Below are 72,089 nucleotides of genomic sequence, written 5' to 3' on the forward strand. Positions count from 1 at the left end.
TGGGAACTGAGAACTCCATATGAGTGTCTCATCTGGGTGACAGAGACCCAAGTGCTTGAGCCATTATCTACTGCCTTCTATGGTGTACATTAGCAAGAATCTGGAATTGGAAGCAGAACCAGGGATTGGAATAACTATTTTACATATTCAGAAGTTTCCACATGTATTCCTGGATTCAAAATGGTCCTTTTAAGAGGCTCATTATTAAAAGCCAATGGGAAGCTTAGCAATTAATTGATTGAAAGTAGAATTTTATTAACCTTCTTTTTAGTTATCATCCCACTCTGAAATAAAAATTGAAGCTAGACCTCAGGCCACCCAATGTTGATTTTTTATGCCCTGTTAAATGTTGAGCTCAGAGATATCCATGCTATGCCCAGAAATAAAAAATGCTATGTCTGCCATACTTTTTATTGGACACTTCATTGAACTCAATAATCAAGTTTAAAAAACAGAGGCTAAGATAGAAAACCTCTAATTTCTTCAGTATCTTAAGAGGCTTTGTTTGGCTTCTGGCTGGGTATTTTGAAAAGTCTACATGGAAACAAACCCCATCTTTTATGACCATCTTGTCTTAACTGGGCTTTATACCTACAATTTTGTTTGCTTTGAAAAACTCAAGTTTTACTTTAGCACTTCCAAAGGTTGGGCAAAGGTTGGGCAAGTATTCCAATGTTACTAGGCCCCAAATCTATCCTCTTAAGTTTATCTATTTGAAGACATTTGAATTACTAAAAGGCAGAAATTGCAACGAACATCTAACTGATAATGCTTGGGGCAATCAACAATCAGGCAAGTTAACTGAGATAAGATTCAGAGACAGGTTGTCTAGATTTCTATTTCATGCATCTGAACAAATATTAGCAAACATTTGTATGAAACCTGACCACTTGTAGCTCTTCATAAGAAAGCTTAGTTTCTCTTTTTTTTTATAATTAGTCCACTGAGGAAAGATTCTGAGTTAAGAAGCTTCCACTTTCCCTGATTCTATAGGATTTTTTAAACTTCCATTTATGTGACTTTGTTCTTTGACACCTTGGCTTATAAATCTTAGATAAATTGCTAAAATAAAAATTTAGCGGGAAACTATTTGGGAATTCTAACATTAACGTGTAAAGAAGAAGAAAGTTAAGCAATATGGTGTTAATAGGATAAAGAGGAACCACTGTAGAGCAGAGAAAATACAAATACCTGTATTCTTTGATGTATTAGTCTGGACACATACATTTATCTTAAACAAATATGTATTCATTCATTCTTTATAAAATATTAGTTCATAATTTAAAAATTAAAAATGCTACCTGATAATGCTGTAATTTATCTTTATCTCTGTTAACATCATCATGGCTTTCAGAAGAATTTTCTATAAATCCTTGGAATTGAAGGGTTAATTTTTGTGTGTGTCTGTTGCTTCATTCCCATGTATGTGAAGCTGAGCAGCATTATATATAAAAGAAGTAGAAATCTGGATTTGATCTCTAAGCTGACATAGTTAGATGCATGCTGCTGGAATAAAATACAGTTTACAAAAAAAAAAAAAAAAGAAAGAAAGCTGAGTCTCTCTGCATAAAGCTGGAGGAAAACTGTGGAAACTGGCAAATGGGAAATCTCAAATACCTTCTCCACAAATATTAGTATGAACTGGAAAATATTTGCCTCTTACTGGGCAAGTAACCTTACCTTTTCCCTCTTACATCAGAAACACAATTTTGACAAAATATAAGTTGCCAGGAACATGTAAGTTTATGTTATGACTAATTTTTTAATTTGAAACGTATGTATCTGTAGGTTTTATAACCATTGACTCATGAATTAGATTAAATAGAAAAAAAAATCTTATAACAGTTTTTTTCAAGAAAAAAAAATAGATTTCAAATCAGGAGACACAGGTTCTGTTAGAAATCAAGCAAGTGTTTCATCAGGGGAAAAAGGGACTAAGAGCCAAAGGGATCACATAAACAAGACTAGTGTCTGCAAATACTAACTGATAGAATAAAAAAGGGAGAGAACGATCCAACATGGGAAGCGAGATACACAGCAGACTCATAGAATGGTAGATGTCCTAAACGGCACTCTGGCCTCAGAATCAGCCTTTAAGGCATGCGGATCCGGCTGAAAAGCCCATGAGACTATTTCAAGCATGGAAAGCCAAGACACTCTGGGGAAAAAAAAATCCCTACATGAAAGATCTCCGCGCATGAGATCCCAGTGGAAAAAACAGGTCATCAAAGAAGGAGGTACCTTTCTCTGAAGGGAGGAGAGAACTTCCACTTTGACTACAACCTTGTCTAAATATGATCAGAGTCGGTGAACTCAAAAGGCTTCCATAGCCTTGGCAACTCATGACAAGAGCCTGGGGTGATTACTGGTGCCATAAACAAGAGTGTCAATATGTTAAGTCAACAACAGGAGTCACTGTGCACTTACTCCTCATGTAGGATCTCTGTCCTTAATGTGCCATACATTGTGATTTAATGCTATAACTAGTACTCAAACAGTATTTTTCACTTTGTGTTTCTATGTGGGTGCAAACTGTTGAAATCTTTACTTAATATATGCTAAACTGATCTTCTGTATATAAAGAGAATTGAAAACGAATCTTGATGTGAATGGAAGGGGAGAGGGAGCGGGAGTTGGGAGGGTTGCGGGTGGGAGGGACGTTATGGGGGGGAAGCCATTGTAATCCATAAGCTGTACTTTGGAAATTTATATTCATTAAATAAAAGTTAAAAAAAAATAAAGGAAAGGGAGGAACCATAGGATGAGGTGAAGTATGTGATTTTTAAAATTTTATTTATTTCTAAAAATTTGTTTCTTTGCTTGTTTGAAAGTCATAGTGACAGAGAAAGAGAGAGAGAGAGAGAGAGAGAGAGAGAGACAAACAGGGAGAACGATTTCCATCCTCTGGCTCATTCCCTAAGTGACTGCAACAGTTATGCTGGGCTAAGCTTGAGGAAAGAGCCAAAATCTCCACCCAGGTCTTCCATATTGGTGGCAGTGGCTAAAGCGCATGCTATCATTTGCTGCCTTCCTGGGCTCATTAACAGGAAGCTGGATTTGAAGTGGGGTAGCTAGGAATAAAACTGACACTCTGATACGGGTTGTTGGCATTGCAAACAGCAAGTTAACTCACTATGCCACAAAGCCAGACTCTATTTTTACTTATTTGAAATGGATAGAGGGGGAGAGAGAGAGAGAGAGAGAGAGAGAGAGAATCTTCTGTCTCCTGGGTCACTCTCCAAATGTCTTCAATAGTGGAACTGGACTAGGCAGAAGTTATGAGCCTGTAATTTCACCCAGATGCCTCATGTGAGTGGCAGCAATCCAAGCATTTGTGCAATTACCTGTTGTCTCCCAGGGTGTACATTAGCAAAAAGCTGGAATTGGAAGTGGAAATGGGACTCAAACTCAGGTGCTCAGATATGGAATGTGTTCATCCCAAGAAGCATCTTAACTGCTGTGCAAAATGTCTACCACAAGTATGTATTTTGAAAAATTTTCAACTGGCCCATTTAGTTACACAGGTTATTTTGAAAGAATTTAGATTTGTGCTGAATTCTGTTCATACATTAAGCCCTCAATGATTGGGTACTACCTTAAAAAGCTTATCAATGAGCAATAGTATTTTGAAACATAAGAAGTCCTGTAGTTGGGAACTCTCACAGTGAACAATCTTTTAAGCACATTCTAAGGATCTGGGACTTGTGTCTGTGAGACAGACTGCAACTTGTTGAATTTGATCTTTGAGGCTTACATTGAAATGTTGTTCCCTTCTGCCCTAACAGAAGTCAACTTATTTTTTACTTCCATAGCTTATATATGAGGGCGTGCACATGTACATATGTATGCTTACATGGTTTGTGTAGGAGGTGCTTTTCCAGCTCCTGGAAGGCATAACCAAATTAATTTAAAACATCTTGTGAGGGAATTATATTCAAAATTGATGTAGACATAAATGAACATTCATAGAAGAAGTGTTCCTACAACTCTCAGAAAAGTATCAACTGGCCCAAGTGGTATTTTTAAATTCACCTAACCTGTAGTAATCTTTGGTAAATAAACCTAATGAACAATATCTTCCCAATTGTCAGCAATATATTTAAATACATATAGAGATTTTGCTTGGATTTACTGGTCCAACTAGGTTACTCCTAGATTATTAAGATCATAAAAATATGAATCCAATGTAAGAGCAGATTGAGCACTAAAATACATTTCTTTATGCATTCGAGTCACAGAAATTAAAAGAAAGAGCCAGAGAGGAACCATGTTTCACTTTTTTAGATGTACCTTTGATATTTGCCTTACTGAACAAGAAAAATAACTTTCATATGATGAATAGTTTTTGTTAATGTGCCATGAAAGCTTAGTGAGCAATTCAAACATACTCCTATGGCCTGGGAAAGCAGAAGATGATCCAAGTTCTTGGGCTCCTGCACCCGCATGGAAGACCTGGAAGAAGCTCCTGGCTCCTGACTTCATATCAGCCCAGCTCCGGCCTTTGCAGCCATTTGGGGAGTGAACCAGTGTAACTCTGCCTCTGTAACTCTTGAGTGGGAGACCTGGAAGAGGCTCCTGGCTCCTGGCTCCTAATCAGCACAGCTCTGACAGTTGCAGCCAACTGGAGAGTGAACCAGTAGTTGGAAGACCTCTCTTTCTGCCTCTCCTTCTCTCCCTGTGTAACTCTGACTTTCAAATAAATAATAAATAAATCTTTAAAAAATTATCAAATTCATTATTGCCGCAAATGTAGATTTTTAAAGCTTTCTTTTATACCTTTGTCACATCAGATATCCCAAGTGACACTTGGCACCAAATACAACACCCCAGTTTTGTTTTTTTTTTTTTTTACAACTATGTGACCTTCTTTGTTTACCTATAAAACCTTTTATTGTCACTTTAATTAAATAGAAAATAAGATCATAGCTATTTTAAACAATTTGGATATTTTTGAATTTTCAGGAATAAATTATAAATTAAATCTTTTTGACGTTAACTACCATTGTAAGGTTCGAGATGGTCCTTTTAACATCCTAAAGGATTTTTACAAAAGGCGAGGCATTAAACTAATTAAGCCTATTTGATAGTTGAATTACATGGGAGTCAAATAATAATTGATACTAAAATTCCTTTAAGGTATAATGGAAAAATACATTATTGCTATGTGTTCTGAGATTATATGAAGTTCCTAGAAATATGTTATGTCTTGGTCTGTTTTTAGTTATAACTGTGGCTATTATGTTAAAATATTGTATGCCATAGAAATGATACAATTTCATTGTTGATTACATCAATATTACAATGTGTTCTCATCAGATCTGAACCATGGCTGTTTAAAAATTTTTTTATTTAAGTTTCCGGTATTTCATATATACAGATTTAAGAACATAATGATACTTCCCACTTTACTCTCCCCCTCATCACCCACACTCTAACCCTACTTCCTCTTCCCTCTCCTGTTCCCACTCTTAATTTTTGCAAAGATCAACTTTTAGTTTCCTTAATGATTATAAAATTAACACTACACTAAGGAAAACAAAAAATAGTATGAAGAATACACTGTTCCTCAACAGGACAGACAAGGGCTGTAAATAGTTATCAAATCTCAAAAATGTCCATTTTACTCCAATATATTATAATTTATGTACTCTATTAGTTACCTCAGATCAGGAGAAACGTGTGGTTCTGTCTTTATGGGACTGGCTTATTTCATTAAGTATAATGGTGTCCAGTTGCATCCATTTTGTTGCAAAAGACAGGATTTCCTTTTTTTTTTTTTTTTTTTTTTTTTTTACAGCTTATTAGTACTCCTTAGTGTGTATTTGCCATAATTTTTTTAATCCAGTCAACACTGAAGGACATCTGGGCTGATTCCATATCTTACTGTCGCTCCCCCTCTTCGTGGAGGAACGACACTAAGCCCTGCCTAGGCTTCATATCCGAGTCACGGCACCATTATGTCGCTCCCCGTCTTCGTGGAGGAACGACACAGGACCCTGCGCTGTTCTTTCGTCTGCTCAGCCCTTCCCAGGTTTGCTGCTGGTTCTTCCCGGGTTGGCTACCGACCCTTCCACCTCCGTGGAAGGGCGGTTCCCCCTGCCACATTCCCCACTTCCGCGGGGGAGCGGCACACCGCCGGCCGGCTCTCTCGGGGGCTGCACAGGTGTTCCTTCAGCTAGATGTTCCCCTTAGATGTTCCTGGTGCATGTTGTCTCTCTCCTCCTTTATAGTCCTCTTCCACCAATCCCAACTCTGCTACCCACACACCGAGTACGCTGCTCTCCTCCAATCAGGAGCAGGTCCTGCTGTTTATTGGTTGAACTGGAGGCAGCTGTATAGAAGCTGTTTCTCCCTTCTCAGCGCCATATTGTGGGAGAGCAGATGCATAGAATAAGTCTTAATTCCAGTAACTCAGTCCAGTCCGGGTTGCTCCCCACACTTACCTTTGTGAATTGTGCTGCAATGAACTAGGGAGTTATACATAACTATTTCATATGCTGATTTCTTTTGGTTCAGGTAAATTCCCAGGAGTGGGATGACTGGATCATATGGCAGGTCTATATTCCGATTTCTGAAGTATCTCCATGCTGTCTTCCACAGTGGCTATACCAGTCTACATTCCCAGCAACAGTGGATTAGGGTACATTTCCCCCCACATCCTTGCCAGCATTTGTTGTTTGTTAATTTCTGTACGAGAGCCATTCTAACTTAAACATGGCCATTTTAAATCTTGCCATTCATGTAGATAACTATTTTACATTCATTCTTCTCTGAAAGTGTTTGAAATCAGATATTGTCCAACACTGATTTTTCTTTTAGAAGATTAATGAAAAGAATCTGAAAAATACTCTGAAATTTAGAACACAGGTGATAACTTTCAAGTCAATCTTTAGATTGGTTAAGAATTTTTCAAAACTAATGATGAAACCAAAAGCTTCAGGAAACAGCTATCCCCAGTCAAGCAAAATAAGAACTAACTACATGACACTAAAGGAACTGGTGAAAATGTTTATTTACATTTGTATGTGATGTTTTGTTTGTCTTTATTTTATTTTCCATATGTAAGGAAATTTACTTTTCCGAGATCTTTTCTCTTGTGTATTCCTTACAGAAAGTTGGTAACATATACTTTTGTAAACAAATTGAAATATTTACCTTTTTTCCTTCCCTGATCCTGCAAAATTCATAAAGTTCTAATAAGAACCATAGTTTTTATAACAGGATACAATTGTAATGGTTGATAATATTATCAAACTTTGACTTGGATACCATATGAATATTTGAGAATATTTTAGAATATCTGGACTCTGGGGTTCCCAGCCCTATAGTGAGTAAAGATTATGTCTTCCTCAAGACACCTTGAGAAAATCACCAAAATCTATAGGTATTGCCAGCAAAATCTGATAAATCATTAGCGTGGCATGTCAGCCTTGAGGGACTTTTGAAAGTCTAATCTGAGATTCATTACAAAAAGTTCTAATAAAGTAAACTTAAAAAGAGCACACCTTATGTATATAAACCCAGCCCATAACTAAATTCTTGCTCTCTGCCAGGTGTTCGCTCTGTGTGCATGCCAGTAGTTAATCACTTCTGTGAGTTTATTTCTCTTGAATAAATTCATTTTGGCTGGGAGGAAAAAAATAGAGCCCATGTGATCAATCACTATCATTGCTGTACTTGTGCAAATAAGTAGGTCAACTTTGATGAAACTAAATTTATTTTGCAAGCAAATTAGTTTGCTTTGATTATCTTTGGTGGAAGTGGGCATAACTATAGCGATAAAAATGTGTTTTAGAAGAAATATAGCATATTTGTTATTAGATTATACCTTTGATCACTATTCTGAGTTTTTATTATCTACCAGTAGACTAAACTGAATCCTAAGAACTTCTAGTTTCCTCCAACAGTTGGGTTCTACTTTATTGACTTTGGAACCACTAACAAGATCCACTCTTTTCTCAAAACTCAAGAAGAAAAAAAAACTCAATAATATAGATCTGGACAACTCAATGTAAATTTCTAGCAAAACTCAGACCTACTGCATGGATTACCGAGAGTTCACTGAAATGCCTGAGGCCATAACCAGAAACCATCAAACTGCAAACCATAATGAAAAGTTGACAGTTTCAGTTTATGGACAGTTTTCCCCAAGAAGTTAGAAAGACTCCCCATTAAGAGACTCTTACTCTTCTTAATTTTCCCTTTGCATATGCCTTCTTCTTTCTCTTCACAAGATAATATTATAATTAAAATTTCACACTCAATAGCTTCCCTGGGTAACTAGAGGAAATATTGTGTCTGCATTGTCAAATTCAAATATTTGCATGACCTTTAGTCCACACAGTGACTAACTTCAGCACTTTACAACACACACTTGTTGCTCAAATTATACTGCCGGCCACTTTTATAGAACCAGATTTCTAGGCTGACTTGTTCTTAGTCCTTGTTTTAATTTAGCCCAGTAATGGGATACTATATGACATTTTCCTGAAAAAAGAAGATTCATTGCAATCAACTGAAAAGAGCCAGTCAATATGAACCAATGGAATGATGTTCTCTCCACTTTAACCATTAAAAGTTATCTGTGGGGCCAGAGTTGTGGTACAATGGGTTAAGCTGCCCCTTGCATTGCCAACATCCTGTGTCAGAGTGCTGGTGAGAGTATTGGCTGCTCTGTTTCCAATCCAAATCTCTGCTAATATGCCTGAGAAGGCAGCAGAAGGTGACTCAAGTACCTGAGGAGCCGGCACTGTGGTGCAACAGGTTAAAGCCCTGGCCTGCAGCGCCGGCATCCCGTATGGGCACCGGTTCTAGTCCCGGCTGTTCCACTTCCAATCTAGCTCTCTGCTATGGCTTGGGAAAGCAGTAGAAGATGGCTCAAGTCCTTGGGCTCCTGCACCCACATGGGAGACCTGGAGGAAGCTCCTGGCTCCTGGCTTCGGATCGGCACAGCTCCTGCTATTGCTGCCATCTGGGGAGTGAACCAGCAGATGGAAGACCTCTCTCTCTGTCTCTACCTCTCTCTGTGTAACTCTGTCTTTCAAATAAATAAAATAAATCTTAAAAAAAAAAAAAAAACCAACACCTGAGTCTCTGCCACTCAAGTGGGAGTCCAAGATGGAGTTTCTGGCTCCTGGCCTTGAAGAAATAGATAAATTCATGAATACTTACAACCTTCTAATATTAAATAAAGATATAGAAAATCTGAACAGACTCAAAACAAACAATGAGATTGAAGCAGTAATTAAAAGTCTTCCTTCAAGTAAATGTGTAGAACCTGATGGCTTTGACTACTCAATTATACAATACATTTAAAGAGGAACTAAGTTTAATACTTTTCAAACAATTCTAAAATATTGAACAGGATGGAACTCTGCAAAACTCTTTATTAGCCCACAGATTTTAAAGCAACTTTTATAAAATTCTCAACATGCGAAGTGTTGATCTAAGATACATTTAGTTTTTTCTGATAGATTCCTCTTAGATTTAACTGTATTTTAAAATCCTGTTTTTATAGCTGTTATTCTATATATAACAAAAAGAGTATCTTGATTAATTTTAAGCTATGTTTGTTTTACTTTTAAAAGTACAATGATCTCAATCTTCTTACTCATAATTAAAAGAACATGATCTAGATTATTCATAAAAATCATCTAATGAAGAACAGCGCTGAAGGGTAGATGGTTAGAATACAACTTATATGAATATGCATAAAATTAAGGTAGAAGAGAATTTAAAACCAGGCATAGATATTCAGATTTCATAAACTGAGAAATAGATATAATTGGTAATAAGTAATGAAATGCGTAACAAAAGGCATCATATAAAAGGTAAAACATGAAAAGTGATAAATTAAAAATTCTTTGCTACTAGTGAATGAAGTTGGAATACCAAAAGCAAGATATCACAACCTGATAAGAAAATGAAAATTGGCAAAAACAAAGAAGATAAAAGGGAAATTTTCAATAAACACATGAAGATTTTTTCAATCTTACTAGTAATTGGAATAATGTAAATTATGAATAGACAAGCAAGGAAATGGCACTTTTTTAATCATTAGATTTGTCAATTTAGAAAATAATATGAGTAAATTCATAGATGAGAAGCTGCAAATTTTAACTACATATATAAAAATTATCTAACTGTATCAAAAAAGTACTTCAAAAATTTGTGAAAGTGGAATTATAAGGTAACTTTAAAATTAAAAAGTAAGTTTGAAAAAGTTTTAAGTTTTAAAAAGTTAAAAGTGTGAAAATTTTTGAAATCTGCATATTAAAGGTGTTCAATTGATTATGAAAAATTCATATTATAAAAAATCTGAATGGATTTCAAAATTTTTGCACAGCATTAAATTTATTGTTTACTTACATTTTTCCATGAACATTTTAATGTCCCCTCATGTAAGTATGTATGAACAAATACATTTTTTTATTTGAAAAACAGATCACTAATACCTAAAGTTAAACCATCTTTTGATTTATTCTTACTCAAATAAGAGTGAAAGTAGACTGAAAAACAAGAGAGAACCATGCCCTGATTTATAAATGAAAAAGATTGCCGTGAGGTAATATAACCACCCTTTTCAATTCATTCTTTTTTTTTTTTTTTTTTTTTTTTTTTGACAGGCAGAGTGGACAGTGAGAGAGAGAGACAGAGAGAGAAAGGTCTTCCTTTGCCGTTGGTTCACCCTCCAATGGCCGCCGCTGCAGCCGGCGCACCGCGCTGATCCGATGGCAGGAGCCAGGATCCAGGTGCTTTTCCTGGTCTCCCATGGGGTGCAGGGCCCAAGCACCTGGGCCATCCTCCACTGCACTCCCTGGCCATAGCAGAGAGCTGGCCTGGAAGAGGGGCAACCGGGACAGAATCCGGCGCCCCGACCGGGACTAGAACCCGGTGTGCCGGCGCCGCAAGGTGGAGGATTAGCCTATTGAGCCACGGCGCCGGCCCTCAATTCATTCTTAATTGAAACAAATAAATCAGCTGCATTTCTATTGGCCATAACACTGCTGGCAGGGGAGAATGGAATAAACAGAAGTGGTTGCTGAGGAGATAAGCAATAGCTAGCATGTCTTTCTTATCTTTGTGGCCAAAAATGCAACTGTGTACATCTTGCTGACACGTGTTCTTAGGTTTCCTTTGTAATAACTTTTGTTTGAAAATAGGCACCCCCCCCCCCAAAAAAAAATAAAGTTTAATCATCCTGGTAACAACCCTTGGAAAGCAGGAGTTAGAAATACTTAATCAAGCTATATAACTAGCTCTCCTGAATAATCACCTGTGGCCTCAAGGAGAGTTTATTATTTCAGACAGCTGGCTAACAAAAGAAAAATGGGCTCCATCAATTCTTTCTGCACAATACACAAATATCAGTCACAAGTGGACTTCTGCAGAATCACTGCCACACTGAGATGGAGCCCTGAAGAACAATATGCGTGGGAAGTCTCCCAATGGCAAGAATTTGAGCAGGGAGTCTGGCCATTCTCTTCACCCAGACGGAGACACGATCAGAGATTCAGATCTGTTGCATTGTGAGAAGAAATCAGGGGGACTTGTGATGGTGAGTGAGAAACTATACATGGACCTTGTCAACTTAAATTTTCACTAACCAAGGTTGATCTGACAGTTGTTACAGCTGAGTGTTTACTCTTCAAACAGATAACAACTCTTTACACTGAATGGGGTAAAATCTCCTGGGTGGTGGAAGTGCACTCTGGCAGCACGTCGATTGTGGGACGCTGCTTCCACCACAGAAGGAACAGGAATTTGTGCTCACTGAGACTACCACTAACCCTGCTTGTGAATTCACTCTGCCCATTTACAGAAATTCTGTCTGCTTTTATGAACTTTCTCAATATTTTAATCACTGTCAGGGTATATCACATGTATAGTTTCTCCTTCACAATCACTAAGTCCTCCAATTTCTTCTCACTTCCAATGCAACAGATCTGCACCTCTGATCGTGTCTCCTCCTGAGTACTCATTTTCTTTTTTCTTTTAAAGATTTATTTTATTTATTTGAAAGTCAGAGTTACACAGAGAGAGGAGAGGCAGAGAGAGACAGAGAGAGAGAGAGAGAGAGAGAGAGGTCCTCTGTCCGATGGTTCACTCCCCAGTTGGCCGCAATGGCCAGAGCTGCACTTATCCAAAGCCAGGAAAGAGCCAGAAGCTTCCTCCGGATCTCCCATGTGGGTGCAGGGGCCCAAGGGCTTGGGCCATCTTCCATTGCTATGCCAGGCCATAGCAGAGAGCTGATCAAAAGAGGAGCAGCCAGAACTAGAACCGGTGCCTATATGGGATGCTGGTGCCTCAGGCTAGAGCGTTAACCTGCTGTGGCACAGCGCCGGCCCCCTGAGTACTCATTTTCAACAGAAGAAAATCTTAGAAGGGTTCTGGACTTGCCATACACTTTTAGTGGAAAGACCTATAGAAACCTCTGTTAAATGCTGTTAAATACTACCTAATGTAGTTTTGGTGCTGTCTGGTATGATAGAATGATACTTTTCAACAGTGACTAATATATATAGACTTTTCTCAAATTGCTAGAGTAGATAACCTGTGAACTCAGGAAGAGGAAAAATGAGAGTGACTGCTCATTTTATCTAACAGGACACTTGCAATTTTTCTATTTTTAGTCTATATAATTTTGTGCTCTTCTCTAAGGTTCCATAATTACCAGGAAATAAAAACTGTTTCTATTGAACAATAATAGGGGATGTTGCTGAGCCATTATAGACTTCTTATGTTGTGAAAACCAAATAAAATAAGAAGGTTAACATAGGTCTAGGTAACTGGCATTGATTTCTCAAAAAAATTATCATTCCTGTTATACAAGAGGGATATGAAGATATAAGTTTGATATTCAAAGAATCCTCTGGTCAGTTCCTAAATTCAATGGTTAATTTCATAGCAAACATCTGTAATAGCTTAGTAAAAGACTGAGTATTGTAGGGGCAGAAATATTATAAATAAAAATTTGGGTCATGACACAAAGAACAGAGTTTATGGGTTTGGAAAAGGTATGTTATTACTCCTATGACCAGTTGCAGTAATGGGAGTATCAGAGATACGTATATTTTCTGGCTCAATTGCTTAATTACAAATTTGAATTTCCACATGCCTTTTTCCTGTTTCATTCTACATCATTTTAAGTAGTTTAAACTCTAATATATTATTGTTGCATTGCAGCATATAAAGGTGAAATAAAATTTATCCAGGAAGAAAATTATTATCTTCCCAGAGAAAGAAACAGAGTGAGAGAATTTAACTTTCTGCTTGATGGAGAATGGCATTGCTTTTATTTTTAGTATTTGAGAATTGAACAAAAGTATCAGGGTGCATAGGTATTGTGGATATGACAAAGATGTAGAGTGTGCCCATTTGCAGTCTTAGTTTGTTATAATTGATCCTTTTGACTGTCATGAGAACTATATTTCCACGGATTGCTTGTGTATTAATCATCTTTTCATCATTATAACTACCATTTCTATGAAGAGGTTATTAGGAAGGTAGAAGGTTTATTTTGGCCAACATTTTTAGATGTTCAAAGTCTATTATTGGGTGGCCACGTTGATCTGGTGTCTCTGTCCTTCTTTGAGTGTGTTACTCATTCTTCATGATCACAGGACACAAACCTGAACAGTTAGAACTATCAACTCCCACACCATTTCCTGGGGGCTCATCTGGGATTGTTGGAAGGGTGAGTAAAGATGGATTGTTTCTGCTTCTCTCTCTCTCTCTCTCTCTCTCTCTCTCTCTCTCTCTCTCTCTCTCCCCACAATAGTCCTCTATCAATTAAAAACACCAGTGAGAGGGAAGGGATGAGAAAATGGTCACAGCTCTGGCAGAGGCCTTATGGCCACACAGATATGAGGATCCCCAGGAGTCTTCAAAGTAGTTGTGGTCACACAGAACATGTCAAGAAGGAATATGCACATCACCCAAACCAGAAAAAATACCTTAGCCCTGTGCTCTTTGCAGTGGGAGTAATTGGAGGGCCGAGTACCTCAAGAGACTAAAGCCTCTGGTGTTGTTCTCCCCTTCTCAGATGACCCAACAGGATTGTAATGGACTGGGGCTTTTCCTATAGTAGTCTACACCAGCCCATCAGCACTTTGGAGCCCCAGGTAGTTCTACCAGTTGAAGGAAAGAAAGTTGATTTACACCAGAACACTGGTGCTGCCTTTTCTGTCCTCCTGTCAAATATGGGTCTCTCCTATTCCCTTAGCTCAACTAGGAAAGGTTGCTCAGGGAATCCCGAGTTAGAATTTCATGCAGCCCCTAAGCTGTAAATGGAATATTGTGTTTTTCCTCATTCCTTCCTGATCTGTTGGAGAGTCCAACACCCCTTCTAGGGGGAGATCTTTTAGAGCAGATAGGAACCACTGTCCTCATGACACCAGGAAAATCTTTATACCATCCGCTAATTGAAGCAGATATTGTTCCAGAGGTTTGGTCAACTCAAGAAAAATATACTTGACTCCTCCAAAATTCAAAAAATGCCTTAAAATTCTAAATGTTCTTCTAAAATACACCTTTCTTTAAATTGAGAGGTGTTAGAAGATTGTTTCAGAATGTAAATTAAGGAACCAGTAGGTAGAAAAAAGTTGTGGAGAAAGCTGTGTGAGAATGTTTAAGAAAGACAAAAATAAGGAAAAATGTATGTTGTGGAAGTTAAAGATTGTGGAAGATGGGGAAAAAGTTGTGATGCAAGCTATATGCATGGGATTGTATTTCTGATGAGAAAGGTTAAGAAAGAATAAGTTTTAAGAAGTTTGTAGAAGTTAAATGCTGTGAGAAATGAGGATGGATGAGAGTAGAGTGGAATTACTTTGAAGTTAGTTACTGTATCTAACAAGTCCAGAAAGCAGGATTGCCTCATTCTCTATGATGTATTTAACTGTTCTGAGCTTTGTGCTCCAGAATCAATGGGATGTAATTCCAGATGGACATTTAGATTGTTTCTACTTGTCCATTGTGAATAGTACTGCAATAACACGTGTGGACACATGTTTCCTTGACAGCCCGATTTCACTTCTCTCAGATATATGCCCAGTAAAGGGATTGCTTGGTCATATTGTAGTCCTAATTTTAGGTTTTGGAGGAACAACCACATTGTTTTCCACAATTGATGCACTAATTTACCTTTTCAAGAGAGTGTGCAAGTCTTCCCTTTTCTCCACAACTTTCCCGACACACATTATCTTCTGCCTTTTTGATAAAAGCCATGGATGAGATGATACATTTATAGTTCTGATTTCCCCAAAGATTAATGAGCTTGAGCAATTATTTTTTCATATATCATTGACCACTTGTATGTCTGCTTTTGAGAAACATCTATTTAAATCTATTGTCATTTTTTTTGCTATTGAGTTGTAGGAATTCTCCATATGCTCTGGATATGGATGTTTTGTCATTTATTTTGCTTGCAAGTATTTTCTGTAGATTGTCCCTTCACTCTTGACTGTATCATTTTCTGTGCAGAAGACCTCTAATTTGATAAATTTCCTCTTGTATATCTTTTTGCTTGCTTTCTTTTTTGTTTGTTTGTTTTTGGTTTCCTGTGCCTTTGAGTCTGATCCAAAAAAATCCTTGCTCATTTTAATGTCTTGAAATGTTTCCCTTATGTTTTCCTATAGTAGTTTCAAAGTTCCAGTCTTTACATTTAGGTCTGCAATCTACTTTGAATTCAATTTTGTACATGGTAAGAGATAGGGATCTAGCTTCATTCTTCAGCATGTGAATCTCCATTTTTCCCAACGCAATTTACTGAAAAAACTGTTCTTTAACCAGTTAAGCTGTTTAGCACCTTAGTCAAAAATCAGTTGGCTATAGAAGCATGGGTATACTTCTAGAGAATCTATTCTATTTCTATGTTCTATGGATATTTTTAATTCAATTTCATAATGTAGCTTTGTAGTAAAAGATGTACATGAGCTCTTAGTTGACAGAGCGGACTTGTCTTGGTTAATTTAGGATGCCGACTTGGCTGAATTACATTATTTGTGGTGGTCTATGAAGCTGTTTCCAAATTAGATTAACATGAGATTCTGAATTGACTTGTTGGGGAAGATGTGTTTCCAATATGGGTGGCACAATCTATTGGCTAAAGGTCCAGAAAGAGTAAATATAGAAAAAATAAATACAGATATATAAATAAATATGTATAATATTTATTTATCTCAACGCTAGAACATGTTTATCTTCTATTTTGCACCTCTTTAAAAGTCTTGTACTGCTATTTGTTTTCTTTAAAGATTTATTTATTTATTTGAAAGTCAGAGTTACACAGAGAGAGGAGAGGCAGAGAGAGACAGAGAGAGAGAGAAAGAGAGAGAGAGAAAGAGAGAGGTCTTCTGTCCGATGGTTCACTCCCCAATTGGCCTCAATGGTCGGAGCTGTACCAATCTGAAGCCAGGAGCCAGGGGCTTCCTCTAGGTCTCCCATGTGGGTGCAGGGGCCCAAGGACTTGGGCCATCTTCCATTGCTATCCCAGGCTATAGCAGAGAGCTGAATAAGAAGTAGAGCAGCTAGGACTCGAACTGGAACCCATATGGGATGCCAGAGCTTCAGGCCATGGTGGTAACCTGCTGCGCCACAGTGCTGGCCCCTGTACTGCTATTTGGACTCAAGACTTACATCAGTGATCCCCTTGATAGATTCAGGATTTTGCTTTCAAACTGAGAGTTATAGTCTTGGATCCCCTGATTCTGAGACTCAGGCTTGGACTGAGCCACACAAGCTGGCAGCCTTTCAACGACTTCCATTACAAGATTTCTCAGTTGCTAATTCCCATAAAAAACACTTTTCTTGTCTGTGTATATATATCCGATCAATTCTGTCTCTCCTCCCTCTCTTATTCCCTCTCTTATATTTAACAGGGATCACTTTTCAGTTAAATTTCAACACCTAAGAATAAATGTGTGTTAATTACAGAGTTCAATCAATAGTATTAACTAGAACAAAAAACTACTAAAAGGGATAAAGTATTAAATTGTACATGAAAGAGGACCTAAATGAAAGATCTCTGCAAGTGAGATCCCAGTAGAAAGAACGGGCCATCAAAGGAGAAGGTACCTTTCTCTGAAGGGAGGAGAGAACTTCCACTTTGACTATGACCTTGTCTAAATAAGATTGAAGTCAGCAAACTCAAGAGGCTTCCATAGCCTTGGAAACTCATGACTAGAATCTAGGGAGATTTCTGACGCCATAAATAAGAGTGTCAAATTGTTAAGTCAACAACAGGAGTCATTGTGTACTTACTCCTCATGTGGAATCTCTGTCATTAATGTGTTGTCCAATGTGAAGTAACGCTATAACTAGTACTCAAACAGTATTTTACACTTTATGTTCTGTGTGGGTGGAAACTGATGAAATCTTTACTTAATATATACTAAATTGATCTTCTGTATATAAAGATAATTGAAAATGAATCTTGATGTGAATGGAATGGGAGAGGGAGTGGGAAATGCGAGGGGTGCGGGTGGGAGGGAAGTTATGTGGGGGAAAAGCCTTTGTAATCCATAAACTGTACTTTGGAAAATTATATTTACTAAATAAATGTTAAAAAAATTCTGTCTCTCTATAACCTTGAGTAATAAAGAAGCAAATCTGCTTTACTCCATCTACCACTTCAATCTAATGTTACTCTCATCCAGAAATACCCTCTCAGACACATCAACAAATAATGTCTAACCAAATATCTGGATATTGCATGATCCAATAAAATTGTTACATGAACTTTCAAATAAACATGATCCCAGATAGTTTTCCAACTATGATCTTATTAAGGAAGCCTCAGAATAGAGGCAAATGTGTTCAGAGTATAGGTTTTGGAAAAGCCTGATTGAATTACAATGTGGCATGTGCTCAATTCTGGACTACACTTCACTCAGGATCACTGTAATGCACTGCCTATGCACTAAGTCTGGTGGGGGAAAGCCATACCCCCACTTAAGAACTTCCAGGTGAACATTTATATTATTCTATGATTATGCCTGAAAGACCGCACTTAGAGATTCGAATGTGGATATTTGTGTGTGTGGGGGGGGGTATCACGTTGTTATAAACTTATTTCTTCCACTTGAACACATTGATTTTATGATGTTTTGTTTACTAGCACAGTAGTCTGTCAATTTGTGCTTATCTAAATGCTTCCATTTTCCTGAACCTATATGTATCTTATTTTGGATTGAGTTGATTCAAAATTCAGCATATTTCTCAGGTGAAAATATAACCACTATCTACCTCTAGAGAAAGGTCAAGAATTATGGAAACAAAATACTTGGAAGGTCAGGACAAAAACTTGCCATTGATTCCTGGATTCTTTTGCGTAGTTTGAAAATGCATGAGAGAATCTTGGAAAAAGAGCCAAATATTTTTCAGGTGTAATTGGACAAACTTATTAAGGCAGTACATTGCCATAATTTTGAAAACTATACAGATCATTTGTAAACATGAACATTTCTATTGATCCTAGAAAAGTGTATGATTCTTCCTGAAAGGAAGATCCCCTGAGTATTTTAGATGATGCAAATCCAGCTAATGATAGTTGAATTATTTAGTTGTTGAAGTATCTTTTCAGGAACATCTCCCAAAAATTGACTTCATTCTGCAGATATAGATATATTTAGTTGATACTATATAATGAGGGAAAATATCACATGCTTTAAAAATCAATTCATAATATGTTGCAGTAGAAAAACTACACTTTGGGAAAATACCGTGAGTACTTTATAAATTCATATGTGTGTCTGTAAATGTGAGAATGATTATATAGAACTATGGTGTATTATTTTATTTAAAAATCTTCTATAATATATATGTTTCTGGGGTCAAAACCTCCATCACAGATTGTATCAGTAATAAAGATCCTCCCAACAAAGAAAAGCTCAGATCCTAATTCACTACTGAATTCTACCAAACTTTTAAAGAACTAATTCCAATTCTCAAGCTATTCAAAAGATTTGAAAGGGGGCGAATCATCCCAAACTCATTCCAAGAGGCCACCATCACCTTAATTCCAAAACCCAGAAAACTATACAACAAATATCCTTGATGAACATAGTTGCAAAATTCCTCAACGAAATGCTAACTATATATGCATCAACACATCAGAAATATCATTCATCTGGATCAAATGGGAATTAGCTTCGGTACACAGAGATGTTTCAACATAAGCAAACCAATAAATGTGACACATCATATTAGCAAATGGAAGAATAAAAACCATGTTATTATCTTAACAAATGCGGAGAAAGCATTTTATAAAATATAACACACTTTCATGATAAAAATCTTAAGCAAATTAAATAGAGAAGGAACATTTATAGATACAGTTAAGGCAACATATGACAAACACACAGTCAGTATCATATTGAATGGGGAAAGGTAGGAAGTATTCCCAAAAAATATGATCCAGAACCAGACAAGGATATTATTTTCAACATTGCTATTCCTATAGTCCTGGAAGTTTTAGCCAGAGCCATTGGGTAAGGAAAGGTAATCAAAGGGATAAAAATGTGGAAGGAGGAAGTCAAATTATCCGTTTGTAGATGACGTGATTCTACATTCAGGGTAACCAAAAGTCTTCACTATGGGACAATTGGAAGGCATAATAAAGTTTGGTAAAGTTATAGGATATAAAATCAACACACAAAATTCAATAGCCTTTGTATACACAGACAATGCCAAGGCTGAGAAAGAATTTGTAAGTTCAGTTCCATTCACAATAGCTACAAAAAACCTGTAATACCTATACAACGGAAATTACAAAACATTAAAGAAAGAAATATAAGACACAAACAATGGACAAGAAAAACTTTCTTGTTTGTGTATTGGAAGAATTAATGGCATCAAAATGTCCATACTATCAAAAGCAATTTATAGATCCAATGTAATCCCAATCGAAATACAAATGTCATTCTTCTCAAATCTAGGAAAAAATGATGTTAAAAGTTGTATGGAGGGGTTGATATGTTGGCATAGCACAATAAGCCTCTGCCTTTGGCGCTAAGATCCTATAGGATGTTGGTTCTGTGTCCTGGCTGCACCTCGTCCAATCAAGTTCTCTGCTAATGACCTAAGAAAGCAATAGAGCTTGGTCTAAGTGCCTGGGCCCCTGCTCCTGAGTGGGAGACCAGGAAGAAGCTCCTGTCTCCCGGCTACAGATCAGCCCAACTCCAGCCGTTGTGAGCCAGTGAAGTGAACCAGTGGATGGAAGATCTTTCTCTCTGTCTCAGCCTCTGACTGTAACCGCACCTCTCAAAAAAAAATTATTTAATAAACTTTTTCAAAAAATCATATGCAAGCATAAGAGAGCTCAATAGTTAAATAAATCTTATTCAGCAAAACCAAAGCTGGAGAATTCACAATACCAGACTTCAAGACATACTACCGGAGAGTTATAATCAAAATAACCTGGTACTGGCACAGAAATAGACATGTGAAACCGTGGAACCGCAGGAATTAATCCACACATCTACAACCAATTAACCTTTGACCAATGAGCTGAAATCAATACCTGGAGAAAGGACAGTCTCTTCAACAATTGATGCTGAAAAAATTGGATCTCCGCATGCAGAATTACCTTACAGCTTATACAAAAATCAACTTAAAATGGTTTAAGGAACTAAATCTACTTCCTGATACCATCAAAATTCTAGAAGAGTGTATTTGGATTCTCTAGAGAAGATCAACACATCAGAATGCACAATTGAATCAATGGGATATGCAGGATTATAAAATGGGTTTATTAGGGTAATAGGCTCATTAAATTATGGCAGCTGACAATTTCAACAACAGGTTGTCTCCAGGCTGGTGGCCCTGGCATCATGCTTGCATTAATCATTATGAGTATGTGTGTCTCATAACCAGGGGAGTCAAGGGAATAATTCTCAAATAATGAAAGCATGGGGGCCATTGCTTTTAGACCTGGAGTGAAATAACCCACAATTATCATCCAAGGCAGGATTCAAGCATGTCTAATTTCTCAGAGCAAGACATCAGTTTTCCTTCTGCATTGATTCTCTCCAGATCCCCAGCCAATTGACAGTGGCCACTTAGATTGAGGCTGAGTCTTCCCATCTGGTCCACGCTTCCTTGCATGCTAATCTCCTTTGGAAACACCCTCACAGACACACCCAACATTTTCCAGGTATCTAGATATTCCTTAATCTAGTGATACCATAAAATTACCCATCATATATAAGGGCTATTAAGTTTTATATAATATAATGAGTGTGTGTATACCAAATCTCTAAAGTGGCTGATTACTTGATCAGAAAGCCAACTGATTGGACATAAATACAAGAAATACAAGCTATTGAAATAGATGGAGTAAGCTCAGAACAATGAATTCTCTTGGAAACAAAGTTACCTCAGTGGAGATATATCCAGAGGCAGTAGCTTTGTGACTTTATTTAAAAAAAATGTAGTCATGAATATCGAAAACTGGCACACTGGAGTCATCATTACAGAAGAGGAAGCAAAATACAAAAAAAAAAAAAAATTTGAAGAATTCAAACATGGAAAGTGAGTTAGAATGAGAAAGGCAGGGTGTCACAAAGGGGAGCCTGGAGAGAGATGGCATTAAAAAGTCAGGATTGAAATTGGGAGCCCGTTAAAATGTTCCTGAGAAGGAATAACCAGAGAGATACAACTGAAAACAACACTGCTGTAGAAGCTAAGGAGGTAGCAAATTTCAGAAAAAAGAATGATTTGCAGATCTTAGATGCTTCAGATATTCCAAGTTTTATAGGTCTACAAAAGCATCCCTTGGGTTTGGTCATTAAGACGTTGTTAGTGATAGTGAGGAGGTAAGTTAAGAACAGGATGAAGTGCATACACCAGGCTTTCTTGGCTGAGGACTATAGATCAGAAACAATAAATGAGGGAAACAGATGTAGATCAGTACTTACCTTCATTGAGAGCAGTGAAGTTGGACAAAAATTTAGGGAAGAAACAGAGCTTCAGCTCAAACCGACCACTAGTGAAAAAGATTTGTTTTCAGGAGGGGAGCCATGTATGTTATATGAGCATCAGGACAATCAGTACAAACAACAAACGGAATGAAGACAGGTTTTTCATTTTCTACAATGATGTATCAGCTTGTAGCTGACCAATACTTCGATTAAAACAACACATAATTTTGGGGAAAAAAAAGAGAAAAACTGTAAGATGTTGGAACCTACCCAGAAAGCCAGGATATTGTCTAAATGCCTGAGAGGAAAAAAAGTCACCAGAGTAAAACAGGATTTGTGTTTTCTCTTTGGCATTTGCGAATTCTAAAGGCATAGACTTACGACTTAAAAACCATGTAGGAAAATTTTTAAGAGGAAGAGTTCCTGAACAGAGCTTATCTGTGTATGAAAAGAAAAAGAATTATTGTTTTCAAAGTAAACAGGATTTGCTGAGAATCAGAGGCAGCTATTTCCTGACTATCAAGGATTTCAGGCCAAGAGGATTGCAAGTCAGCATAAATCAAGATCTTTAAAGGTCACACAGTCTGAGGGAGATAATACTTGGCATCTGCTTGTTTTGCTAGGCCCTCACTCAAAGTACTTAAAGGTGTTCCGAATCAGGATAAAAAGTAATACAGGGTATGATATTTGAATTCTGATGTATAATACATGACACATGAAATAATATATAATGTCGAATTCACAAAGAATAAAATATGTATCAATATGTATTTCCACACATATGGTATATATGATGGAAAACAATTTTATCATGGAAAGTGCATAATCTCCATATATCATATTTATATATTATACAATTTACAATATATATGATGTACATAATCAAGTGTATCAGATGATATACAATATGGGTGTGAATATGTACAGATTTCATGCAATACAAAGCATTGTGAAGTATCATTTAGACACAATATTCACCATATGGCAGAACATTATAGAATATTGAAAGAGGTAGAGAAATGACACTAAGAGCCAAGAAAAAAATTATACAAAAAGGAAAGTGCTGTCTATGTCTTGGATATTGATGTTTTTAATGGCTTTAAAAAGGTTAACTTAAATGTTATTATATCTAGAGAAAAATACTAATATAGTGGGTGAAGAGAAGAACAATTTTAGAAAGTACATAAAAATATAAAAAACAAAGAATAGAAAATGTAACATGACAAACATTGAGCAGAATTTCTCAGTTTATTGATCATTACAGAAGAATGAATCAATGAATTTGAAGACAGAACAACACAGAAAGGTAAACTGATGTATAAAGAAGAAAAAATTAAATGAATGAAATTCAATACCTTAAATTATTGATTCTTAAATTCAATAATTTAAGAAGTGTAACATGTACAATTTGAAATCTAGAAAAAACTTATACAACGTGGAACAGAAAAAAAAGACTTGAAATAATGGTAGTAGAAAGTATTCCACATTTTGTAAAATCGGTAAATCTACTGATATAATGAGCTCAATGATTCCAAAGCAGGTTACATACAACGAGCACCACCTCAATACATATTATAATCAAACTGCTGAGAACAAATAAAATGAGTTCTTAAGGGAACCCCAGAGGAAAATCATAACTACCAGGCCAACCAGGCCAGAGGACCAGTTATGAGAATGACAGCTGGGATCTCGCACAAAGCCATGGAAGCAAAGTGAAGGAAAACAAATATACAGGAACTAAAAGAGAAGAGTTAGCCTGGGCTTGTACAACAGACCAAAAAAGTCTTTCAAAAAAGAAGGCAAAATAAAAGACATTTAGATTTAGTTTAATTTGAGAGAATTGTTGTATCCTGCATTGTAAGAAATGTTAGAAGTACTTCAGAATGGCGGGAAATGATGTCACATAAGTGAATTGTAAAGGAGGAAATTATGATTTGGTAGCTATGAAAGTATTTACTGATAAAATATGAGGATTGATAAAGAAATTGGTAAATATGTAGGTAAATAAAAAGAGGCATTTATTTTTCTTGTCTTAAAATCTTGGAGATCACATATTTAAATTACAAATAATAAAAGTACATTATGAGGTTCAGACATATGTAGAATTATAAAATAATCAAAGGTAAATAAAATGCAATGGAATTATACAGTTGTATATTTTTATATAAACAAAGTACAATATTAGATAAGTGTGGTAAGAGTGCATTATATAGGATGTTTTTCAAACACCGCTTTAAAAATAATAATAAAAAGAGCTATAATAAAAAGCTGACAGATTGTTGGTTTCCAACCTAGCCTGAGTAACTAGTAATGGATTTGTTCCTACTGTGAAGAACTGCTTACTGAATACAATTTAAGTGCTACAGCCTACCCTTCAGAGAAACAGCCCCTGAAGTATGCATAGGGCTCACCTGTTGGGAAACTAACTGCAGAGTAGTTTCTAGAGTTCATCCAAGGTTGATTCATGTTTGAATCCCAATCATCCCAAGAGAAGAGAGACTGTTGAATGCCTGAAACACTCAGTAGCAAAGGGATCGGTGCATAGCTGTGGAGCTACTCTAGTTCCAGAGCGAAGGGTGCATGTGACAGCTCAGCCGATGAGGGCTCTCTTCTTGGCTTACCCTCTCCCATCTTCTCACCATGTCCTCAAATTACTTCTTGGCGTGTGCTTCTGGAGAGAAAGAGAAATCAGTCTTCCTCTTACTAGGCTTCAGGACTATCTGATTAGGAAACACAGACATATGATATAATTTAACCTAATTACTTGTAAAAAGCCCTATCTCCAAATGCAATTGCATTGTCATGATTTCAATATATAAGTTGGAGGTGGGGACACAATTTAATACATAGCATGATTTTGCATCCGTGTGAATAAAACTTCCTAAAAATGGTCAAAATCATTAAGGTGAACAATAAGTATTTTAACAGCCAGAACAATGTTCTCCTTTTACAGAGTGAAAATAATATGAGAAATTTTTAATCCTTAACATTATGACATCTACCATGTCATGTTATAGGATCAGGCTCCTTCTCTATTGGCATTCTGCGTACTCTAGGTCTAGACTCCACCCACATGATTGGAGATAATTTTGTGCCACTTTTGCCCACAAAGTAGCATGAAGTAAGGGGGGACCCTTAAGCCATTGCTCAATAGCTTCTGAGATTCCATGTATAGGTTCTGCTCACACCTCCCATGTCAGCTTCTCAAATTCAATAATCACTTCTGTTCACTTCTATGTCACCTGCTATGTGAGAACTTTATCAGATGTGACAGCTGTAAAATATTTGTGGGCAAAAGTAGTCCTTTTTCTAGAGCATTGATGAGATTTTTTGTGGGGATACACATCCTAAAAACTGAGGAGTTGAATTGTCACAAGATTAGGGGACGTGGACAGGAGACGTGTTTCTTTGTTACAGTGTGTTCCTTGACTACTCAAAACACTTGGCCGGCGCCGCGGCTCACTAGGCTAATCCTCCGCCTGCGGCGCGGCACACCGGGTTCTAGTCCCAGTCGGGGTGCCGGATTCTGTCCCGGTTGCTCCTCTTGCAGTCCAGCTCTCTGCTGTGGCCAGGGAGTGCAGTGGAGGATGGCCCAAGTGCTTGGGCCCTGCATGTGCATGGGAGACCAGAGGAAGCTCCTGGCTCCTGGCTCCTGGCTTAGGATCAGCGTGGTGCACTGTCCGAAGTGTGCCAGCCGCAGTGGCCATTGGGTGGTGAACCAATGGAAAAGGAAGACCTTTCTCTCTCTTCTCTCTCTCTCTCACTGTCCACTTTGCCTGTCAAAAACAAACAAACAAACAAACAAACAAACAAACAAAAAACCACTAACACCCTTTTCACAGAGATAGGAAAGTCTCACTACTTCTCCCTTCAAGAAGAACGTTTGTATTCCTCCGAAATCCCTGATAGCTCACTATTCACAGTCTTTAGCTGATATGACTTCTGGACCACCAGATTTACATAAAATTCTTCTTGGTATGATTAATTATGTTTTACAAACACCTCTCATACTTACAATACAGTGTTCATAGGGAGTAGAATAATTGTAATATAAACTTCCACTCAGAAAAGAGAAGAATGGGAAACCCAGTATTCGATTCTCAGGAGCTACCAATCAACCCTGACTGTGAACATTCTGACCAAGCAGATTACTGGTGGTGCACTCTGAGATGAACTTCTCTATTTGTTATCCCTTGACCCTATGGTCTTCCTTCTCCAAACTTTTTCATAGCCACAGCTGAAGGTGAAATTGGAATATGAGCAGATGGGAGCTAGAAATTTTAGACAGTCATTTTTTTTAAGATTTATTTATTTATTTGAAAGTTAGAAAGTCAGAGTTACAGAGAGAGAGGGAGAGAGAGAGATGTTACAATCCCTGGTTCATTTCTCTAATGGCTGCAAAGGCCGGCGCTGGGCCAGACCAAAGCCTGGAGCCAGGATCTACTTCTGGGTGCCCCACATAGGTGCAGGGGCCCAAGCACTTGGGCCATCCTCTGCTGCTTTCCCAGGCATGTAAGTAGAGAGTTGGATCAGCAGTGGAGCAGCCAGGACTCAACCTGGAGCCCATATAGGATGCTGGCCTTGCAGGCAGCCTTTTTAACCTGCTGAGCACAGTACTGGCTCAAGAAAGTCAATCTTTGAGAGATTGTTTAGCGTAGTACCCAGGAAGTGACTTAGGCACAGGCATTAGCAAATTATGATTGCAACCACACAATAATTTTAAAACTTAGAGCCATTTCAGTTTTGTAGCTTCTGATACGTTCATAGAAAAATGGAATTAAAGGATGTTGATGTTGAATGACTTTGGGAGTACAAACACATTAATGAGGGACCCAAGGAATCAAAACTACCTTAAGCTTATATATATGCAAAACAGGGATGATAGTATTGTATTATTGGTATTATTAAGCAGGGTTAAATGGAAAATGTGTATGTCCATAGTAGAATTAAGGATGTTTAAAAATAGGTGGTGAGGGCCAACGCCGTAGCTCACTTGGTTAATCCTCTGCCTGTGGCGCCGGCATCCCATATTGGCGCCGGTTCCATTCCCGGCTGTTCCACTTCCAGTCCAGCTCTCTGCTGTGGCCTGGGAAAGCAGCAGAAGATGGCCCAAGTGCTTGGGGCCCTGCACCTGGGTGGGAGACCAGGAAAAAGCTCCTGTCTCCTGGCTTTGGATCGGTGCAGCTCTGGTCATTGTGGCCAAATGAGGAGTGAACCAGCGGACGGAAGACCTTTCCTCTGTTTCTCCCTCTCACTGTCAGTAACTTTAATAAAAGCTAAATAAATAAATACAAGAAATAACAAAAACAGATGGACAATTTCAAACTAACTTCCAGTATAACAAAGGTGCTCTCTGTATTTCTGTTGGCTATGCCCAAAGGAAGCTATTAAATTACTGTTATATAGTAGATACTGAATAATTCTAAAATTTTGGGGATAACAAATTTTCTTCTACCTGAAACCACAGCTTGAACAAGCTGCTTTTTTTACCTCATGCCATCCATGGCTCTCCCTTCTAATTAGCCTTTTTTCCTAATTATGCACAATTATATTTGATGGAATCAACTCTGGTAAATTAGTCATTTCCTTCTTCTGCCTAGATCTCCTTTTGTATTGACTCCCTTAGAGAGGAGCACAGTGGAGACAAAAACTTGTAAACCAGACTCCACTGCGAAAAACAGTCTCATTGAATTAATGTCTTTCCTTTCTATATCGCCATGGCCTGTACCTTAATTTAAGCATTCGCATTGACTTGTAACATTTCTTGCAATGTATCCCTACTTCCAGTTAGTTCCCTGCTAAGTATAATCCCTACCCTATATTTCATTTTTTAATATTGGGAAAGAAGAGTATTGTCATTTTCATGGTGTAATTTAGTGAAGAAAATTTATAACTACCCAATGATATGACAATTTGTATACTCTCTCTATATATATTAACTACCACAAATAAGAGAAATCATGATATTTATCTTTTGTCTGGCTTATTTCACTTAGAATAATGATCTCCAGTTTCACATATTTTGTTGCAAATAACAAGATTTTATTCACTTTTATGGCTGATTAATATTGCATCCTGTATATATACAAAATTTTCTTTATCTAGTCATCAATTGATAGACATATAGGTTAATTCTATACCTTTTCTATTGTCAATTGAGCTGCTATAAATGTGGGAGTGCAGGTACCTATTTCATATACTGATTTAATTTCCTTTGGCTATATTCCCAGTGGTGCCTTCCCTATATTTGATTAGAGAGTTAGTTCCCAAGTCATATGGTGCTATGCCTTTTTAATATTATTCATGATTTTCTCCATAGCTTTTAGGATGAAGTTCTGTTTCCTCAACTTAATAATTAGTTCTGTTGAATGTATCTGAAGCGTACCTCTTCTCAGCCTCATCTTTTATAATTTCCTAAATGTTCTTAGCAATCTTTCTTTTGTCAATTATTTCCAAGCTGATTACTCTTAATATTCTTCCGTTCGCAATAAATGTTTTTTCTGAATTTTAATAGCTTAAGTGATTTTTTGTAGATAATGTTACCTAGGTTCACATATGAATTTGTGAAGAAACTCAGTAATATTTTACCACAAATAGGAAACATAAAACAGAGAAATAAATTTATAATATATGTATTCTGATATGTAAATTGCTTGACACAGGGAGTGGACACTTAACCTAGTGTTTAAGATACCTAAGTCTCACATTAGAGTACCTGGGTTCAATTCCCAGCTCCAGGTCCTGAATCCAGCTTCCTGATAATGTGGATTCTTGGAGAAAGCAGTGACGCCTCAAGTAGTTGGGTTCCTGCTACCAACATGGGAGATCGGATTGTATTCCCAGCTCCTGGCATTAATTGACAACAGTCTTGACTGTCGTGGGCATTTGAGGAGTCAACCAGAAGATGGGACTGCTGCTTCTGCCCCTCTGAAAACATTAAAAATAATTTAAAGAAATAAAATAAAATGCTTGACCTAAGTATTTAAGAGACATCATTGAATTAGTCAGATATTTACACTTACAAGTCAGGCTCCATGACTGAAAATGACAAATTTGGTCTGATAAATATGTGTACGGTGATTTGAACATTACAGAATGTAGACATGTATCTAAACTTCAAGTTAGGTACACCTTTAGTTACCTTACCACAGATCATGGAAAACATGGTATTTGTCTTTTTGGAACTGGCTTATTTCACTAAGTATAATGGTTTCCAGTTCCATCATTTTGTTGCAAAAGTGAGGGTTTTTTTAACCACTGAATAGTATTCTATAGTGTATATATACCATGATTTCTTTATCCAGTTATCAGTTGATGGACAGCTTGGTTGATTTCATAAAATATGATATATAGAAGTGAAATTGACATTGTGAGTTTTGACGATTGTTAAAGCCCTTGGCTCAACTTTTTCTTCATACTATTTGTTGAACTCTTTACTTCGTGTAGCATTAATCTTATGAGTATGAAGTAAACTGAAAACATATCTAAAAGTTAAGAGTGGGAATAGGAGAGGGAGGGGGAAGAAAGTTGGGAGCATGGGCAGGGAGGAGTGTAGGGTGGAAAATATCATTGTGTTCAGGATTCTGTATATATGGACTACATGAAATTTGCACACTTTAAAAAAATTCAAAACTAAATTAGTCAAAAAGAAAAAACCCTTCTATTTTATCTCATAAATATATATTTTTGAATGTGTCAATTAAAAGTATAAGAAATGTCATGTATGACAGTGTTTTTCATGATGACATTTACTAAAAATATTGAAAAACAACAGAATAACAGGTTTCTGAATAAAATCAAACAAAATTTTCCTTTGAAACATGTCAATTACATTTTTAGAAAATAAACATGTATTTAAGGTGAAAAATATTTTGTATAATTAAAACAAAGTTTTTTTCTAGACTCAAGTAAGTGTAAATAGGTTTCAAATTTCATGAATGTCCAAGAGGTCTTTTGCAAGTCATACAAAATGTGGAAAAACTGTTTATTATGTGAGACTAGCTACCATAGTTATTGTACATTTCATCTCACTTTACACTAAGCTGCTTTAATGTTTAATGGAATACTAATGCTGGATATGCTAAGCTTGTGTGTTTTGTTCCTTATAGAAATTTTATGATGAGTTGGTACTTTTTTAAGTTAAAATGAACACACTAGCAAATAAGCAGGGATAGAACTCAGAAGTCTGACTATCAAAAAGTTACACTGGAAATAGCAAAGTCTACAACTCTGAGGTTCTATTTTAGAATCATTTAATGCTTGTTACTGTCATTCTTGAAGAAACGGAACTCTATTTAGTGTTACCATTAGATAAAATGGGAGATAATATATATTTTCTTTTTACATCATTATCAGTACACATTTGAAAATGTATCTCTTAATACCAGTCTGACAAAAACTAGTGAAATAGTTTCACTATTCAGGATTATAGGATAATTTGGAAATAAACATTAAGAGTTAGAAAAAAATGGGGGACCCCTTGATTCAAGTCCTCATTAAATAAGCAGGAAACTACAAAACAAAACAAAAAACCTGATAAACCGACTTACCTGAACATGCAGTGTGTAGCCAGGCTAGAAAGTGGTTTCATGGAGTTTTCTTTTATGGAACATTTTGTAGACACATCAGACAATATTTTTATTTTTCCTTTTAGGAGTTATCTAATTTTAACAAAACAAATAAATACTGAAGAGAGGCATAAAGAAAAGATTATCTCTCCTCTGACTTCACCATGATATCACCACTAGATGTGACCATGAGTAACAATTTTATTTATCTTTTCATAAGTTTCTGGTTCTACAAAAAGCAAATAGATTGTTTAGTTGTTAAACAGTATTATATTGAAGAATTTATATTGATAGATTTTCCTATGTAAAATATTATACCTCTTGGCTCATTATTTTTTATAAAAGTCCTATGTGGCATAATGTGATATATCAATTCCATATTAGTGATTTTTCAATAAAGTTAGGTTCTCTTCTTGCTTTACCAAAATTATGCAACAAGAGTTCTCTTTCATATAGCTTTCTTTATACATGATGTTCAGATGCGTCTTTAGGATTGCTGAATAAGAGTAAGAAGTCAGTTTAAAAGTGTATTTATATATTATATATAATGAGTAAATAATATATTATCAGGATACTTCCAAAGCTACTGTAGCAATTCAGTCTAACACTCAAGTGAGAATGTCACATCTTTGCTCTCACAACATATCACGTTCTCTATAATACATGCCTAATTAATGAATGAAACTACCGTACTTCATTTTCTTGCTTTCTGTTTCTTACTTTTGAAGTTTGACATATTTTTATGCTAGGTGTCATCCAGAGTTCTGTGAGCTCTTCTAGCATATTCTCAAGCCTCAAAGGAATAGGGGGTTTTAAGAATCCTCCTTCTTTGTAGTCAAGTCAAAGCAATATCAGTCCCCTGGGGGTCTGATAGATTGAACTGTAAGACAACCAGCAGGTGTCTGCAGAGTTGGAGGAATGTATTTTAAAGATTTACTTATTTATTTCAAGGCAGCGTTAGAGAGAGGCAGAGACAGAGTCACAGAGCAAGAGAGGGAGAGAGAGAGAGAGGGAGAGAAAGAGGTGGGGGGAGAGAGAGAATCTCCCATCTGCTGGTTCATTTCTCAAATGGCTGCAATGGCCTGAGCTGGGCTGATCCAAAGCCAGGAGCCAGGAGCTCTTTCTGGTCTTCCACGTGGGTGCAGGGCCCTAGCACTTGGGCTGTCTTCTACTGCTTTACCAGGCCATAGCAGAGAGTGGGATCAGCAACAGAGCAGCCAGATCTCAAATCAGTGCCCATATGGATGGTAGCACTGCAGGCGGCAGCTTTACCTGCCACACCACAGCACTGGCCCTGAGTTGGAGGAATTTTTGTGACAATAAAAAAGCTTACACATTTTATATCTGAAGCCTTATGAATAGAAATAGCTTACAATAACCCAGAAATGACTGCCAAATCCAATGACCTGGAAGATTTACCTATTTTTTTTCTTCTAACCATTCTATAGGCTTAGCTTCTACTTTTTGCTTGTTGTTCTATTTTGAGTTACCTTTGGTATATAGTGTAAGGTAAAGTTCCACCCTCATTCTTTTGAATGTCATATACTACCAATTTATGGAAAGAATGTTCTTTCCCCATTGAATCACCTTGGCATGCCAGTTGAAGTTCATTTAACTGACTATGTATGTGAGAGTTTATTTCTTAGCTTTCTTTCTATCCTATCAAGTTAATCTACATGTCGATCTTTATAACAATATCACACCATTTTGATCACTATAGCTTTGTAGTAAGTTTTGCAATTGGGATTGTGATGCCACCTACCTTGTTCTTTTCCAAGATTGTTTTGCTTATTTGGGGTCCCTTGATATTTCATAGGCATGCTGGGAGGGACTTTTTTTTTTCTATTTCTGCTATAAATACTTTTAGGAGTGTTTGGAGAGTTAATTAAATCTATAGATAACTTTGAATAGTATTGATACATTAACAATGATCTCCCAACACAAACATGGGCTATCTTTCTCATAATAGAGGAGGCATATTGTAGGGAAGGGAGTAATAAAATTTAAATGCTTGCTCTACTGTTTTCCCTGGGACTGGCTGCTGGACAAAGTTGACATGATTGGCATTTTGTGGGATAGTTCAACTACTCATTTCAATGATCATGTCGCTCCCCCTCTTCGTGGAGGAACGACACAGGAACCTGCGCTGTTCTTTTGTCTGCTCGGCCCTCCCCGGGTTTGCTGCTGGTTCTTCCCGGGTTGGCTACTATCCCTTCCACCTCCGTGGAAGGGCAGTTCCCCCTGGCCACATTCCCCACTTCCGCAGGGGAGCGGCACACCGCCGGCCGGTTCTCTCGGGGGCTGCACAGGTGTTCCTTCAGCTACATGTTCCCCTTAGATGTTCCTCATAGATGTTCCTGGTGCATGCCGTCTCTCTCCTCCTTTATAGACCTCCTCCGCCAATCCTAACTCGGCTGCCCACACGCCGAGTACGCTGCTCTCCTCCAATCAGGAGCAAGTCCTACAGTTTATTAGCTGAACTGGAGGCAGCTGTGCGGAAGCTGTTTACTTCTCTCCCTGCGCCATATTGTGGGAGAGCAGATGCATAGAATAAGTCTTAATTCCAGTAACTCAGTCTAGTCCGGTTTGCTCCCCACAGATCCCCCTTTCTTTTTATTTTTGGCGTTGATACGCGCCTGTCTTCGGTGTCCCGCGGCACACACTCTGCTCTACTTGCTAGAGTTGCCACAGGCTCTTACAAGTCCTATCAATCAGGCAAACCGAATCCAGGTCCTCTCTTCGCCATGTTGTGAGGAGGTTTTTAGGCGCTGATGCATGCCTGTGTTCGGTGCCCTGCAGCGCATGCTCTGCTCTGCCTGCAGGGGCTTACAAGCCCTAACAATCAGGCAAACCGAATCCAAGCCTTCTCATTGCCGTATTGTGGGGGAGACTTATTAGTGTTGGTTCGTGCCTATCTTCGGTGACCTGCAGCTCATACTCTGGTCGAGCTGCTTGCTGGTGCTTACCACCTTAATCAGGCAGACCGAATCCAAGCCTTCTAATTGCAGTATTGTGGGGAGACTACTGATGTTAATAACGTGCCTGTCTTCGGTGACCTGTGGCGCATAAGCTGCTAGCCGCCGCAGGTGCTCATCGCCTCACTTAATCGGGCAGACCGAATCCAAGCTCTCACATTGCAGTGTTGTAGGGAGGCCTTTCTATTTCTCTATTTCTCTATCTCTGGGCATTCCTATTTCTCCCATTTTACTTCTGTCTGCCAACATTCCCATTTCTCTCATCTTACTTCTAAACTTCTGTTTCTCTTATCCCTGCGGCTTTCCGGTGCCCGCCCCGAGGCTGCTTCTCGGCACCCGCCCCGAGGCTGCTTCCCGGCTCTGAGCCGCTTCAGCCCGTGCCTCTCTCATCTGCGCGGCTTCCCAGCTTTGCGCGGCTTGGCTTCGCGCGCTCCGCGGTCTCCACGCCCTTCGCGTCTGCACCACGGCCTCGCGCCAGCCCCGTTCCCTATCTACTTGTGCCCCGCATGCTCTCTCTGCGCACGGCAGCCTCCGCGAGTCACACAGCGTAGCTTACGTGTCCGCCACTAGCATTCAATCTAAGTTCCCCGGGCTAGCCTGGCGAATTCAACCCAGCATACGTCTCCGCCCCACGATTTGGCTTCCCGTCCTTTGCTCCCCGGGCTAATCAGACGGATCCCAATCTGGCTTACGTTTCAGCTTCTGGTTTCAACTTTTCGCCCCCCATTCCCGGGCTAACTTGAGAATCCCAAAGTGGCTTTCGTTTCAGCCTCGGCCTGCCCCCTGCGGCTTCAATTTCCCTAACATTTTTCTCTACCCGGTATGTTTCCCTAAGTTTTCTTCCAACAATATTCCTCCCTCATTTCTCCTGGCCTCTCCCCACAGTCCGCATCCGAGTCTGTTTGTTCTAGCTTTCACTTTCGCTTTTGACCTTAGAGATTTCTCCCAGCTTCCCCCCGTAGTCCGTATCCGAGTCTATGCCTAGGCTTTCAATAGCTTCTTCCGGCACCTTTTTCGTCCGGCTTTTCCCTAGGCTGTTTGCTAGTCTCTCTCTCCGGTATTTTCCCAGTTCTTCCCGTTTCTTCCCTCCTAAGTTTGCTATCCGTCCTAGGTTTCCTATCCGAGTCACGGCACCACTATGTCGCTCCCCCTCTTCGTGGAGGAACGACACAGGAACCTGCGCTGTTCTTTTGTCTGCTCGGCCCTCCCCGGGTTTGCTGCTGGTTCTTCCCGGGTTGGCTACTATCCCTTCCACCTCCGTGGAAGGGCAGTTCCCCCTGGCCACATTCCCCACTTCCGCAGGGGAGCGGCACACCGCCGGCCGGTTCTCTCGGGGGCTGCACAGGTGTTCCTTCAGCTACATGTTCCCCTTAGATGTTCCTCATAGATGTTCCTGGTGCATGCCGTCTCTCTCCTCCTTTATAGACCTCCTCCGCCAATCCTAACTCGGCTGCCCACACGCCGAGTACGCTGCTCTCCTCCAATCAGGAGCAAGTCCTACAGTTTATTAGCTGAACTGGAGGCAGCTGTGCGGAAGCTGTTTACTTCTCTCCCAGCGCCATATTGTGGGAGAGCAGATGCATAGAATAAGTCTTAATTCCAGTAACTCAGTCTAGTCCGGTTTGCTCCCCACAGATCATATCTTTTTTGCTCTTGCAATGTTTGTACCACCTTCCAAGTTCTTGACATTTTGCTGAGACATTTGTATACCACCTGCTGTGCACAATGGAAGAAACCATACTCTGTGAAATTGACAGGCACTGCTTGGCCAGTGAGCTCTGATTCATATCTTTCAGTAAGTCCTTCAGATTGCACACCCCACTGTGGTGAGCAATCATTGTTTGGAAGGCCAAGTCTTTTAGCTTGGGGCAACTGTGTAACTTAATTATCAGCGAGACCACAAGGGACACATTTTGACTCCTGTCTGCTTCCATAGCACAGGGGCATCTGTCACAAAAGACAGTGGAACTGGACTCCACTTTTTCAACCCACGTCAATATTTGGCCTGGGTAGCACTGCTGTGTGAACAACAGAGTGACAGCAAAGCCATTTCTGTCAGCTGATTGAAAACCATATGCTTTATCACCACCACAACTTCCACACGCTCCTCCTTACAGTCATATTCAATGGTATTTTCACAATGTTCTACTACACAGAAAACAGGTAGCGTGGTTCCTTTCCTAAGCTTGGTTTTCATCAGATGGCCCAAGTATTTTAAAGGCACTCCCTGTGTTTTTGCACTTGTACTACCAAGGGTGCCTTTTCCCAGTGGGCTCTGGTTCTGTGTCAGGAAGGTAGTATGGGTTGATAGAACCTTTGTATCACTCATGTTGTTTGAGATTTCTTTACGACCTTTCCCCTGAGTTGCTTTATTCAAATGATTCGTACTCATTTACTGTCGAAAGATCACCATTTCAAAACTTGACAGTATATGAATAACAGAAACAGTATCTATGACATTGTATGTCATAGAATTATTATAAAATTATATTAAATAATAATTTTATAAGTTCTAGAAGCAATCACAAGTAAAGGAGTAGTTAAAGCATGTATATACACATATAAATTTAAAATTTGAACTTAATTCCATCCCCTTAAAATCACACACATGCATATTTATACATTGTATTCTTACCTATGGATACAAAAATGTCCAACACTCAAAACAGTAAAACTTTTCTTATTTAACATCTAATCTAAATTTTCTGAATGACAAAGTAGCATATTTCCAATTTATTTCTAATTCTTTCTTCCTTACTACTAACACCAAAAGAAGTGCCTTGTAAAAACACAGGAATGAGTTTTGTTTCTTCTATTAATCTGTTCCAGGAATAATGTGGTTTTCTTTCCCTCTCTTTTCTCCTCTTTTCTTTCTTTTTTACTTTTCTTTGCCAGAGGGATATAATTTTTTCAAATGAAAGAATTCATTTCAGTTAAATGAATAGGTAAAACATTGTTTAGAAGAACTGACAATGCTTAGGTATTTGGAACCAAAGGAAATAATTGGCCATTTGACTACCTGCAATAAATTGTCTGACCTAACTATTTATTTGAGAAGCAGTTGGAAATGGCCTAAGTCATTTTAATGACTAAGTTTGACAGTTGCCCTTCCTTATCTGTTTCTAATTATCTACCCATGTGATCTTCCCTTAGGTACTATCTGCTTAGAGATCTGTCATTCTAATTTAAAGGAGGGATAACTTAAAAGAGGGATCATTGGGCTTCCTTGGATGTTTTGCTTCAGTTGGAGACTTCGGCTAAGCACAAATGAGTGAGAGGATGTGGGCTGCTTTGATGATCCCCACTTTTCTTTTCCTAAGCCTCTTTTCTGTTGGTTGTGCCAAAGATCCGGTGTCCACCACAGATGTCCCCTTTCTTTGGGACCAGATTAGTGGGAGCATAACAGAATTTCCAGTACAGAACAACAAAATAATCATTGATATCTGGAAGTATATTGATCGCCTGAAAATGTATAAGATTCTTATGAGAGAATCAGACAAATATTTTGCTCAGTTTGGAAAAAACAATTCAGAAAACGTGCTGTGGGCACTAACCATATTTTATGGAAGACTGTATAAGACAGGTATGTACATCTTAATTATTCCCAAGGAAGCAGCTTTTCCCTTCTCTGTTACTCAGAGCACTGAAAATGCCTAACTAATGTGTTCAGATGTTCCTGTCTGAATGTTTATGAAATGCAGAATCAATACAATCATTTATTTTCCAGTACTCAGAACTTCTAATGGTGCAAATACTCTTTTCTGTAAGTAATATTATTTTGTAGACCAGGTGGATTTATTATAAAAAATATGACAAAGTCTTCTTTTAATTCTGAAGCTCAGGGAGAAATTTGGTACTAGATAAGGTTAAGAACATACCGTCCCTAAAATTCTGGGCTTTGCCTCATATAATGCTAGTCAACGTAAGACATGACACTCAACGTAAGTTACACTTTGTGTTACTTGTTAGCTTCAGTCAGAAGAAATGAACACAGTCTTAGGCTTAGTAACTAGATCACTCTGTATGAACCAAAGTAGGTAGAATGAAACCAATGGAGATGTGATGCTTCAGTTGGAATTTTGTGTTTTTCTGAACATCATCTCTTTTCATTGTATGTTTAGGGGAATTCCACTATTCTGCCTGGTTCTTGAACCAAGTTTTTTATTTGAAGTATCTTCCTATTTTCTTGTTTTGTCCCCCAAATTTGTGTTCTTTGTAAGAAACTAGATGCCCAAGAAACACAGTTGAATGAAGAATAGCAGTATAGGATGCAATACATTGAAACTTCAAATTACTTCTTGTACATTTTAAATTTTCAAGTCACTCTGCATAGGGGAGAAAGATCAAGTAAGTAACAGAGGCTGTCTGTGACAGGAGATGCTTTGCTGATCCTACTTACTCAATGCGTGAGCTTTACAGACTGGTGTTTCTGAGAAGCTTCGACTCTCCAAGAGCTGGCCAGCACATGGAAAGCTATTAATGGACCACATGCTATTTCTATTTCTATTCTATTTCTGCTAGAAGTACTTTTAGGAGTGTTTGGAGAGTTAATTAAATCTATAGATAACTTTGAGTAATATTGATACATTAACAATAATCTCCCAACACAAACATGGGCTATCTTTTTCATAATATAGGAGGCATATTGTAGGGAAGGGAGTAATAAAATTTAAATGCTTGCTCTACTGTTTTCCCTGGGACTGGCTGCTGGTTAAAGTTGACAAGATTGGCATTTTGTGGTATAGTTCAGACTATCATTTATTATGAGAAAGATTTATCATTTATTATTATTCTTTATTATTATTCATTATGAGAAAGAATTATAATTCCTTTCCTAATTTCTGGAGTGGGCCATGTGTATCTTTTCCCCTCTTTCTCATGATTTTCTACTGTAAGTTTGAATTTCTATGGTGGGGATCCTTAGCTACTCTCTTTGCTTTGCAGATCGGTTCTCAGACCCTTCGAACAGCTCAGTCTGCGCTTTTGGTGGTGGCTGCATATCCAGCAGCAGTGGCTGGGGAGGTAAGTGTCACATTTGCCTCGTGTTTCTTTCCTGGTCTGTGGCCATGTGGCTTGCTCTGCTTTTTTATGGGGTAGGCTAAGTTGAGGTAAACGTTGAAATTTGCTTTTTAGAGATATACAATTTTCTGTGCAATTTCCAAGGAACTAATGAATTTATGCAACCAACTTGAAACAGGTAAACTCTCATGATGACCATTTGCAAATAGTAATTTATGAAGCATTATTATTTTTAGTTAGATTTTAAAGGAAAATATTGTACTTTTTTATCTATCATTTCAGAGTTTCTGTTGTTGATTATACATATTTTCAGCCTGTTTCCCAAACATTTAACATTTATTCCACATTTATTTCACGTAAATAGATTAAGCTCTTCAGAGACGTGCTTAATTCAGTCCCTACCCAAGAATTAATATTAGTACCTACACGATAATCTTACAGAAACTGATAGAGTTTGAGTAATTTCCCCTTTTCACCAAGTAGTAATACAATCTAAACTCTCCTCCTTCTATTTTTAAAATAGCTTTTCATGTCTTAATTTTTTTAAAATTTATTTTCACTTTATTTGAAAGGCAGAGAGGTGAAGAAAGAAAGAAACATCTTCAATTAACTGGTTCGCTTCCCAAATGCCTGCAATAGTAGAATTAGTTCATGACAAAGGCAAGAGCTAGGAACTCAATCCAAGTGTCCCAAGTGGGTAGCAAGGACCTACGTACTTAAGCTGTCATCTGCTGCTGTTACAGGTTTTGTATTAGCAGGAAGCTGGATCAGAGGCAAAGCCAGGTCTCAAACCAAGCACTCTGATGTGGGATGCAGTTATTCAAAGCAGCACTTTTTAAAAAAGATTTATTTATTGGAAAGTTAAAAATTATAGAGAGGAAGTAAGAGAGAAAGGGAGAAGGTGAGGGAGAGGGTGATTGAGAGAAAGAGAGAGAGAGAGAGAGAGAGAGGTAGAGAAGCAATCCATCCACTGGTCCACTCCTTGGATGGAAGTGACAACAAGGGTTGAGCCTCGCTAAAGCCACGAGGCAGGAGCTTCACTGGGATTTCCAATATGGGTGACAGTACCTCAAGTTTTGGCCATCTTATGCTGCTTTTCTTGGGCTATCAGCAGGGATGTGGATCAGAAGTGGAGTGGCAGGACTCACTGGCACTCATACAGGCTGCTGGCATCACACATAGTGGCTTCACTCACTACGCCTCAACCCTGGCCCCCAAGCAGCATCTTAACCAGCACACCAAATTCACTGCCCCTAAATCAGTTTATTGATCAATTATAGATTGCCTTTCTAAACCTGCCACTAAAACACACAGACACATTCACTGCAAAATTTATGTAATTTATTGCATTCTTTATAATGTATTTGCTGATTCTCAAAGATTTATTCATATATATAAACCCATTAGAAGTGAAATTTTTTTAAAAAAATGTATATTAAAAATAGATCAAATAAAGGGGAGAGTGATCCATCATGGGAAGTGAGATACTCAGCAGACTCATAGAATGGCAGATGTCCTAAATAGCACTCTGGCCTCAGAATCAGCCCTAAAGGCATTCGGATCTGGCTGAAAAGCCCATGAGAGTATTTCAGGCATGGAAAGCCAAGACACTCTGGCAAAAGATCTCTGCGAGTGAGATCCCAGTGGAAAGAACAGGTCTTCAAAGAAGGAGGTACCTTTCTCTGAAGGGAGGAGAGAACCTCCACTTTGACTATGACCTTGTCTAAACAAGATAAGAATCGGAGAACTCAGAGGGCTTCCATAGCCTTGGAAACTAATGACTGGAGCATAGGGGGACTACTGATGCCATAGACAGGAGTGTCAATTGGTAAAGTCAACAACAGGAGTCACTGTGCACTTACTCCTCATGTAGGATCTCTGTCCTTAATGTGCTGTGTATTGAGATTTAATGCTATAATGAGTACTCAAACAATATATTTCACTTTGTGTTTCTATGGGGGTGCAAACTGTTGAAATCTTTACTTAATGCATACTAAACTGATCCTCTGTAAAAAAAAAAAAAAAAAAAGAAAAAAAAAAGAAAAGAAATTATCAACTCCCAACTTGACTCTCACTGGGATTAAACATGACAATAGGTCTGATCTGATTTCATCATCATTTAAAAAACATCATCTATTATTTTTCACTTTATGTTTCTGTGTGGGAGCAAACTGTTGAAATCCGTACTTAATGTATACTAAGCTGATCTTCTGTATATAAAGATAATCGAAAATGAATCTTGATGTGAATGGAAGGGGAGAGGGAGTGGGAAAGGGGAGGGTAGTGGGTGGGAGGGACAGTATGTGGGGGAAGCCATTGTAATCCATAAATCGTACTTTGGAAATTTATATTCATTAAATAAAAGTTAAAAAAAAATAGATCATATTGTAATGAACAAAATTCTTTTAGGCACACTATAGACCATGTTAGGTTTCCTGGTTTTCGGGCTTAAAAAATATGCACCATGGAAGCAGTTTGGGACAGGATTGTAAGCCACCCAGAGAGTGGGCAGAGAGGCTGAAAGTGAGTGTTCAGCCCCACTAGCAATGGGTGGCAGCTTTTTTGTTGCTTTTTGGGAAGGGTCCTGTTGCAGAAGGGCTGGTTGGTAAAGTCCCTTTTCTACAGTGTCACGTCTCAGCAATCTGGAATGTCCAGGTGAGGGGCTTTCCCAAGCAATGGACCTTCCACTAACCTTTCGATCATCTGTGCCAAGTTTTATCAGGTGTGAGAATTTTGGGCCTCAGTGACCTAATGTTTATATCACATCTCAGAGGCTTAATAGTTTCTAACAGACAGCTCACAGTAAACTGTATTGGCAATATTTCACTCAATTTTAAGCATTCAGATTAAAGGTACAAACAAGTGGAGTGAGGAGGTCACCTAGTGTACCAGATATTAAACAGTGAGAAAATGACTTGACATCTAAGACTGAAGAATGTTTGATGAAATTTCTGTCTTTGCTCTCACGTTTTGTGTCATTAGGTATCCTAGCTTTCCTGACAGCAGGATGGGCAATCAAAATGCTTCTCTGTTAGTTAAGCAGAAAGATGGGAGGATGCGTTTCATTGTCAGAAATCCTGGAACTAGGCCTGGGATCCCAGAAAACCAGCCTGTGGGATTGAACCTAGGAGTGACAAGGTCTAGAGCTTTCAGGTTCTCTCAGACAAGATGAGCACAGTCATTGGGAAGTAGATGAACAGTCCAAAGACAGAATATACACAGCTACTTAGAATCTGAGCACTTGACTAAGAGGAGTTAGCACCAAGAAGCTGAAGAAAAATACTAAATCTAAAGTTAAAGAAATGCAGTGGGGATTTATGGAGAAGGGAGTCAGAAACATGAAGATCTGCAAGAATTGAAAGGATAGTTCATGCTGAACTTCTTGATTTAGGCTGTTTCCTAAGTCACATACCGAGCACTGTGTACATGTACACCAAATTGTCAATTGCTTTCTCAGGCAAACCTTGTGATCTGTTTCCTACTTGAAGAGTAATAAGTACAGAACATTGATCACTTGGAATTCAGTTGCATGAAGTTCATTTATGTACAGCTATCTGCAACCAGACTGTGCCCCTAATGTGGAGAATTTCCAGACTGTGATTAACTCCAAGTTTTTCTACCCTTAGACATAACCTAGAGCCAGTACATTTGACAATATTACTTGAAAGATAAACTAAATTTATATATATATTCAGTGACTTGAGCTTTTTACCTAACTCTTCTTTTATTAGATAGTTGGTTATTCCAGACAACTTTCTTCTCTGTTACACTGCAGGTATTAATTTCTATGTGATTGCTATGAATTTCCTTGCTGCAGTTGAATCTGGGTTTTTAAGAGATATGCCGTATAAGATAGAATTTTTATCTGGAGAGGAACGCAGATCTGACTTCTGTTATTCAATTGAGGAATGTCGTAGAGCCTACCCACAAGCTATGGATGGAGCCAAAAGGTTTTATCAGGTAAGAGAATACAGTGATTTTTTTTTTCCTGAATGGTAGCAATAAAGACATTGAAAATATCTCAATGAATGTATTACTTAAAAATTGACAAAACTTCATATTAATGTAAATTTAAAACTGTAAGTATATAGTAATGATCCTTCCCTTGGAATTATTCTTTTTAATGTCCTGAAATACCACTGAGTGGATGATTAATAGAAAATTAATATAATTTCATGTATCATGTTTTTTCAGTATAATTGCTAATAATAATTACCAAATCATGCTCACATATGAAAGTAAATTAGCACAAATCTTCGTAAAGTAAATAAAAGCAGAATGTCCTATTCAATGCAGTAATCGATTCTGAAAATAAATCTATTTCACAGAAACATATTTTAGAAATCGATGGGAATTGTGATTAAATTTATTTTAATTACATGTTGGGTTCTTCTATTTACATAAAACACATTATTTATTCTGTAGTATATGCAGTCAAGGATGACCCTATCCAAGGTTGGAACTATTCCCATTATCAACAGAGATGATACTACAGTGATCAAATATATGTGGGATGCCCATCGAGCCGCGGTTGACGTTGCAAAGCCGAAGTTCAATGACATGTAAGATGACCACTCTCTGTGATAGATATTTTTACCTCCAGTATTCATTTCCCGTTTTTCCAAAACATCTCAGCAAATGAGTCTTTCATTTTTATTTGCAGTGCATATAAAATCCATCTAAGTAGAGAAATAGATGAAAAGATGGCTGTATGTACACCTTTTCCAGGAGGAAGATCATAGCATTTTCTTATAGTTAGTTCATAGTAAAGCTGTTTTTTATGACTATTCAATTTTATTGAATGCAACATGCAATAAATGTCTGTCTGTTCTTGGATTCCAGATGACATATGTAGTCACCCCTCAGCATCTGTTGGGGATTGGTTCCAGGATCCCTGCAGATACAAAAATCTATTGAAATATCCTATATAAAATGGTGTTGTACTTGCATATAACCTATCCACATCTTCATGTTTACTTCAAGCCATCTCTAGATCAATCACACATAACACCTAATACAATGTAAAAGCTATTTAAATATTTGCTATATTATAATAATGAAAAACAAAGGGTCTGCACATGTTCTTCTAGTAGAGGTACAATTTTCTTTCTCAATATTTTCCAATGAGGTTAGTTGAATTCACAGACACAGAACCTGCAGATATTGAGGGATGACTGTACAAGGTAGTTACATGAGTAAGGTGGTAAAATTCTGAGCCAGATTTGTTAAACTCTCACCACCAAATAAAAAAAAAAAGGGTCTGAAGTATTAAGTTCTCTTAGTTTATGTTTAACAGGTTACTACTTAATAAGGTTTTAATGTAAGAAAAAAAAACGGGAAGAGAAAATTTAAGGTTTATTTATTATGTATTTTTTAAAAGGCAGAGGGAATGTGGTGAGCAGAGAAGGGAGAGAAGAAGAGAGATAAGATGAGAAAGAGAGAGAGAGAGCGAGAGTGAGAGAGAGAGAGAGAGAGAGAGAGAGAGAGAGATCCACCTGTTCACTCTCCAAATGCCCACAAGCAGCCATGGCTGTGCCATATTAAAGCCAGGAGACAGGAGCTCCATCATAGTCTCTTACATGGGCTGCGGGGATGCAAACACTTAAGCCATCATCTACTGCATCTCAGGCATGTTAGCAGGAAGCCGGGAGGAAAACAGAGAAACATTGGAACCAACATTAAATGTGGCATGTTGGTGTCCCAGTGTTAAGCAAGTCCCAAGCCTAAAACACTGCACCACAATGTCCTTCCCAGCGTAAAAATTTTTTAATCTTGACCAACTTTTCAATGTTTTCTTAAAGGTTTAATCAGTTTTTCTGATTTAAGAAAAAAAAATCTATCCTGAGATTATGCAGATCTTCAGCCTCTTGGTATTTTGTTGTATTTATGCAAGACTCAGTCCCTTTCAAACCTTTTATTTGTTTTGTATGAGTTTTACAATGTCTTCATGACTAAATTTACAGTGTAACCTGTTTTTTTTTATGTATTTTAACCAGATTTATTTTTCTTTTTTTTTAATTTTTTTTTTTACTTTTATTTAATGAATATAAATTTCCAAAGTACGGCTTATGGATTACAATGGCTTCCCCCCACCCCATAACTTCCCTCCCACCCGCAACCCTCCCCTTTCCCACTTCCTCTCCCCTTCCATTCACATCAAGATTCATTTTCGATTCTCTTTATATACAGAAGATCAGTTTAGCATACATTAAGTAAAGATTTTAACAGTTTGCTCACACACAGAAACATAAAGTGAAAAATAATAGATGATTTTTTATATGATGATGAAATCAGATCAGACCTATTGTCATGTTTAATCCCAGTGAAAGTCAAGTTGGGAATTGATAATTTCTTCTTCTTCTTTTTTTTTTTTTTTTTTACAGAAGATCAGTTTAGCATACATTAAGTAAAGATTTCAACAGTTTGCACCCCCATAGAAACACAAAGTGAAATATACTGTTTGAGTACTCGTTATAGCATTAAGTCTCAATGTACAACACATTAAGGACAGAGATCCTACATGAGGAGTAAGTGCACAGTGACTCCTGTTGTTGACTTTACCAATTGACACTCCTGTCTATGGCATCAGTAATCTCCCTATGCTCCAGTCATTAGTTTCCAAGGCTATGGAAGCCCCTTGAGTTCTCTGACTCTTATCTTGTTTAGACAAGGTCATAGTCAAAGTGGAGGTTCTCTCCTCCCTTCAGAGAAAGGTATCTCCTTCTTTGAAGACCTGTTCTTTCCACTGAGATCTCACTCACAGAGATCTTTCATTTAGTTGTTGTTGTTGGTGGTGGTGGTGGTTTTTTGTTTTTTTTTTTTTGTTTGTTTGTTTGTTTGTTTTTGCCAGATTGTCTTGGCTTTCCATGCCTGAAATACTCTCATGGGCTTTTCAGCCAGATCCGAATGCCTTTAGGGCTGATTCTGAGGCCAGAGTGCTATTTAGGACATCTGCCATTCTATGAGTCTGCTGAGTATCTCACTTCCCATGTTGGATCACTCTCCCCTTTATTTATTCTATCGGTTAGTGTTAGCAGGTACTAGACTTGTTTATGTGCTCCCTTTGACTCTTAGTCCTTTCATTATGATCAATTGTGAACTGAAATTGATCACTTGGAATAGTGAAATGGCATTGGTACATGCCACCTTGATGGGATTAAATTGGAGTCCCCTGGTATGTTTCTAACTCTACCATTTGGGGCAAGTCAGCTTGAGCATGTCCCAAATTGTACATCTCTTCCCTCTCTTATCCCCACTCTTATGTTTAACAGGGATCACATTTCAGTTAAATTTCAACACTTAAGAATAACTGTGTATTAATTACAGAATTAAACCAGTCATACTAAGTAGAACAGACAAAAAAAAAAAAACTACTAAGAGGGATAATGCATAGATATTGTAATTCTTCCAAACATGTTCCTCATTTCAAGATCATCTTTGGTATATTTCACCATTTGCATATATTTACAAATTTGGCAGTTGGCAAGTTAATACCAGCAGAAAAAAAATGTTGAGATTTGAGTTGGGATTGCATTAATTTGTAGGTCAATTTGAGAATAATTTATATCTTCTCAATACTTTTTTTGTATTCATTTGTTATGCTAAACCATATCAAGCAGTTAATATATACTTTTATTTCTAGAAGTAACCATATCATGAGATTAAGCCTAACATTTGTATATTTATTTTTGATGATGTTTTTAGAATAACTGTATTGGTTTGTTTAACATATTTTTTAGAATTATTATTACAAATTTGATGACTTTATGTTGCTAATAACTATGATTTTTATCTAATTTCTCATTTATTTATACTGCTGGCATATGAAAATACAAGTGACTCTCTTAATGACTTTGTTTCTAAAGTTCTTATTATTGTCATATCAATTCTAATAGATTTTATACTGGTTTTACATCTATATACAAGTAATTTACTGTGCAGACACTAAGAATTATTCAGTTCACATTCTGATATTTATTAGTTTTCTTGTCTTAATATATTGCTGTATAATATTGAATAAATGTGCTAAAATTAGATTTAGGATTTTGTTAAATAACTTTAAAAAAAGCACCTACCTTTCTACTCTAAGCTTGTTAGAAGTTTTTAATGAATAAATATGGAATATAATTAGACAACATTTAGAAAGCCTCCTGATTTTTCTTTATTGTTCTGTCACAGTTAAGCATACGCAATTTAATTTCAAATGGAGTGAGACTCTCCCATCTACGAAATAAACAAGATTGGCCATAAAAAATTATCTTTTTCTTCATTATTACCTTTAGTAAGCTAGCAGAAGTTGTAATTTGCATCTACACTCCTGAGCAAGACTGGCCTTAGATTTTCTTTTCTTGAAATGTTGGCTCAGGGGATGAGTTGAAAAGTTCCTCAATAATGATGAGACAGGACATGGGAGTCTTCCGCAGGAGAGCACCATCAGTAGACCCAGCGAGCACTTTTTATTTTTGGGTACAAACAAATATACACACAGGAAAGCACGTAGGCATAATAATGATTAATGAAAGTTCATTAGAAAGCTGGGCTTTATGTTCTGTGACAAGGGACGTCCAGGTGATCCTTATCTGGCAGTACATCTGGACCTATGGCACATGTATCTAGAGTTTTGATCATAGTGTCGCGCTCCGGAAATCAGCATTCCTTTCCAGTACAGAAGACCCACCTGCTGCCTTCTGCTGCCCCATTCCATTGGTAGGTGTGCCCTCACCTAGCCTGCTTAGCAGAGACAGGACTGCCCCCGTGACCCGTATCAGGGAAGTGTGCTTCCCTGAGCACAGTGTGGCAGGATCCTCTGCATTCCTCTCTGTGAGGTTCTGTGTAACACTGATGTAACTTCTTACTTACATGTTATTAGATTTCACTGATGTAGTTACATTTTCCCCAAGAACTAATTTTCTTTTTTTTTTTAACTTTTATTTAATGAATATAAATTTCCAAAGTACAGCTTATGAATTACAATGGCTTCCCCCCACCCCATAACTTCCCTCCCATCCGCAACCCTCCCCTTTCCCTCTCCCTCCCCCCTTCCATTCACATCAAGATTCATTTTCAATTGTCTTTATATACAGAAGATCAGTTTAGCATATATTAAGTAAAGATTTCAACAGTTTGAACCCCCTTAGAAACACAAAGTGAAAAATACTGTTTGAGTACTAGTTATAGCATTAAATCACAATGTACAGCACATTAAGCACAGAGATCCTACATGAAGAGTAAGTGCACAGTGACTCCTGTTGCTGACTTAACAAATTTACACTCCTGTTTATGGCATCAGTAATCACCCTAGGCTCTTGTCATGAGTTGCCAAGGCCTTTTCAGTGCACCAGCTCTGATCATATTTAGACAAGGTCGTAGTCAGAGTGGAAGTTCTCTCCTCCCGTCAGAGAAAGGTACCTCCTTCTTTGATGACCTGTTCTTTTCACTGGGATCTCACTCGCGAAGATCTTTCATTTAGTTTTTTTTTTTTCTTTTTCCAGAGTGTCTTGGCTTTCTATGCCTAAAATATTCTCTTGGGCTCTTCAGCCAGATCGGAATGCCAATAGGGCTGATTCTGAGGCCAGAGTGCTGTTTAGGACATCTGCCATTCTATGGGTCTGCTGTGTGTCTCGCTTCCCATGTTGGATTGTTCTCTCCCTTTTTGATTCTATCAGCTAGTATTTGCAGACACTAGTCTTGTTTATGTGCTCCCTTTGGTTCTTAGTCCTATCCTTATGATCAATTGTGAACTGAAATTGATCACTGGGACTAGTGAGATGGCATTGGTACATGGCACCTTGATGGGATTGAATTGGAATCCCCTGTTATGTTTCTAACTCTACTTTTTGAGGTAAGTCAGCTTTAGCATGTCCCGAATTGCACTCCTCTTCTCTCTCTTATTCCCACTCTTATATTTAACAGTGGTCACTTTTCAGTTAAGTTTCAACACTTGAGAATAACTGTGTATGGATTACAGTATTCAACCAAAAGTATTAAGTAGAACAAACAAAAAAAAATACTAAGAGGGATAACGTATTAAGTTGTTCATCAACAGTCAGGGCAAGGGCTGATCAAGTCACCGTTTCTCATAATGTTCATTTCACTTTAACAGGTTTCCTTTTTGGTGCTCAGTTGGTTGTCACCGATCAGGGAGAACATATGGTATTTGTCCCTTTGGGACTGGCTTATTTCACTCAGCATAATGCTTTCCAAATTCCTAACAGGGATCACTTTGCAGTAAAATTTAAACACCTAAGAATAATTGTGTGTTAATTACAGAGTTCAACCAATGGTACTAGAACAAAAAAAATACTAAAATGGATAAAGTATTACATGCTACATCAACAGTCAGGACAAGAGCTGATCAAGTTACTGTTTCTCATAGTGTCCATTTCACTTCAACAGGTTTCCCCTTTGGTGCTCAGTTAGTTGTCACAGATCAGGGAGAACATATGATATTTGTCCCTTTGGGACTGGCTTAATTCACTCAGCATGATGTGTTCCAAATTCCTTCATCTTGTTGCAAATGACCGGATTTCATTGTTTTTTGACTGCTGTATAGTATTCTATAGAGTACATACCCCATAATTTCTTTATCCATTCCTCCGTTGATGGGCATTTAGGTTGGTTCCAGGTCTTAGCTATTGTGAATTGAGCTGCAATAAATATTAAGGTGCAGACTGTTTTTTTGTTTGCCAATTTAATTTCCTTTGGGTAAATTCCAAGGAGTGGGATGGCTGGGTTGAATGGTAGGGTTATATTCTGGTTTCTGAGGAATCTCCAGACTGACTTCCATAGTGGCTTAACAAGTTTGCATTCCCACCAACAGTGGGTTAGTGTCCCTTTTTCCCCACATCCTCTCCAGCATCTATTGTTGGCAGATTTCTGAATGTGAGCTATTCTTTCCGGGGTGAGGTGAAACCTCATTGTGGTTTTGATTTGCATTTCCCTGATTGCTAGTGATCTTGAACATTTTTTCATGTGTCTGTTGGCCATTTGGATTTCCTCTTTTGAAAAATGTCTATTGAGGTCCTTGGCACATCTCTTAAGTGGATTGTTTGTTTTGATGTTGCGGAGTTTCTTTTTTTTTAAATTTTTATTTTATGAATATAAATTTTTAAAGTACAGCATATGGATTACAATGGCTTCCCCCCCATAACGTCCCTCCCACCCGCAAACCTCTCCTTTCTTGATTTCTTTATAGATTCTGGTTATCAACCCTTTATCTGTTGCATAGTTTGCAAATATTTTTTCCCATTCTGTCGGTTGTCTCTTCACTTTCCAGTTTCTTTTGAAGTACAGAAACTTCTCAATTTGATTCAATCCCAAATGTTAATTTTGTTTTTGACTGCCTGTGCTTCTGGGGTTTTTTTCCAAGAAGTCTTTGCCGGTACCTATATCTTGCAGGGTTTTTCCAATACTCTCTAATAATTTGATGGTGTCAGGTCATAGATTTAAGTCTTTAATCCATGTTGAGTGGATTTTCGTGTAAGGTGCAAGGTAGGGGTCTTGCTTCATGATTCTGCACGTGGACATCCAGTTTTCCCAGCACCGTTTATTGAATAAACTGTCCTTACTCCAGGGATTGGTTTTAGATCCTTGATCAAATATGAGTTGGCTGTAGATGTTTGGATTGATTTCTGGTGTTTCTATTCTGTTCCACTGGTCTATCCATCTGTTTCTGTACCAGTACCATGCTGTTTTGATAACAACTGCCCTGTAGTATGTCCTGAAATCTGGTATTGTGATGCCTCCGGCTTTGTTTTTGTTGTTCATGATTGCTTTAGCTATTCGAGGTCTCCTGTGTCTCCATATGAATTTCAGCATCATTTTTTCCAGATCTGAGAAGAAGGTCTTCGGTATCTTGATTGGTATCGCATTGAATCTGTAAATTGCTTTTGAGAGAATGGACATTTTGATGATATTGATTCTTCCAATCCATGAGCATGGAAGATTTTTCCATTTTTTGGTAACCTCTTCTATTTTTTTCTTTAAGGTTTTGTAATTTTTGACTTCCAAAATTCTGTTTTAAGGTAATTTTGTATTTTGTTGGTTTCAGGGCTTCTCTATTTTCTTATTCTCTTTGGTAATATATTTTCATTTACTTTAATTTTTGCTCTTATCAAGAAATGAAATTTATATATAATTCATACCCACCCAAGAATATAGATTTGCTTCAGAAGTGGCTTTACATAAATACCATAAATTTTACTACATCACATTAACCAGCAGAAGTAATAAATATAATTTTCTAATTTTCATTGACGATTTTTGTTTGACTCATTGTTACTGTATTACCTAATTTACAAATATATGGTGTTTTCCATTGAATTTTTCTTGTGCATTTGTTGTGAGGAGGAAAAAATCAGTATGATTTCAATGCTTCAGAGTCTGAGGAGGCTCAGGTTCTGACCCAAGGAGCTCAGATGCAGTAGGTGTCTGACCAGTGGCTGCTAGTGCAGCTTTGTTCTTTGTCCAGCATGATGATCCTTGAGTTCTTTTCTTTTTCAATACTGTTTTAGTATCCACTCTAATTGCACATTAGCGGCATATTTAAGTTTTGCATAGGGACTTTTCTTGAAAAGGTCAAGGAGTTCTGAATATTTCAAATCCCTTTTTCTCTGCCACAATGAGTAGTTGAAATAATGTGCTATCAAAAATATTATAGATGATTATTTTGTAAAGAAAAAGTATTTGTTAAGCTTTGCCTAAGCATTTATTTTTCCCATTCCCTTCTTTTCATCCCGACTCTCTAAACTACCCTCTGGCATATTTTTCCTTTCCTTGAAGAAATCTTTTAAAATTCACTTTCTTCCTGATCTGTAGTGAAAAGTTGTCTCAACTTTTGTTTATCTGAAATATGATAATTTTGCCTTTATATTTCAAGAATATTCTTATATATTTATTTGGTTATTTTTGGCCTTATATATTCATTTATATATGTGCATATATATGCATATACATTGTTATATTTTCTTTTTTTTTTTTTTTTTGACAGGCAGAGTGGACAGTGAGAGAGAGAGACAGAGAGAGAAAGGTCTTCCTTTGCCGTTGGTTCACCCTCCAATGGCCGCCGCTGCAGCCGGCGCACCGCGCTGATCCGATGGCAGGAGCCAGGAGCCAGGTGCTTTTCCTGGTCTCCCATGGGGTGCAGGGCCCAAGCACCTGGGCCATCCTCCACTGCACTCCCTGGCCACAGCAGAGAGCTGGCCTGGAAGAGGGGCAACCGGGACAGAATCCGGCGCCCCGACCGGGACTAGAACCCGGTGTGCCGGCGCCGCAAGGTGGAGGATGAGCCTATTGAGCCACGGCGCCGGCTACATTGTTATATTTTCTACTAGAAATTTTTAGCTTTTATTATTTTTATGACTTCTAATTTCAATGTCTAGAATAAAGAACTTAATTCTATTTCTGATACATGTTAGGTAATATTTTCACTTAATTAGAAATTATTTCTTGGGGCTGGCACTGTGGCACAGTGGATTAAGCTGCTGCCTATGATGCTGGCATCCTTTATGAGTCCTGACTCGATTCCTGTCTACTCTTTTTCCAATTCAGTTCCTTAGCAATGTGCCTAGAAAAGCAGCAGAATGGCCCAAGTTCTTGGGTCACCAATGTGAGAGATCCAGATGGAGTTAGAGGCTCCTTGCTTATGCCATGTCCATTCTGAGACACTGCGGTCTTTGGGGTGTGAACCAGTGGATAGAAGATCTCTCTCTGCTTTCTCTCTTTGTCTCTGTCTCCCCTTCTATTTCTGTAAATGTGCTTTCGAATGAATAAATATATCTTTTAAAACATGATTTGTTTGTCCTTTCTCTTCTGTAGCTTTAATTTTTTGTTGCTTTATTTTGATGTTCCTAAATTTATTTGTTCTATTGATCCTTCTTTACTTTTTCAGCCCTAGAATATGGTGTCTTTCATGAGATTTAGAAAATTGTCATCACTTCGTTTTCAAATATTATTCTGCCTCTTTGTATAAGTTCTCCCCTTTAGAAACTTCCCTGAATATATATTAAAATTTAAAATATTAAAAATATATATAATATATATTAAAATTTTCCGCTATTGATCAATTCCACAATTTTCTATACTTCCTACTCTTTTCACTTTTGTCTTTGAGGATTTTGTTTTAATCTTTCAATTCACAATCTGGCTTTTGTTTCCATTTTCTGCTATTTCTTTATTTTTTTTCACAATTTTTAAAATTTATTGAAAGACAGATTTGCAGAGAGAGGTAGATCCAGAAGGAGAGTCTCCATCTGCTGGTTCATTCCTCAAATGACCACAACGGCCAGAGTTGAGCTGAACTGAAGCCAAGAGACTGGAGCTTTTTCTGGGTCTCCCACGCTGATATCAGGGACTCTGCTTTCCCAGGCCATAGCAGAGATCTGAATCAAAAGTGGAGCAGCTGGGACTTGAACTGACGCCCATAGGGGATGCTGGCACTGCAGGCTGGGGCTTTAACCACTGCCCCATGGGCAACCTCTACTTTTCTACAATAATGCTAAAGCCATCTATTGGGATCTTAATTTATTATTGTGTTTTCATTACTGCAACTCCCATTTGATTAGCTTTTATATTTTTAAACTGTCTTCTGAAATGTGTCAATCGGCCGTTTGTTATCGTAACTGTTTTTGAAGCCCATACTTCATAACTCCAAAATATGTGTCTCTTAGAGATCCTATCATGTGTACATGTCTGGATGTGTGCATGTAGTTCCTTTAGTTGTCAGGCAATTGTTATTGTTTTATTATTTTGGCTGGTTTGTCCCCTGTGCTGGACACTGCCATTGAAATTTAATGAGAAAATTTGTGTCCATAGATATACTGTCTTACTACAGGGAGAATTAATATTTACTCCAGGCAGTCAGGTTGGAAACATATCACCTTAGTTCAAAATGGGGATTATAGTTATTCAAAAGTGGGCTGAAGTCTTTGTGAGCTCATTTATTTCTTCATTACAAAACCCATTTTGTGTGTTTTCATGCTCCTAAGTGAAACATGGAGTTGTATATCATGGCCTCTTCAATTTGGTTAGTCATCAACTAACATTTTTCTTCTCTGATTCCACAGTTCTACCAAAGACTCTTCCTATTTTCTCAACATTTGAACTATAGTTTTCAATATCCTCTATTTCTTTGAGTGGAAAAATATTCACATATTTCATACTCAGTCTATGATCACCCTTCTTTCCTGGGTTTTTATTTCATGAATCTCAAAACTCTTTTAATCTGTGATGCTATCAAACATGTTTTTAATGCTTTATTCTTTTATAGTAATTCTCAGCAAGAAAGAATCACTTTCCATTTGCTACCTTGAAACTTCCACTTGCATGGAATCAAAAGAATTTGAACTCTTTATTTGTTTGTTTGGTCTAGGACTCTGTTGTGAATGTTCTTCAGGACAATGCTTTGGTTACCATGCCAAATACTTCATTTATATATTATTCCTCATGTGTTTAGATAATTCTATGCATACTCATGAGATAAATATTAAAAAATAAGTTAAATATTTTTTGCAGAATTCTCAGAAATTACTATCAGATGATCTCTTACTCATTATTTTGTTTCATTTTACACAGTCCCAAATTACCTTTGTAGAAAATGACTGATGCTTAGAGAAGTGAGCAGGATAGAAATTAGAGATATACAATGAAAAATACAGAGGAGTAAATCTTACAGAAGTGATAAAAGGATTGCTATGCGCTATAATTGTTTTAACTTATAAATGCTCTTATGGGGGATTGATTCCATTATACTAAAATTGCAGATCCTGGTGAGTATTCACTAACTTACACAGTAACTCTATGTAAAATGCATGTATGAAAATACATATCTGGTCTTTAGTTTGTATCTGAAATGAACCATTTTGTTCATTTTATTTATTATTATCTTTTAGATCAGAATATTCTTCTGCAACTGAAAGAGACTTCACCATGGATTTTCTATCTGCCTTTGAATTTTGTGAGGCAGCAGAATATCGCCCATATTTTGAAAGTACAGTGGAAATACTACTAGGGTTCCCACATAGGCCACTCACAGACCAAGATGCAAACATTCTCGCCCCTGACTTCAATTTATACGAAAAAGCACATTTGACTTCAATAAGAACACTTTCAAGAGTAAATAAAATGACAGGTATGATTATGAATTATAATGTGAATAAAACTTAAATGAATTAGTCAGATATGATCTGAATACATTTAATAGTTCATTCAGCAAGAATTATTAAGTATGTACTCTATTTTATGTTAGTGGAAAGAAATTATGATAAAGATGTTTAACATTCCAAGAACTCATAGCTTAATACATAAAATTCATATATAAATTATCACAACACATTTTCACTGATAACTATATTCAAAATGTAAGTTTATTGTAAAGCATATGAAAAAAGCATATGTTCTACATATAAATGATAGAGTTTGTGTTTTGATACCCTGTTCCTCTAGTCCACCTCAGTTTTTCTTTTTCTCCTTTTTTAAATTTGAGAGACAGAATGACCGCAGGAGACATAGAGCACCCTCCCATTTTCTGGGTCACTCCCCAAAAAGCCTTCAATAGCTTGGGATGGTCTGGACAAAACCAGGTATTGAGAATGCAGTTCAGATCTCTCTCATGGGTGGCAGGATCCCACTTACTTCAGCCTTTACAGCTGCCTCCCAAGGTCTGAATTAGCAGGAAGCCAGAGTCAGGAGGGAGAGCCAGGAATTGAACCCAGGAACTCTAGTGTGGGATGCAGGTATCTTAACTGCTAAGCTTCACACCCATTCCCTGGCTCCTTATTTTTTCAGGACTGTATTTGTCCTGAATCTCCTACTCTTTTCTTTCTTTCCAAGTGAAACTCCAAAATGTATTAATTGAATTAAGCACCAGTATGTTGTCTCCAGGCAAGACATCACTTGTGAACACTAATACTACAAAAATTTTGCTTTCACATTATACAGATATTTCACATTTTCCATATGAAGCTGTTACGTTCAACCATAAATTGTTCTCCTAAGTAATGATGTCCTATCTGTTTCCCCACTTCTAAGAGTTGGTTCTATTTCCTCCTCTCCAATATCTGGATTTTCCAAGGCAAATCCTTATAATTTCTCCCCTGGATTTCATCACTATCCCCTTCTATTCCCTGATAAGATTCTGTCAAACCATCATCAATATTTCCTAGTTCCTGTGGGAATAGCCTTTGTAAAATAAATATCTTTTTATGTGTCTCTTCTTAAAGTTTTCTTAAATTTATCCTAATAGCAGTCTGGCTTTCAGATTAAGATTCCATCTCGTTCGTCTGTGAAAACGGGGTCCTTCATTACCTCCTGTCTCCCCATACTCTGCGTTCGAAGGACTGCTGATCCCTAACTGTCATGCCACTTGGAATCCACCTCCCCTCATTATTTGCATGACAAATTCCTGTTCCTCTTTCAATTTTCTGTTGGCTTAGTTTTTCTGACTCCTATCCTGATCATTCAGTTGTCAAACCTACATCAGTATAAAGAACTGCCTTACACTTCTTTTACTAATGGGGGATCTCTTCCATTATCATTTTCATACTGTGTAATCATGTAACTATAATGATTTCCTTCTCAGTTTCCCCTTACAGACTGGAAAGTATATGACTTCTTGTTTCTCTAGTGCCTAGGCTAAACACTGAGTGACTATCCTGGGTCCAGTGCAAATCATTGAAATACAATTACAACACAGGAGGAGATGTACGAGGTTGATTTTTCCATTTAGTACATGAATCTAAATCAGAGGAGGGGAAATAGTTGTCCCAAGGAAGATGAGAAAAGATAGGGAGCTGATAAGAGTTCCTATGAATTGCACAGTTATCTAGTATTTGTTCTTACTAAAGGAATGCTAAGGGCTTTTTAGTGGGCGACCGATGTGATTTTTCAGATTAAACAACTAAAAATATTAGGAATATTGGAGAGTAAATTGTAACAGTGTGCATCTAGAATTATTGCTAGCACTTAAAAATGCATTAATACACCAGTATCAGTGGGAGTTTATGTGACAGGACAGATGTGAACGGGCACAAGATCATCAGAACCATAGGACGTGATGGCTACATTTGAGGAGAAGGAAGGACTGACTCAGTCAGTTTTTGTTTTGCTGAAAGAGTGTAAGATGGTGTCATCCACTGAGATAGAGAATAAATTAAGTAATATAGTTGAAATGGAAGTAGAAAGATCAGCTACAGAGAGAGCCAGTTATATAGTATTTGTTGAGCATCATTTAAATGATGGATATTAGGGTTAATGTCTAGACATATTTAATGTCTATAGACATTAATAACAACAGCACAAAATGGGTGACACTACACTCATTTTTAGTGAAAAGACCCATAAAAGTTAAGTTAGTTGTTTGAAGTCAAACTTTATTTAAATCTGAATTAGTGTTAAACCAGTAGCTGTTTAACTTTAGGCTGTGGGTAATTGTTTACTTCCTTGAAAATATTAAACTGCCAATGGCTTAACAAATAATATTCATTAACGCTCAGCATTTTAGAATTAGAACTGTGTACATACGTTAGTTTCAATCTACTTTTCCGTGAAATAACTCGGAGTCTTGGGGCATTAATTTACCAAATATTACTCAGTTTCAGTGAGAGTTGGAGAAAAACCATGTCTCTTTTTCCCCAGGAAGATATTCTCTCCAATAAATGAAACCTTTTAAGCAGGAATAGGAAATGGCTTACCATGGATCTTAAAATATTTTATTCTATTTGAAATAAAATAATCATTTAAAAAATTTATCCTTTATTTACCCCATATAATTTTGTGACTAAAGTATCGTTCATTATTCAATCATTTCTGAATAGGTGTGATTCTAGATTAAGGTAAAGGGGTTCTTAAATTTTGCTGTCATGCTACCCAATACTACACATTTTCTTACATAATTTGCTAAATCTAATGGTCAAGTGGAGGTACTAATATAATACATTGTATAATTTAAAATTTTAATTAATTTTGTGTACTAGATTTTTAAATTATATTCATATTTTCATAACTAACTGAAAACATAAATACTTTTATTTTCCCAGGTGGCTTGTTATTAACATTGTGGAAGAAGCTCATGAGTTTATCAGAGGTGAATAAGGCCTTTGGACGGTTCCTGATCAAAAGGCTATTCTTAATACCCGATTTTTAGAACCTTAGATTTTTGTTGTCATAAATATATTGGTCAATTTAAAAGCATAATAAAAAATCAATGTCATAATTACTATTTTATGAAACTTTCTCTGTTCCTTTTGTCCCCTTTGCTTCTTTGAATTTATGAGTTTATCAGGCAATGATTTTCCTTTCCACTCTGTGTTCTGGTTAAAGCCTAATTAGTCCTATAGAATGACCACGTTATATATGATTTAGAAAGTCTTATGTTTAAACCTATTTAAGGTTTTGATTTTTTTGCTCAGTCCTCATTCATTGACTATCTAGTGAAGGGGGCCAAGTTTTCCTTGATAGATTATTCTTACAAAATACAGCTTTAATACAAGATCATATATACTAAGTGCTGGGTCTTAGTCCACCCGAACGAAGATGGACTGGGTTCGAAGAAAGGTAAGTGCGCCACTTGCCCGTTACCCAGCCTCTGGATCCTGGAGACAATCAGACACAGCAGGGAGTCAAGTCAAGCAAGCAAGAACTCAGTTTATTGCACGTGTAGCAGAGCTTTTTAAAGCACAAGACCGTAGGATTACTGGGGCAGGGCATAAGGACCAACCAATTACTTAAAAGGTCATTTTGCAGGGTTACTTTTTACAGGACCAGCCATATGTCTGTACACTCATCATCAGTTGTCACCTCCCCTGATGCTGCGCGGCCAATCAGCTTTGGTGGTAAACGACTTTGGGCACCGCCCACCTTACTTCCTTTGGATGCCATCTTTGAATTGCCTCCTGTGCCTAATTTCCCCACACTAAGTATTTATATCCCAGGATTGATCTCAAGGTACTTTGTAGTATGAGTACAATTGTCCTCCCATAATATGAAAGAAGCTTAGTATTTGACTGCTGCTTCAGGGATAATTTTAGCCATCCCCTAGGAAATGTATGAGCTACTCCACTGCAAATAACCCAAAGTTACAATTTCCTTTGTTTCTTTTCTCTTTTTTCTATATTGAAGCCCCATATATATATTTATATATTTTTCCATATATATATATAAGTATACATATAAAGCATTTATTGAAGATAAGAGTTGGAAATTATCTAAAAATTACCATCTTCAGATCTTTGCTGATGTCATTAATAAAAAAATTATTGGGAAAAATATATTCTGATGGCTGCAGGCACCAGCTGTACATTTTCCCTAAAATGTATGCCTCTATTTTCCCTCAAATTCCAGTATTTTCTAGCTACCTCCTTAGCAAAATTATCCCTTATGTACTGAAATGACACTTTTTATGTTGTCAGTGTTATTAAGAGAAGGTTTGGGGCTGACAACTGTGGCTCAGCAGGTTAACACCCTGGCCTGAAGCCCTGGCATCCCATATGGGTGCCGGATCAAGACCTGGCTGCTCCATTTCCAATCCATCTCTCTGCTATGGCCTGGGAAAGCAGTACAAGATAGCCCAAGTCCTTTGGGCCCTTGCACTCATGTGGGAGACCAGAAGAAGCTCCTGGCTCCTGGTTTTGGATTGGCACAGCTCTGGCAGTTGGGGCCAATTGTAAAGCGAACCATCGGATGGAAGACCTCTCTCTCTCTCCTCTTTCTTTCTCTCTCTCTCTTTCTCTCTCTCTGCCTCTCCTCTCTGTGTAACTCTTATTTTCAAATATGTAAAAAAAAATTTTTTTTAAAAAAGAGAGAAGGCTTCACTAAGCAAATCTGATATTAAAAAGTCAAATAATAGACCAATCAATGTCCACATAAAATTGAAATATTTTTATATACAGAAATAAAACTATTAAGGGAATTGAGACAATTAAAAAGGAACAAGTATGCAACAAATATATAAGGGCTTGATTTTATACATAAAGAAATATTACAAATTATTAAGGAAAATACCAAGGGTCCAGAGAAAATTGGTTAAAGAAGATGAAAAGAACATGCACAAGAAAAAAATGTGTGTGTCATAATGTTTAAAAATAGATATAATATAAATATTTGAAATAAGAGTACTAGCAAATCTGTGAGAATATATGCATATTATCACAGTTCAAAAAAATAGCAATGATTTTTTTAAAAAATTACATTGTTTTCATTTGTATTTTGTCATTCATTTATTTTCTTCACATAAGAACATGTTCAGAGGTAGGCAGCCCAGGGCTGATAGAATACTTCACAATGACAATTCTGTACATAACCTTGATGTTTGGTCATTTTAGAAATTGATTTTCTTTTCTTTTCTTTTCTTTTCTTTTTTTTTTTTTTTTGACAGGCAAAGTGGACAGAGAGAGAGAGACAGAGAGAAAGGTCTTCCTTTTGCCATTGGTTCACCCTCCAATGGCCGCCGCGGCCGGTGCGCTGTGGCCGGTGCACCGTGCTGATCTGAAGCCAGAAGCCAGGTGCTTCTCCTGGTCTCCCATGCAGGTGCAGGGCCCAAGCACTTGGGCCATCCTCCAGTGCACTCCTGGGCCAGAGCAGGAAGCTGGCCTGGAAGAGGGGCAACCGGACAGAATCTGGCGCCCCGACTGGGACTAGAACCCGGTGTGCCGGCGCCGCAGGTGGAGGATTAGCCTAGTGAGCCGCGGTGCCAGCCAGCAATTGATTTTCTCCCTCTCACCTGCTGTGCTGTGGTTGTAGCTGACTTCATACATGCAGGAATAGCTAGCAAAAGGAGACAGGAGAAAGGCATAACATCATCCCAAGTCAGACTACCACTACAAAGAAGTTTCCCATCAGGAGATTTTATTTGCACTATGGAAAGACAAACTATATAGTCACAGGAACAAGCTTAATTGGAAAAGAATACATGTATCAAACTATTGTTGAAATGTTCTGAATGACTATATTATCACAAATTAAAACATTATTCTATAATATCTATGAAAAATTAAAGGTAGTTTGCTACACACTGATCATGTAAAAATAATCTTTAAAATTCACATAGCACCTATATACATATTTATACATACACACTAGAAAAACATAATGGGCAGGGGATTTTCTTGTCAATATCTATATTGTGTCCTATTTAATTTCACATTAAAGATAAGAAAGCCATATTATATTAAGAAAGGACTCATGGCTTCTTGTATGTCCTTGCTTAAATTTTTTGTAGCTATTGTAAATGATATGGATCTTAAAAGTTTTTTTTTCTTTTTCTTTTTTCCTTTTGACAGGCAGAATTAGACAGTCAGAGAGAGAGAGAGAGACAGAGAGAAAGGTCTTCCTTCCATTGGTTCACCTGCAAATAGCCACTACAGCCGGCGCACTGTGACTGGTGTGCTGGGCAGATCCGAAGCCAGGAGCCAGGTGCTTCCACCTGGTCTCCCATGGGGTGCAGGGCCCAAGGACTTGAGCCATCCTCCACTGCCTTCCTGGGCCACAGCAGAGAGCTGGACTGGAAGAGGAGCAACCAGGACAGAATCTGGCGCCCCGACCGGGACTAGAACCCGGAGTACTGGCCCCGCAGGCAGAGGATTAGCCAAGTGAACCGCAGCACCAGACAAAAGTTTTTTCTTAAAGAGGGATGAGAATTCCCATTCACATTTATGGTGTATTTGTATTGAGGCTGGAATTCTAAATATCACTGTACTCATCATATAGGATAATTGTGAGAATTAAAAGAGTAATCACAGATGAACACTATCAGGCAACATAAGTGCTAACAAAATGTAAGCCTTAAGCACTGTCAGAAAAGAAAAGAAAAGGGAAAAGACTCATAGTTTTCACCTTGTGTGCAAGTCTATTCAGCTTTTTATTTTTATTTTTCTGCTAGGCAGAATAATGGATCAGAGGCAAAATGTGTAAAATCTGTTCAAGGAAAATTCACAGACTAATATATAAGCTAGGGAGGAAGCAGAGAACATAATTTAAATTACTTCTCTATTGTAGCAGAATGGCTCATAATCTTATAATAAGAAAATGTAAAATAAATATAAGTTGAATATTGGAATTACTTTTAAAATGCTAAAAACTATATAATTTCCTGTGACTTTGTCAGAAAATATCTAAAGAATTCCCACTAATGCTCTTATGCATGACTCAATGGATGGTGTTTCACAGAGTCTTTTATCTTATTTATCTCTTTAAAAAGTACTTAAGGTATTCAAATTCCATGCTTTTCATCCATGCGGATTTAGGAGCATAGTGATACTTCCCCATCCCTCCATACTGCCCATGCTCCCACCCTTCTTCCTCCACCCTCTCCTATTCCCACTATTAATTTTTACAAAGATCTATTATCAGGCTACTTCATACTTAGAATATTAATCCTACACTAAGAAATGAGATCAACAAATCGTATGAAGGGAAAAACACTGTTCCTCAGCAGTAGAGACAAGGGCTGTAAATGATCATCAGATCTCAAAATATCAATTGCACTCCTATACATTACATTTTAGGTACTCAATTAATTACCACAGATCAGAGAAAACATATGGTATTTGTCTTTTTTGGGACTAGCTTATTTCACCAAGTATAATGGTCTCCAGTTGCACCCATTTTCTTGCAAAAGACAGGATTTCATTGTTAATTTGTTTATACCAAGGAGTAGCATTTCATCCGTAAGATATTTTTCCTGACCTCTCAAAATTTGTGACCAGAATTATTTAATAATATTTTCCAATATTTTCTGTGAGATTGTATTTTATAATTATAAATTTTAATACCTTCTTGCAATATAGTCCTCAAACATATTATTATAATTCTGAAAAAGCAACCTCTACAATCTTTTGTGTACAAAAGCAGATTTTCTATAACTCTGACAGCCATCAAAACCCTTCATCCAAAAAATTAATTTTTCTTAAAATAATACATTAACCAAGCCCAAAATCTCCATAAATGTTCTGAAATTTTTTAGCAATTTAGTTATTTGTTTTCTCCCATTACACATCATTAATTTCACATTTCCAGTGTACTGTTAGATACAAGTATATATATAACTTTTCCAAAGGTAAATTTACTTTTTTTTTTGCCAGTTTAATCAGTTTGTATTTTTTTTTTTTTTTAGACAGGCAGAGTTTAGACAGTCAGAGAGAGAGAGAGAGAGAGAGAGAGAAAGGTCTTCCTTCCGTTGGTTCACCCACAAATGGCCACCACGGCCGGCACTGCACTGATCCGAAGCCAGGAGCCAAGTGCCTCCTCCTGATCTCCCATGTGGGTGCAGGGCCCAAGCACTTGGGCCATCCTCCACTGCCTTCCCAGGCCACAGCAGAGAGCTGGACTGGAAGAGGAGCAACCGGGACAGAATCCAGCGCCCCGACCAGGACTAGAACCTGATGTGCCGGTGCCGCAGGCGGAGGATTAGCCTAGTGAGCCGCGGTGCCGGCTAATCAGTTTGTATTATCACATCAATTTAAGTATTTTAGGCTGTTCTCCTAGAATACCTAATGATTCTCTATTACATAAGTTTCATTTGATGAAGTTATAAATTCTGCTTTATATCAAACAGTAGTGGTGCACAGATCAATATAAAGCTTCTTATATATTAGTTAATGTTATGATATTTTTCCTACATTTTTCACAAAAGTTTGTCTTGGCAACTATTGCATATATTTTCATGTTATCAAAAGTATTTCCCTGAGGCTACCTCTATGTAAATTGCAGCTCTGTCAGACCGGATCACAATGATACCCTAGCCACTATGGGACCATATTTCGCCAACACAGATTCTCATGTCATTGGGAAGTACCACCCATCTGCCACTCACTGGACAACACAACTAAATTCTGGCTCAGAACAGTATGATTCTGGTATCATAGGGCGGTTAAGTTCCTCTTTAATTTGTGCTGCATTGGCAATGAGGGAGAAACCCATTTTCCAATGAAATTTTGCCAAATTTAAACTGGCCCAGGTGTTCCCAAAAATGTAACCTCCTGGTCTGAGGCTAGAATACTTGTGCCTCATATAGATGATGAAGTTAACATGAGCTCATTAAAGGGAGCTCTAAACCACACACAAGGAGAGCACCATGTGAAGAAGGTAGAGATTTAGTCATGTTCCTACATGGCAAGAAATGCCAAAGACTGCGAGACATCACCAGAAACTACAGGAGGATCTCAAGATATATTCTTTTTCAACTCTCTGTAAGAACCAATCCTGCCAATATTTTGGTGTTGGGCTTTTAGATTCCACAATTGTGATAGAGTGGATTTCTGTTGATTAAAACATTCTGTTTATGATATTTGATTGTGGCAGTCCTAGAGAACTAGTACTCTAATCTCCAGAACCTGACAATATGTTATATAACATAAAGGACTTGGAAGATGTGATTAGGTCAGCATTCTTGAGAAGGGAAAATGATCCTGAATTACCTGGATGGACCCAGCATAACCACAAGGCTACTAACAAGAGGAATACAGAGGGATTAGCGTCAGTACTGGTAGACGGGATAATGAAAGCAGAAGGTGGAGTCACATGAGGAAGGAAGGGGACATGAACCAATGAATGCAGGCAACCTCTAGCAACTGCAAAAGACAAGGAAATGGATTCTCCCTTCAGAGCTTCCAGAAGGAATCAGTTGAACTGACATTTTGAACTTAGCCCAATTGGCACAATATTTGAATTTCTGATCTCTGTAACATAAGGTTATAAATTTGTTTTGTTTAAAGCCTCTAAGTTTGTGATGAATTGTTAAAGCAGTCATTAGAAACTAATATACATGCACTGTTCCACAGGTTTGATCAGTGCAATGCTCATCACAGGGTTGTTAATATGCAGAGCCCATTTGCTTATTGCTTTCTCTTCTTTCAGTAACCAAATTACATGCTTGTTACCTGGAAGGGACTCCCTGTACTGTTTCTGAGTTAATTAGCTCATTCCTGTTATCTTAACGTACCATATTCACTTCAAGGCCACCAAGTTCCTTTGATATATTGGGAAAGGTGGTGTTGAAGCCATCATAAATATTGCTTTACTAAATTTTACATCTCCAGAAGACATTTGTTGTTTCTTTTCCTATCTTTCTCTCTTTTAGTAAAACAAAACAAAACTAAAAAAATAACTTTGATTCAAATGAATTAAGGAATTTATTTTTTAATATTTTATTTTTTTCATTTTTCATTTGAGAGGGAGGGAGGTTTGGGGGATGAGAGAGAAAGAAAGAGAGAGAGCGAGAGTGAGAGAGAGAGAGAGAGATAGAGATAGAAATAGAGAAACAGAGAAGATGGATCTTTCACTTGCTGGTTTACCCTGCAAATCCCCACAATAGCCAGGGCTGTGCTATTCTCCCTCATGAGTGACAGGGATCTGATACTTGAGCTGTTACCTGCTCAGGGTGCACCTCAGCAATAAACTGGAATAGGAAGTGGAACCAGGACTCAGATCCAGGCACTCTGATATTGCATAAGGGCTTCCTAACCAGCATCTTCACTGCATGGAGCGTTAGTCCTGATTAAGGAGTTTGAAGTCTCAAAACAAAACACTAAACTTCCATATGAAAGTAACCACAATGTTTGATAAAAAAAACCGTGTGTAGATCCTAGCTTGATAGTTAACTAAGTAATATAAATAAATATTTCCCTGAAACAAAATAGTAGCCTGGCTTACTGGTGAACTGAAATCTCATCTGTAAATTAACAGAAAAAATTGTATTTATTCACCATGTACAGCATGATGTTATGACGTATATATACACATTGTGGTTTTTTTTTTTTATTTTTTGACAGGCAGAGTGGACAGTGAGAGAGAGAGACAGAGAGAAAGGTCTTCCTTTGCCGTTGGTTCACCCTCCAATGGCCGCCGCGGCTGGCGCACCGCGCTGATCCGATGGCAGGAGCCAGGAGCCAGGTGCTTCTCCTGGTCTCCCATGGGGTGCAGGGCCCAAACACTTGGGCCATCCTCCACTGCACTCCCGGGCCACAGCAGAGGGCTGGCCTGGAAGAGGGGCAACCGGGACAGAATCCGGCGCCCCGACCGGGACTAGAACCCGGTGTGCCGGCGCCGCAGGCAGAGGATTAGCCTAGTGAGCCGCGGCGCCGGCCTGTGGTTTAAAGAAAATAGATTTAAAGAATGTTAACTAATGAAGTGTGGAAATGAAAATTAGTGTGGTTGCAGTGAATATTTCACATTGTACACATATATCAAATCATCAAAGTGTACACCTTAATTACATGTAATCTGTCATTGTCAATTACACAAGAGTAAACTGGAAAAAAATTTAAAAGGCAAAAGGAAAAATTTTCACCTCTACAAACATTTGCTTACAAGTTTGGGCAGCTGCTCACCTTCTGATAAAGTTGCTATCCATTTACAAATCCAGTCACTAAATCAGATTTATTTAATGTCTACTACTGTCTTCAAAACTGTTATTAGTATTACTGGTGTGTTTGTAAATAATACAGACCCAGTCCCTTCTCTTGCACTTCTTCAATAAATGGTGCTGGGAAAATTGGATTTCCACGTGCAGAATCATGAAGCAAGACCTCTACCTTTCACCTTACACAAAAATTCACTCAACATGGATTAAAGAATTAAATCTACGACCTGACACCATCAAATTATTAGAGAGCATTGGAAAAACGCTGCAAGATATAGGTACCGGCAATGACTTCTTGGAAAACACCCCAGAAGCACAGGCAGTCAAAACCAAAAGTAACATTTGGGATTGCATCAAATTGAGAAGTTTCTGTACTGCAAAAGAAACAGTCAGGAGAGTGAAGAGACAACCGACAGAATGGGAAAATATATTTGCAAACTATGCAACAGATAAAGGGTTGATAACCAGAATCTACAAAGAAATCAAGAAACTCCACAACATCAAAACAAACAACCCACTTAAGAGATGGGCCAAGGACCTCAATAGACATTTTTCAGAAGAGGAAATCCAAATGGCCAACAGACACATGAAAAAATGTTCAAGATCACTAGCAATCAGGGAAATGCAAATCAAAACCACAATGAGGTTCCACCTCACCCCGGAAAGAATAGCTCGCATTCAGAAATCTACCAACAACAGATGCTGGAGAGGATGTGGGGAAAAAGGGACACTAACCCACTGTTGGTGGGAATACAAATTGGTTAAGCCACTATGAGAGTCAGTCTGGAGATTGCTCAGAAATCTGAATATAGCCCTACCATTCAACCCAGCCATCCCACTCCTTGGAATTTACCCAAAGGAAATTAAATTGGCAAACAAACAAGCTGTCTGCACATTAATGTTTATTGCAGCTCAATTCACAATAGCTAAGACCTGGAACCAACCCAAATGCCCATCAACAGTAGACTGGATAAAGAAATTATGGGACATGTGCTCTATAGAATACTATACAGCAGTCAAAAACAATGAAACCTGGTCATTTGCAACAAGATGGAGGAATTTGGAAACATCATGCTGAGTGAATTAAGCCAGTCCCAAAGGGACAATCTCCCTGATCGGCGACAACTAACTGAGCACCAAAGGGGAAACTTGTTTAAATGAAATGGACACTATGAGAAACAGTGACTTGATCAGCTCTTGTCCTGATGGTTGATGTACAATGTAATACTTTATCCATTTTAGTAGTTTTTTTGTTCTAGTACCATTGGTTGAACTCTGTAATTAACACACAATTATTCTTAGGTGTTTAAATTTTACTGCAAAGTGATCCCTGTTAGGAATTTGGAAAACATTATGCTGAGTGAAATAAGCCAATCCCAAAGGGACAAATACCGCATGTTCTCCTTGCTAGGTGACAACTAACTGAGCACCAAAAAGGAAACCTGTTAAAGTGAAATGAACACCATGAAAAACGGTGACTTGATCAGCCCTCGCCCTGACTGTTGATGAACAGCTTAATATGTTATCCCTCTTAGTATTTTTTTGTTTGTTCTACTTAATACTTTTGGTTGAATACTGTAATCAATACACAATTCTTCTTAAGTGCTGAAACTTAACTGAAAAGTGATCCCAGTTAAATATAAGAGTGGGAATAAGAGAGGGAAGAGATGTGCAATTTGGGACATGCTCAAGCTGACTCACTTCAAACGGTAGAGTTAGAAACATACCAGGGGATTCCAATTCAATCCCATTAAGGTGGCATGTACCAATGCCATCTCACTAGTCCCAGTGATCAATTTCTGTTCACAATTGGTCATAATGATAGGGCTAAGAACCAAAGGGAACACATAAACAAGACTAGTGTCTGCAAATACTAGCTGATAGAATAAAAAAGGAGAGAATGATGCAACATGGGAAGTGAGATACACAGCAGACCCATAGAACGGCAGATGTCCTAAACAGCACTCTGGCCTCAGAATCAGCCCTTAAGGCATGCAGATCCAGCTGAAAAGCCCATGAGACTATTTCAGGCATGGAAAGCCAAGACACTCTGGGGGAAAAAAAAAACCTAAATGAAAGATCTCTGCAAGTGAGTTCCCAATGGAAAGAACGGGTCATCAAAGAAAGAGGCACCTTTCTCTGAAGGAAGGGAGAACTTCCACTTTGACCATGGCCTTGTCTAAATATGATCAGAGTCAGTGAACTCAGGGGGCTTCCATAGCCTTGGCAGCTCATGACAAGAGCCTAGGGTGATTACTGATGCCATAAACAGGAGTGTCAATTTGTTAAGTCAACAACAACAGGAGTCACTGTGCACTTACTCCTCATGTAGGATCTTTGTCCTTAGTGTGCTGTACATTGTGATTTAATGCTATAACTACTACTCAAACAGTATTTTTCACTTTATGTTTCTGTGTTGTAGCAAACTGTTGAAATCTTTTCTTAATGTATGCTAAACTGATCTTCTTATATAAAGAGAATTGAAAATGAATCTTGATGTGAATGGAAGGGGAGAGGGAGTGGGAAAGGGGAGGGTTGCGGGTGGGAGGGATGTTATGGGGGGGGAAGCCATTGTAATTCATAAGCTGTACTTTGGAAATTTATATGCATTAAATAAAATTTAAAAAAAATCTCGAAGTAAAATTGCTCCAAGTGGGGCCAGCACTGTGGCACAGTGGGTTAAAGCCCTGGCCTGAAGTGCAAGCATCCCATGTGGGTGCTGGTTCTAATCCCGGCTGCTCCTCTTCTGTTCCAGTTCTCTGCTATAGGCTGGGAAAGCAGTGAAAAATGGCTCAAGTCCTTGAGCCCCTTCACCCATGTGGGAGACCCAGAAGAAGCTCCTGGCTCCTGGCTCCTAGCTTTGGATCGGTACAGCTCCTGCTGTTGCTGCCATCTAGGGAATGAACCAGCACATGGAAGACCTTTCTCTCTGTCTCTCCCTTTCTCTGTAACTCTGTCTTTCAAATAAATAAAAGAAATCTTACAAAAAATTGCAGCAATGACTCGTCTACTACTCTAGAGTCTCTCTCTCTTATTTTTCTCATTTCTTGGCAAATATACCTGCTCCTAGGTAGCATCAAAGCTTTTGATTCTCCATTGTCTCCAGCCATGAGCCCTCTTATACTTTTATTTCCTTTTCTACACTGGATCACTTTATCTGTTGGAATTAACCTTCCACAAATACCTTTCATATTCTTACATGTTTATATTCCAAGGTAACTAATACACCACTTCTAACAATAAAATATTTCTTCAAAATATTTTTCACTTTGATGCCCCAATAACTAAGTGACAATAACTAACCACAATGTTATCACAATTTCTATTTTCAAGGCATATGTATACCTCAATATATAATAATTCCCATTTTTCCCTCTAATTCTTCTTAAAGATTATTTAAACTATTTTCTATCTTCTTCAAATATCATATGCAGTTCCAATCATATCAAAAAAATGACCTCCAATCATCCAAAGAGGCATCATGCATAAATTTTCTAAATTCTCTCCTCCTTGAAAATATTATTCAATAAGCCATGCTGTTTCCTCTCAGTTGCTCCTCAAATGATCAAGGGATATCATTATCTACTAGAGGAGAGGTTATCTTAGATATATTTCCCTCCTTCATAAGTTCCATAATGGAAATTTTGTATTTGTTTGCATCAGGTAGTGTAAGAATTAGTCCAAGAAAGAGTCTGTGGTTAGTTGGCTTAATGCTGCAGCCCAATGGTACTTACCAAAATCTCAAAATATGGCAGCTGTTCAATAAATACCTACTGAATGGATACATAAGTATTCCACTTTTCACCTAAAGAATAATTTCATTGGCCTTTCCATAAATCACCATCTCTCAAAGGATAAGAAATCATAGTTATCTTTTAAAGGTTAATATTTAAGCCTAGATTATCTTTGATGCCCTTTAGCACACAGGGGAATTTGGTTTATTTATTACTGTTTATATTTATATATCCATATATAATGAATTCACTATATATATGATCTCTCTATATAAATATATATCAATTTCATTTATTTCAGAAGCCTTGGATAAGGTGTACTATCTAAACCACTTCAGTAACAGAAATAATAAATAATCTTTATATTGTCAATTGATATTGTCAATCTCCTAATTTTAGCTATATTATTACTACATCATTGCTTATTGGAATATTTATTGCTTTGTAATATAAGTAAAAATATAATTGTATACTGCTTTGTAATATAAGTAAAAGTATATTCTATAATATGGGGCACAGACAATATTTTTTTCCTTTCAGTTGACACAGTATGATATAATGAAATAGGGAGTAGGATAAGACAGCATATGACAAAAGCACCAATTTCTTGCTTGTTGTTTTCAGATTTCTACAAAACTCAACAGAGAAACCAGCCTCAACAAAATCCAACCTTGGTTAACCTGATCTGTTGGTGTGGCTTCAAGGAACTTGCACTGAATAAACATTGTGTTCCACACAGCTGACCCCGGAGTATGGAAATCACTGCTCATATTCCCCCTGGATTCTAGAGCTATGCCCATCCCCATCCCAACCTGATTTACACAGTTCAATTCAGACAGAACAGAGCACCACAAGACCCCACTCAGCCAGACCCTGACAATCTTTACTTCCAAAATCAGTCAGTTACAACTGAAAAGCATGAACCACTAATCATATTTTGGTACATTGGAATCATTTTAATAGCTAGAACTGCAAGCCACATGTACACTGTCATAAAAGGGTGGAGAGTGTTCAGCTCACCTAGTGTGTAATTGGCAGATGCCTTAGTATTACAAAGCAACTCTTACAAATATTTACAGAAACCAATTTTGCACTGCAGTATAAATCACTCTATATGCAACCACTCCCCAACACACTCTGGAGCTGCTTGGATGGTAAGAAACCAGTTTTTTTTTTTTCCAAAAGAGGCAGTCTCTCTCCCTTCCATGGTCATCAAGCACTATAGAAGCATCAAACTGAATCTTAGCAAGAAAGGTTTAGATGAGATTTAAACAGCTTAGAGCTGTGAAATAAAAATGGCTTTTCATTCTCAAAAAATCAAAGAATTCAGTGACCTTATGGAGTTTTCAACAATAACAAGATAGATTTGTTTTTCACCCATTTTGGAATACTTGTATTTTGCACCTCAGAATATGTAGAAGAAATGTGTGGTTTTAGGACTCTTTGATTCTTTCTGGTTTTACGAAATCCACATAGATCTTTGAGGAAGTTTTTCCTAATACTCAGCCTATGACTTCTTCATTTTTCAGTCAATGGTACTACTCCTGTAGGTATTTTTACAATTAATCCTCTTTAACTTGATCTTTTTTCTCAACATATAATATTTTAAGGATTCCAAAATGGCAGAATAGGGAGGGAGCTTACTGCTCTAGGCTTGGGGACGATGGCTAAAATGAAAGTGGAGAGAGTGCATTCTCAGGGGAGAGTTAGGGAGAAAACTGTAGAGGAAATTATATGGAAGCAAGTGAGATAATACTGATCTATGAAAAGGGTGCAGACACGCAACACAAGCACAGACACAGCACAGGACCCCAGCAGCTGAAAGCTTGAGAAAGCTCCAGTGTTAGAAAATGAGGTGAGATTAGACTGCAGGAGACTGCCACTGGCAATATAGCTGTGGGGAGAGCCTGGTGTGAGTATAACCCAGAGCCCTGTGGGGGACAGGGTACCTGATAACCTAGAGTAAAAAAAAGGGGCATGTTTCTCCCTCCCTGCAACCTCCCACAATGGCTCCCAGAAACTGGCTGAGAGAGGGTGGGTGCCATTTTGGAGAGATGTAATAGCTGCTCCAGCTCTTGTGTTCATGCCCAACAAACAGCAGCAAGAAAGCACCACTGTGAAACAAGAAGGGGCTAAGGCCAGCAGCTATCCCTATTGGCTTTTGATAAAGGGATTTCCCAGGAAGGAAAAATCTGATCCCCATTGACTTCGTGTGTGGATAGGAGGATTGACATAGAACTGTGTGGTGCCCCCAGACTCTCAACATATCACAAGCTGTGGGGCTCAAACAGCCTAGATGAAGCATCCATAGGCATCCGCCTCTAATAATGTCTTGACCTCTCTGAGGACAGGACAGATGAGAAAGGAAGAGCAGATCATCTGCACCCCACAACTATGGGAGCCTTGTGTGTTGAGACTGTGGGAATTCTGTGACTGCATGACAGGTGCAGTGTGTAGCTGGGGCTCTAGGCAATCACTGTCAGTGGCATCATAGACTCATAGCTCCTTGATTGTCTGGGGTTGGTCAC

The sequence above is a fragment of the Oryctolagus cuniculus genome, chromosome 5 (assembly GCF_964237555.1).
Source record: "Oryctolagus cuniculus chromosome 5, mOryCun1.1, whole genome shotgun sequence".
Taxonomy (NCBI): domain Eukaryota; kingdom Metazoa; phylum Chordata; class Mammalia; order Lagomorpha; family Leporidae; genus Oryctolagus; species Oryctolagus cuniculus.